The sequence below is a fragment of the Schistocerca cancellata genome, chromosome 3, assembly GCF_023864275.1.
Source record: "Schistocerca cancellata isolate TAMUIC-IGC-003103 chromosome 3, iqSchCanc2.1, whole genome shotgun sequence".
NCBI lineage: Eukaryota > Metazoa > Arthropoda > Insecta > Orthoptera > Acrididae > Schistocerca > Schistocerca cancellata.
In genome coordinates, this window is record NC_064628.1 from 73,484,876 (window position 1) to 73,556,964 (window position 72,089).

The following is a 72,089-nucleotide window of genomic DNA, read 5'->3' on the forward strand; positions in this document are numbered from 1 at the left end:
TATCGAAATGGAAGAGGTCGTAGATGAAGATGAAATGGGAGATACGATACTACGTGAAGAGTTCGACAGTGCACTGAAAGACCTGAGTCGAAACAAGGCCCCAGGAGTAGACAACATTCCATTGGAACTACTGACGGCCTTGGGAGAGCCAGTCCTGACAAAACTCTACCATCTGGTGAGCAAGATGTATGAGACAGGCGAAATACCCTCAGACTTCAAGAAGAATATAATAATTCCAATACCAAAGAAAGCAGGTTTGACAGATGTGAAAATTACCAAACTATCAGTTTAATAAGTCACAGCTGCAAAATACTAACACGAATTCTTTACAGACGAATGGAAAAACTGGTAGAAGCCGACCTCGGCGAGGATCATTGCTTTTAGCAATGTTTACTGGAATACTCTCTTTCAAATTCTGAAGGTGGCAGGGGTAAAATACAGGGAGCGAAAGGCTATTTACAGTGTGTACAGAAACCAGATGGCAGTTATAAGAGTCGAGGGGCATGAAAGGGAAACAGTGTTTGGGAAGGGAGTGAGACAGTGTTGTAGCCTGTCCCCGAGGAGGAGGAGGAGATTAGTGTTTAACGTCCCGTTGACAACGAGGTCATTAGAGATGGAGCACAAGCTCGGGTGAGGGAAGGATGGGGAAGGAAATCGGCCGTGCCCTTTCAAAGGAACCATCCCGGCATTTGCCTGAAGCGATTTAGGGAAATCACGGAAAACCTAAATCAGGATGGCCGGAGACGGGATTGAACCGTCGTCCTCCCGAATACGAGTCCAGTGTGCTAACCACTGCGCCACCTCGCTCGGTGCCTGTCCCCGATGTTATTCAATCTGTATATTGAGCAAGCAGTAAAGGAAACAAAAGAGAAATACAGAGTAGGTTGTAACGGAACTGAAATGATGGTGGGCTGACAGTAATTTGGAGCCCGCGCGTCGGAAACGGGCGCACTTGTGTGAGACTGCCAGGGAGCGCACCCTGATGCCATCTATTGGCGGAACTGGGAATTAGCGCTACCTGTCAGACAATGCACTAAGCTCTCAGAGTCAAATGTATTCTTTTTCTTGGTAATTATAAGTTATTACAGTATAATTTAATGTTGTAAAGCGCTAGTAGTAAATAATTATGACTGGTATGAACTCCAGGGTAGAAAATATAAATATTCTTAAATACTAAATGATTTCGGTAAAAAGGTGGTAGGAGAACGCCCCCACTCTTGGTGATACGGGCGTAGCTAGAGGTAGCTGGAGACACAGGGACTGAACAATGGAATGGCCTGGGGAGTGTTGACGTGATCGGACGTGCTCACGCAAAAGTGATTGTGCAACAGCGAAGAGGCGAATATCGTCGCCGTTTGTGAAGTAGAACGCGACGAATGGCTGTCGAAGCCGTCTCTATGCCACTGGGGCTGATTGTAAGAGTTCCTGCGCCCAGATTTTATGGCGGACGTGCAGTAGCTTATACGAGTGCTACAGCTCGTAGTTCCAGCCGCCATTAAGGGCATGAGGCGTGAAGAGCTGCGTTAGCCACATGCATCTCACCACCAACACCGACACTTCTACCCAAGGCAAGACTGCTTGCAATTGTTAAGTCGAACTTTGTATACATGTAAAAGGAGAATACCAGTTTTCTTTTATGCAAGTGCAGAGGACAGAATATAGTAATGAGTAAAATTACGACGCATGTTGTTCATTGTAAAGTGTAGTAACCTCAAACATAGTATAGGGAAATCAGACTGAGGCCACCATCGCCTCTTTCATTTACAATTCTTTTGGTTGTAGAATACTTTAGCGTATAAGAATGTTGAAAAGAGCAATGGTCACACCAGAATGAGTCGCCTATTTATAGTTACTTAAATTTTTCTGAGTAACCTTTCAAGTAAAGTCACTTAACTAATTCTGTATCAATTGTCCAAAGAGTAATATCCAAAATCATTAAATAAGTTGAAGGATAGAATTTTGTTAACCCAAATTGCATAAACTGTCTTGGTAGTAATTACCAAGCCAACTCACAGAAATTGAGAGAGTATTTGCTTTGTAGAATCATCTAGAATGATCAGAAATAGTAATATTCAGAATTAAGTTTAAATTCAACTCAAGCCATTTCACTTTGAAACGAGCCAAAAATTGATTTATTCTTTTGCTCCTTCAGAGCTGGTGACCATAGTTATAAGTATTTTCAGGAGGATTCGACGGTAAGTCTGCTGCTCTCGTCGTGCTGATAGGATTATCCACTGCTGCTAGCAGTGGTGATTGGATACATAAGCTCACTACCAAGTTAAGTGGGTCAGGTAGGCAGTGTTACCGTGTGAACTGTAGGGCACTGTAGGCCATGGATCGAACCCGTTCAATCATCACAGCTCTTAGGGAAATAGTCCGGTTAGGAGGGTACTAATCATTAGGTAAATACTGGCGAGTAACGGTCAAAAATGTATACGCAAGTGAATTTAGAAAGGTCCATGTAGCACCTAGTTAATGTGGTGCAATGGCGAGGGTAGGAGTGGAGTAAAAGTGAGCTGAGCTTGTGGCAGCTGTGCTGTATTCAAATATTAACAACGTGAATTCACTACTACCTCTTACCATTAGGACTCAGCTATTTACAGTTAAAATACGTAGCAGTAAGCGCAAAGGCGTGACAGCTACAAGTCGGTATTGGTTTTATACATACGGAATTAGGAAGCGGATCATTCCGTCAGTGGAGGGGGTTAAAACAATCGAGTCAGTTGAGAACATACCCCATTTACTGATGGAAAGATTCGGCGGTTCGGTCGCATGATATTGAAGTCCATGGAGAAGAAATAAAAACTTTGAGGTTCGCCGATGACATTGTAATTCTGTCAGAGATAGCAAAGGACTTGGAAGAGCAGTTGAACGGAATGGACAGCGTCTTGAAAGATGCATATAAGATGAGCAACAACAAGAGCAAAACGAGGATAATGGAATGCAGTCGAATTAAGTCAGGTGATGCTAAGGGAATTAGATTAGGAAATGAGACACTTAAAGTAGTAAAGGAGTTTTGCTATTAGGGAGCAAAATAACGAATGATGGTCGAAGTTGAGAGGATATAGACTGGCAATGGCAAGGAAAGCGTTTTTGAAGAAGAGAAATTTGTTAACATCGAGTGTAGATTTAAGTGTCAGGAAGTCGTTTCTGAAAGTATATGTATGGAGTGTAGCCATGCATGGAAGTGAAGCATGGACGATAAATAGTTTGGACAAGAAGAGAATAGAAGCTTTCAAAATGTGGTGCTACAGAAGAATGCTGAAGATTAGATGGGTAGATCACATAACTAATGAGGAAGTATTGAATAGAATTGGGGAGAAGAGAAGTTTGTGGCACAACTTGACAATAAGGAGGGACTGGTTGGTAGGACATGTTCTGGGGCATCAAGGGATCACAAACTTAGTGTTGGAGGGCAGCGTGGAGGGTAAAAATTGGAGACCAAGAGATGAATACACTAAGCAGATTCAGAAGAATGTATGTTGCAGTAAGTACTGGGAGATGAATAAGCTTGCACAGGATAGATTAGCATGGAGAGCTGCATCAAGCTAGTCTCAGAACTAAAGACAACAACAACAACAAGCTTATAAAGACCGTTTTAGAACACGACGTCATGTTATCAACTACTGAATACGTACTACCAGATATTAGTTACTTAACGTCAAATGAGAACAGGACATCAGAATGACAAACTGTTTAAACTATAACTGCACGAAAATAGCAGCGTAAAACAAACTTCAAATAGTCTGGAGAAGAAGGTAGGGGCTAAAATGCATTCTTGGATCTTCTTACAACATGAACTCTCAGTTGGTAGTTCCTTAAATAGGTGAATGGCACGTGGTCGATATCTCGCCACGAAACCAACACCGGTAAGCTGGCCAGCAAACAGGTTATCCCACGTGCGACACATACAGTTCCTGAAAAATAAAATCGGAGTGACTTTGTAATGTTTTCCACGTTCTTGCCTAGAAAAGGTGTGAACAAGGATTTCTTGCCTACAATTAGCTACAATGGCCTCGTTGGCGAAGAGGCGTTAAACCATAATCTTCCTTTGTAGGAAATATATTGCAGACACATTTTCTTCTAGGTGGATGTCAGAACATTGTCCTTGCTGAACGACTGCATATCTGTATCTATAAATGTTGTTAGCCTGACGACATTAATGACAACAAAAATACACTGCACGATTTAAGTGGTCTGTAACGTATATGGTTCACAAATGCAATTCACACAGCACGAGCAACTTTTGTATTCATCAGACTGCTAGGAAAGTTATTTCGTCTGTTATAAAACTCAGAAGGAAGATTAAAATAGAGATACGTACGTGGTCATTACGGCGTGGTATGCTACCAACGTATCTGATTTTTGCTGTTATTCTCCAGTCCTGATTTTTAGAACACAGAGTACCTTAACAGTGAAGGTCTGCATTTTCCATCCCTCTGTTAAGCTTAGACAGGAAGGCCACCTTTAATCTGTTTGAAGGTTTTAAGTTTGTAGTCGTTTCATCGGACAGGTAAACGGGTGCTAGGATGATAGGTAGCAACGCTTATGTAATGTTGTCCCATTAATATTCTCCTCAGAACTGCATTTTGTGACCTCTTTCCGATAATGAAGAAACGCGAAAAGTTGAAAATTGTTTGTGAGATTGAATCTGTCGCTAGTGGTTACTAACAGTTCTAACGGAAAATGTGGACCGGAATAAGTTGAGTTATGGCATGAAACTAAGTTACAAACCCTCTATACGGTCTAATAGATTCGTAGCATAGTACACTAGAAACGGTTTATAACAGAAGAATAGAGGATGTAAAGTAACTCATAATTTACAATGTATAGATCCAGTGTCAGTGAGGGAAGATGATAAACATAAACTAAACCAGCCCAAAATAAATACGTTAGCCTCGCTTGCGGTACATAATCAGAAAGACAATGAAGACTGGTTCACCTTCTAGAACAGGGGAAAATATGTGCTACCCCTTAATGTTCCGCAATGAAAGAGTGGGAGATTGTGAGAAATGACGGGAGACGCTTATCAGGGTTTAGGTCTACATCCTTAGCGATATGATACGAGAGTGGGATAACGTTGCTTATCAACCGGTGTTTGATATTCCTGCACCCTACAGCGCGGACCACGCATGAGGCGTTGGAAATAAAAACAGAGAAGCGATATAGTGCTGGGTGCGGCTATTTAAGCCCTCAGACTGGGCAGAAGCAGCACAGCGCCGGGTTTATCCTCCAGCAGACATGAGGACTCTGGTGAGTACCTAACAGAACTATGTGGCAAGTCTGGTACCTTGACAGTGTCACTGTTCGCTTCTAGAGTTGCAGCATTTCGAAGCCACAGCCTTTTCTTTTTTTCTTTTTTTTTTTTTTTTTTTTTGTCGAGGATCTATGTCTTTAATCGATGCCTAAACAATATTTCAAGAATCTTTCCAAGAACTGTTTACGTCTCGGTTGAAAACAAGAAGTGGTGCAATATTTTGGTAAATGTAGTAACCGAGAGATGGTAATCCTCCAGTAATCTTTCCTTTTACGGGGCGCTGCACTGTTTCTTTCATAAATTTAATGGCGAAAATTTATATTTTTAAAATATAGTGGTATTATAATATTGAAGTATATATTGAGATTGTGGCTGACGAAGCACAGGGAATTAGGTTTCCGCGTTATCATTTTGCCGAGGTCATTCGAGATGGACCTTCTAACACTTCCACTCGCCCAGCTGCAACTTTTCCCGTGTCCAAAATCATGGGTAACGTCGTTGTTACTACCAAATTTCGTGTCCCGTACAGTTAATTGCAAATAAAGCTACTGGATCTGTATGGTGCCTATTTTAGGTTCCTATGTGTATCGTTACAAGAGGTGCTTTCTAGACGTAGACATCCATTACGCCAAGATCATCAAAACTAATCATTCTTTGACAATACAACATACTCTCCGTTTCTCTCTCTCTCTCTCTCTCTCTCTCCTCTCTCTCTCTCTCTCTCTCTCTCTCTCTGCGTTCTCCGGCAGCATTATTACTCTAAAAATGGGAGCTGTGGTATCATCTATTATGGGTTTTCCTGGTGTGTCACCGCGTGTGAGGTGTAGAGTAGCAAAGAGTAGAGTCGGAAAGTTGGACAAAAGTGGAGAATACTCGGAGCTAAGATCAGTTTGGATTTAGGTGGGGATTAGGAACGAGAGAGGCTATTCTGGCTCTGAGACTTCTTATCGAAAAGCAATAGTAGGAAATTACACCAACTTTATTGTCTTTGTAGACCCGGAAAAGGCATTTGACAAGAAATGTTCAGAGTACTGAACAAAGCGCGTCTAAAATACAAAGACATGGTGGTGTCACTCAGGTTCTTTAAGAACGAAGTGACTGTCTAGCAACTTCCATAAGTTGAAAGAAGCAAAAATTAAAATAGGCGTAAGATAAGGCTGTGCTATATCTCCTCTTGTATTCAGTGCTTACAGCCAGGAAGCTACAGACACAGTGACTGACCTTGGGTCAAAATTATTGGACAGAAGATAGACATGCTGCGATAGGTAATACTGCTGCGGCAACGGAGATGAAAGGTGATCTACAGAAGGATTTCAGCACAATGGAAACGATTTTCTGGAATGCTACAGTATGAGAATATACAAGAAGAAGAATAAAGTGACGGTGGGCAGTGCTGAAGAAGAATATGTTCCTCTAATGATGTGAATAGGACAAGAGAAGTGAGAAGTTATAGCGGTATTTACCTATTTGGGAAGCAGGCTCACGAGGAATGGTAGAAGCCAGAAATGAATTATGAGCAGAATACAGCAGGTGAAAATTGCATTTAATTTGAGAGCTATCAAACTCACTAGCACGAATATGTCTGGAAACAAGTAAAGGAACCATAAAATCATTTTTTTTTTTTTTTTTTTTTTGGAGTGTGGTCATATATGGGTAAGAGATGCGGACAGCGGAAACAAGAAGGAAGACATATAGACTTTGTGAGATTTAGTGTTACAGAAGGATGTCCAGATTAATGTAAATAATTATTATTTGTCACCATAGTTGTTTCCATGAAATCAAAATTCCCGCCTTGAAGAAAGGGTTACTCTCGTCCTTCTGCTTTCAAGTTCCTGAACTCGCATCATGATACTGTACCCCCACAGTGATATACTTACTCGTATATACACTTTTAATTGATTGCGCATGTTTTTGTCACTACTCCTGTGTATTCACAATACTTCTTACCAACCAGACATCCACTCCCTGCCATAGAAATACCGTTGCACTTGAGTTCTTTGCTGGATTCCTGGATGAATGAGATCTGAAACAGAGGTAGGGAGTACTCCACTACATTTTTCTGTAGTAATCTTTCGGATGTTTCTTTGCTTGTTGGTAAATGCTTACAAGTGAGCATCGTAAGCAGGAAATCGGAAAACGCAGTATCGGATGCTTTTACGTTTAAGAAGGCGTTAAGTGATGAAACAGTTTCAGTTCACAGTATTTATTCCAAGCATTTACAGTCGTTTACGTGACTTATGTCGCTTATTTGGGGAAGATACTGGTTAAGTTAAATAGCGTTAATTCTTTACTTAGTCACATGAAGTTGAAACGTCCCCTTATAAAAATTATACACGACTGTGCTTAAACTGACACACAATATTTTTTTTAGCGCAACGCAATCTGACTTTCAAAAGTCCCTACAAAAGAATGGCCCTAACATGAACCTATACCTTTCACAAATCACTTACCTCACAAAAATCTTCGTTACTCGAACTACTGCAATACGGCGAGCGCCACTACTACCAGCTAAATAAAAGATTCAAACTACTGAAGGCACTAACTACTGATAGGCATAGTTAGCAAATGAAAGATTTTAATAGAGAACAAACAATGTATTTACCTTAATAGTCATCAAAAGTCATAATATATACAGCAGCTCATGACATCAATTTTTACAAATTTCAAAACTCCGTCATTTCTCTCCCCACATCCACCACTACTGGCGGCTCACCTCCAACTGCGCATCGCTACGCGCTGTTAACATCCAGCTGCCGCTGCCCAACACTACAATGGCAGACAACAATGCAAACTAGCCACAGACTGCACACAGCACAGCCAGTGATTTTCATACAGAGCGCTACGTAACGTTGCCAATAAGAAAACATAAACAGCCTACTTACAAAGTGGCTCCAGAGAGTTGTCGAACGTTTATGGTGTTGATGTATACTGATCAGCAAGAGCATTATGACGACCGAGCTACTATCGATATAAACCAATCCAGGCGACAGCAGTGCCAACTGATAGGGAATGACCACTATACAGACAAGCGCACAGTGCCCGTAGTATCAGTGAACGTGCTGTCCGCCTGTAGAATAGAGAAGGCGCGCGATATATCTGAGTTTGATCGAGGGCAGATTCCGATGACCCGGAAGCTCGGCATCAGTATTCCGGAAACTGCATGATTTATAGGGTGTTCAAGGAGTGCTGTGGTACGTGGCTTCAACAAGTGGCGATACCAAGGTGAAACCACGTCCAGACGTTGTGGGGTTGGACGGCCACCCCGCATTGCAGATGTCGGATGTCGTAGGCTAGGAAGACTGGCGGCGTACTGTGGCGGAACTGCCGGCCGCGGTGGTCTTGCGGTTCTAGGCGCTGCAGTCCGGAACGGCGGGACTGCTACGGTCGCAGGTTCGAATCCTGCCTCGGGCATGGATGTGTGTGATGTCTTTAAGTTAGTTAGGTTTAAGTAGTTCTAAGTTCTAGGGGACTGATGACCTCAGATGTTAAGTCCCATAGTGCTCAGAGCCATTTGAACTGTGGCGGAACTAACATCACACCCTAATGTTGGAGTACAAATATGTCTGAACACACAGTGCACTGAACTCACTCCTAACGATTGGTCTCCGCAGCCGACGACCTACGCATGTGCCAATGACAACACCACGACATCGGCAACGACGACTGGAATGGCTACGTGACTGTCAGCATTGGACGTGGGCGCACTGGCAGACCGCTGCATGGTCTGACGAATCCCGATATCTACTTCATCGTGTCAATGAGAGGGCGCGAATCTGTAGTCTTCCATGGGAACAGCTCCTTGACAACTGTTCTGCAGGGCGGAGATAAGAAGGCGGCGGCCCGGTTATGCTCTGGGGAACACTTGACGTTGCCATCCATGGGTCCGGTGAAGGTCGAGCAAGACACCATGATGGCCATGGACTGTCGGACACTGGTTGCAGACCACGTACTCCTCTTCAAGACGATCATGTATCCCGATGGCAGTGGTATTTTTCAACAAGTTAATCCGTTATGTCACAAGGCCAGGAACGTGATGGAGTGCTATGAGGAATACAGCAGCAAGTTCTAAATGATCTGCTACCCCTCCCCTCCCCCCCGCCCCAACTCACCAGATATAAACCCGTTCGAATACGAGGTGCATTCCAGTTCTCAGGCCTCCGATTTTTTTTCTCCGGACTGGAAAGAGATAGAAACATTCGCATTGTTTTAAAATGAGGCCGCGTTCATTGTCAATACGTCCCAGAGATGGCAGCACCGTACGGCAGATGGAATTTTACCGCCAGCGGCGAGAATGAGAACTGATTTACATACTTAACATGGCGACGTTTTCCTTACTTGAACAGCGTGCAATCATTCGCTTTCTGAATTTGCGTGGTGTGAAGCCAATTGAAATTCATCGACAGTTGAAGGAGACATGTGGTGATGGAGTTATGGATGTGTCGAAAGTGCGTTCGTGGGTGCGACAGTTTAATGAAGGCAGAACATCGCGTGACAACAAACCGAAACAACCTCGGGCTCGCACAAGCCGGTCTGACGACATAATCGAGAAAGTGGAGAGAATTGTTTTGGGGGATCGCCGAATCACTGTTGAACAGATCGCCTCAAGAGTTGGCATTTCTGTGGGTTCTGTGCACACAATCCTGCATGACGACCTGAAAATGCGAAAAGTGTCATCCAGGTGGGTGCCACGAATGCTGACGGACGACCACATGGCTGCCCGTGTGGCATGTTGCAAAGCAATGTTGACGCGCAACGACAGCATGAATGGGACTTTCTTTTCGTCGGTTGTGACAATGGATGAGACGTGGATGCCATTTTTCAATCCAGAAACAAAGCGCCAGTCAGCTCAATGGAAGCACGCAGATTCACCGCCACCAAAAAAATTTCGGGTAACCGCCAGTGCTGAAAAAATGATTGTGTCCATGTTCTGGGACAGCGAGGGCGTAATCCTTACCAATTGCGTTCCAAAGGGCAATACGGTAATAGGTGCATCCTACGAAAATGTTTTGAAGAACAAATTCCTTCCTGCACTGCAACAAAAACGTCCGGGAAGGGCTGCGCGTGTGCTGTTTCATCAAGACAACGCACCCGCACATCAAGCTAACGTTACGCAATGGTCTCTTCGTGATAACAACTTTGAAGTGATTCCTCATGCTCCCTACTCACCTGACCTGGCTCCTAGTGACTTTTGGCTTTTTCCAACAATGGAAGACACTCTCCGTGGCCGCACATTCACCAGCCGTGCTGCTATTGCCTCAGCGATTTTCCAGTGGTCAAAACAGACTCCTAAAGAAGCCTTCGCCGCTGCCATGGAATCATGGCGTCAGCGTTGTGAAAAATGTGTACGTCTACAGGGCGATTACGTCGAGAAGTAACGCCAGTTTCATCGATTTCGGGTGAGTAGTTAATTAGAAAAAAAATCGGAGGCCTTAGAACTTGAATGCACCTCGTACATCTGAGATGTGACTGAACATGGAGTCAGAGCTTGTCGCCCCCCCCCCCCCCGCCCCCCTCCCCTCCCTGGAATTTACGGGAATTAGGTGAATTGTGTGTGTAGGTGTTATACCATCTTCCTCCAGCGAGCAAAGCCTCATTACTTCCATGGCAGGACACATCGCCGCTGTTAACCGTGCCAAAGGTGGACACAATGGCTATTGGATAGGTAGTCATAATGTTCCATCGGATCAGTGTAGTTCGTATTTCAGTCTGCGTACTTTAGACAAATAGGTGAAAGGGTTAGAGAAAGATGTATGATACGAACAATGTAGTAACAGAACATCAAACAGGGTAAAATAATTACCTCTAAAAATATAGCTGAGCTACTAAGGAGAAATTGAAACCTTATGGATGACGAGAAATGTGATCTTGCCTCCGTAGAAACATTGTGCCTACGGTGAAGCAAAGAACTTAAACGAGCATGTAATGCTCTATTCGTCGGGAACAACAGTGACACCTAAACACTTGATACCTAAAGTACTATATAAATCCCGCATATACGAAAAGTACCGTCACATAAATTCTTTATTCACTTCGCACCTATGCCACTGAAATGAAATGTCGTATGGTTAGGGCCTTCCGTCGGGTAGACCGGTCGCCTGGTGCAAGTCTTTTGAGTTGACGCCACTTCGGCGACTTGCGTGTCGATATGGATGAGATGATGATGATAACAACACAACACCCAGTCCATGAGTGGAGAAAATCTCTGACCTAGCCAGGAATCAAACCCGGGCTCCTTAGCATGGCGTTCTGTCGTGCTGATCACTCAGCTATCGAGGCAGACTGATAATTACAAATATACAGCTTAACGTATGACTTAACAATGACTGTAATTTCACTTTAATAGGAATGTTAACCTCTTAGCTATTTGTCAAATAGAGTTACCAAAAGAAAGAGGAATATCGATGTCAGCCTTCGTTGAATTAAGGGTACATGTTGCCTACGCAGATAAAATGAAGCCGCGCGGGATTAGCCGAGCGCCGGCACGGTAGCTCAGCGTGTTCGGTCAGAGGGCTGCGTGCTCTCTGTAATTAAAAAAAAAAAAACTGAGTCAAGGATTCAACGATCAACATGAACGGATGTTCAGAACAGAAAAGCGGTCTAAGGCGCTGCAGTCATGGACTGTGCGGCTGGTCCCGGCGGAGGTTCGAGTCCTCCCTCGGGTATGGGTGTGTGTTTTTGTCCTTAGGATAATTTACTTTAAGTAGCGTATAAGCTTAGGGACTGATGACCTTAGTAGTTAAGTCCCATAAGATTTCACACACATTTTAACATTTGATAAAATGAAAATTTAAAATGAGTCTTTTTAAGCAACTGAAAGCACTCACGAGAAAAAAATATACCTGCTCTAGAGGCTGAATAAAATTAGCTAAAATCACAAGAAAAATGAGTCAAACACTGTAAGTAAATTAAAGAAGTGGACAACTCTTCGATAGAGGCACTATCAGAAAAAATATATACACTCCTGGAAATGGAAAAAAGAACACATTGACACCGGTGTGTCAGACCCACCATACTTGCTCCGGACACTGCGAGAGGGCTGTACAAGCAATGATCACACGCACGGCACAGCGGACACACCAGGAACCGCGGTGTTGGCCGTCGAATGGCGCTAGCTGCGCAGCATTTGTGCACCGCCGCCGTCAGTGTCAGCCAGTTTGCCGTGGCATACGGAGCTCCATCGCAGTCTTTAACACTGGTAGCATGCCGCGACAGCGTGGACGTGAACCGTATGTGCAGTTGACGGACTTTGAGCGAGGGCGTATAGTGGGCATGCGGGAGGCCGGGTGGACGTACCGCCGAATTGCTCGACACGTGGGGCGTGAGGTCTCCACAGTACATCGATGTTGTCGCCAGTGGTCGGCGGAAGGTGCACGTGCCCGTCGACCTGGGACCGGACCGCAGCGACGCACGGATGCACGCCAAGACCGTAGGATCCTACGCAGTGCCGTAGGGGACCGCACCGCCACTTCCCAGCAAATTAGGGACACTGTTGCTCCTGGGGTATCGGCGAGGACCATTCGCAACCGTCTCCATGAAGCTGGGCTACGGTCCCGCACACCGTTAGGCCGTCTTCCGCTCACGCCCCAACATCGTGCAGCCCGCCTCCAGTGGTGTCGCGACAGGCGTGAATGGAGGGACGAATGGAGACGTGTCGTCTTCAGCGATGAGAGTCGCTTCTGCCTTGGTGCCAATGATGGTCGTATGCGTGTTTGGCGCCGTGCAGGTGAGCGCCACAATCAGGACTGCATACGACCGAGGCACACAGGGCCAACACCCGGCATCATGGTGTGGGGAGCGATCTCCTACACTGGCCGTACACCACTGGTGATCGTCGAGGGGACACTGAATAGTGCACGGTACATCCAAACCGTCATCGAACCCATCGTTCTACCATTCCTAGACCGGCAAGGGAACTTGCTGTTCCAACAGGACAATGCACGTCCGCATGTATCCCGTGCCACCCAACGTGCTCTACAAGGTGTAAGTCAACTACCCTGGCCAGCAAGATCTCCGGATCTGTCCCCCATTGAGCATGTTTGGGACTGGATGAAGCGTCGTCTCACGCGGTCTGCACGTCCAGCACGAACGCTGGTCCAACTGAGGCGCCAGGTGGAAATGGCATGGCAAGCCGTTCCACAGGACTACATCCAGCATCTCTACGATCGTCTCTATGGGAGAATAGCAGCCTGCATTGCTGCGAAAGGTGGATATACACTGTACTAGTGCCGACATTGTGCATGCTCTGTTGCCTGTGTCTATGTGTCTGTGGTTCTGTCAGTGTGATCATGTGATGTATCTGACCCCAGGAACGTGTCAATAAAGTTTCCCCTTCCTGGGACAATGAATTCACGGTGTTCTTATTTCAATTTCCAGGAGTGTATTTATATCAACATGTTTTAAAGTTTTCAGATTCAGTCTGTGTGTCTGTGTGTTTTGGATATACGTACGCCAGATAATTGATCTTGGATATATTGTGATGCATTACTGATGTATCAAATGACATGAGATTTACGAATAGCTTCTTTTGATGACGGAAGCTTCACAGTCTCATTATGTTCAGCAGTTGTGTGAAATAACACTATAACCTCTTTTGTTATAGGTAGTCCTGAGTGCTGTGCTCGCAGCTGCCATCGCCAGACCAGGTGGCATGCCTGAAGTTGAGCCCTTACCATGCTCGACAAAGACAGGCGCATCCGGTGCTGTCATCTTGAAAGACAGAATTGGAACCAACATGCAAGCTGAAGACGCCACATCAACTAGCAGTGAATCGGCCGAGGCTGAAACGGCCAGTTACGAAAGGACCAGCCTGACTCCTTCCACTGAAATACCTGACACTCCCATAGTAACCAGCTTGAATGTAAATCGCAAGATAGATCTTGCTTCTAGTAGCAAAATGCCGTCGACTGGTTCCATTATTTCGTCTCAAGTGTCGTCAGCTCCCACTAATGTTCCTAATCTTCAACATATTGGTAGTTCCGAGATTTCCGAGTCGTCTGCTTCTGCCGAAAGACTTGACAGTTCCACAGAAAGCAAGTTGAAAGCGAGCAGTAAGATAGCTCTCACTACTGGTGCCCAAGTGCGCACAGATAGCTCCATTAGTCACCCTGAAACGTCGCCAGCTCCTACCAATGCCGCTATTCTTCAGCACACTGATAGCTCCGAAACTTTTAACTCATCTCCTTCCGCCGAAAAAGCTGACTGTTCACCGGAGAGCATGTTGAAGACCGACTCTAAAGTAGGTCTCGCTTCAGGTAGGAAAGTGCTTTCTCCTAGCTCCATTAGTCTGTTTCAAACGACTTCAGCTCCTAAGAATGCTGCTAGTGTTCAGGATATTGACAGCTCAGAAAGGTCCAACTTGTCTCCTTCTGCCAAAAGACCTGACACTTCCACAGAAAGCAATTTGAAAGCCAATAGTGAGATGACTTTCGCAACTGATGGCCAAGTGCACTCAGAGGGATCGATTAGTCGGTCTCAAACGTCGTCAGTTCCAAAGAATCCCGCTAGTCTTCAGGACACTGACAGCTCCGAAGTTTCCATCTCGTCTCCTTCCGCCGAAAAAGCTGACTGTTCCCCGGAGAGCATGTCGAACACCAGCCACAAAGTAGGCCTCGCTTCTGGTGGCAAAGCGCCCTCAACTGGCTCCATTAGTCACACTCAAACGTCGTCAGCTCCAAAGAGTGCTGCTAGTCTTCAGGCTATTGACAGCTCCGAGACATCCAACTCTTCTCCTTCGGCCGAAAGACCTGACAGCTCCTCACAAAGCAAGTTGAACGACATTAGTAAGTTAGCTCTGGCTTCTGGTGGCCAAGCGCCCTCAGCTGGCTCCATTAGTCAGTATGAAATGTCGTCACCTTCTAAGAATGCTGCTAGTCTTCAGGATATTGACAGCTCCGAGACGTCCAACTTGCCTCCTTCTGCCGAAAGACCTTGCAGTTCCTCGGAAAGCGTGTTAGACGACAACAGTTCGGTGACTCTCTCTTCTGCTCGTAAAATTCCCTCACCTGACTATGTTAGTCCCTCTGAGAGATATCCGTCCCTTAATAATGTAGAGAGAGTCCCACATTTTGAAACCTCCGGTGTCTCTGAACCTGTTCAAAGGCCGAGCAATGACTTACCTGCCAGCAATACATTTCAGAATCTTCCTGTCAGTAACTTGAGTGCCACTTCTTCTGTTAACTCCCAAGCAAGCGTTTCTGAAAGTCTGGACAATATTGCTAGTGTAGATATCTCTGGGGCATTTCAACCTGTCAAGAAGCCCAAAACTGATTCACCTGCTAGCTCCTCCTTTGGGCATCTTCCTGCCAGCAATATTCCAGCGAGCCCCTCTGCTGACTCCGAAGAAGAGATTTCTCCCGCCAGTGATCCTCGCTATCCCATCAGTAGCCTAACACCTGCCTCTACTGGGCTTGGATTGTACAATGTCGTCAACCATTGGCTTTGTACTAGGCCTTTCTACAGCCCTCCAGCAAACAGTGGCAGTGAGAGCCTTCCGCTTACAATGACATACCCACCTCCCACTTCTAACAAGGGCAAGTTTAGTCATACCATATGCAGCCCGTTTACTGGTCTTTCTGTAGATAGTTTCTCACCTGACATTTTGGCTCACTCCAGCAACGCTATGGACGCTGCTCACTGTGCATCTCTCGCCGACGGGCTAGTCAACTTCACTCCGACTCTGCGACACCTGTCACACGATGAATTTAGTAAGGTGAGGCATTAGTTTTAAGTTTGAACAAATAAAAGGTTTTCCTGTTGAATGAGCTTTTACATTTGTCTATCTGCGGAAAATCTCAAGGTTTACCCATATGGAAGTATCCTCGTGAACCATAGCCAAGAGGAATGCACATTACCAAAAGAGATTCAAGATACTGTGCGTAGGAAAGGCTCGCTGACAGAGGTCAAAATCTGTTAAGAAATTTAAGGGCCTTAGCAGCCCATTGTATATACACTCCTGGAAATGGAAAAAAGAACACATTGACACCGGTGTGTCAGACCCACCATACTTGCTCCGGACACTGCGAGAGGGCTGTACAAGCAATGATCACACGCACGGCACAGCGGACACACCAGGAACCGCGGTGTTGGCCGTCGAATGGCGCTAGCTGCGCAGCATTTGTGCACCGCCGCCGTCAGTGTCAGTCAGTTTGCCGTGGCATACGGAGCTCCATCGCAGTCTTTAACACTGGTAGCATGCCGCGACAGCGTGGACGTGAACCGTATGTGCAGTTGACGGACTTTGAGCGAGGGCGTATAGTGGGCATGCGGGAGGCCGGGTGGACGTACCGCCGAATTGCTCAACACGTGGGGCGTGAGGTCTCCACAGTACATCGATGTTGTCGCCAGTGGTCGGCGGGAGGTGCCCGTCGACCTGGGACCGGACCGCAGCGACGCACGGATGCACGCCAAGACCGTAGGATCCTACGCAGTGCCGTAGGGGACCGCACCGCCACTTCCCAGCAAATTAGGGACACTGTTGCTCCTGGGGTATCGGCGAGGACCATTCGCAACCGTCTCCATGAAGCTGGGCTACGGTCCCGCACACCCTTAGGCCGTCTTCCGCTCACGCCCCAACATCGTGTAGCCCGCCTCCAGTGGTGTCGCGACAGGCGTGAATGGAGGGACGAATGGAGACGTGTCGTCTTCAGCGATGAGAGTCGCTTCTGCCTTGGTGCCAATGATGGTCGTATGCGTGTTTGGCGCCGTGCAGGTGAGCGCCACAATCAGGACTGCATACGACCGAGGCACACAGGGCCAACACCCGGCATCATGGTGTGGGGAGCGATCTCCTACACTGGCCGTACACCACTGGTGATCGTCGAGGGGACACTGAATAGTGCACGGTACATCCAAACCGTCATCGAACCCATCGTTCTACCATTCCTAGACCGGCAAGGGAACTTGCTGTTCCAACAGGACAATGCACGTCCGCATGTATCCCGTGCCACCCAACGTGCTCTACAAGGTGTAAGTCAACTACCCTGGCCAGCAAGATCTCCGGATCTGTGCCCCATTGAGCATGTTTGGGACTGGATGAAGCGTCGTCTCACGCGGTCTGCACGTCCAGCACGAACGCTGGTCCAACTGAGGCGCCAGGTGGAAATGGCATGGCAAGCCGTTCCACAGGACTACATCCAGCATCTCTACGATCGTCTCCATGGGAGAATAGCAGCCTGCATTGCTGCGAAAGGTGGATATACACTGTACTAGTGCCGACATTGTGCATGCTCTGTTGCCTGTGTCTATGTGCCTGTGGTTCTGTCAGTGTGATCATGTGATGTATCTGACCCCAGGAATGTGTCAATAAAGTTTCCCCTTCCTGGGACAATGAATTCACGGTGTTCTTATTTCAATTTCCAGGAGTGTAAGTAAATCATTGACTCACAATAACGTTCATACTATTCTCATCAACAAGCATTCACGTTTTGCAATACTTTCTAGGGATCGTCTTAGTAGTGTAAGATGTTGATGCAATCAAAACCAACTAAGAAAACTTTGGAATGGTATAGTAGATAACATTTCATTTTCTGGGTATCATCGCCAACGTATTTGTTATATGTTTCTCTGGATTTATTTTAACTTTCAGCTGTTAAATGGGAGTTCCAGAGCCGTATTCCTCAGTGCTAGATAAAGCACTCTGTAACCACTGAGAAAAACAACTGACTTAGTTTGACATTAGAAACACTAAGATTTTCATTAACTTTAAAATTCGCAAGTGCTTATTGGAGATGGAGGTACCAGGAAGAAGACCAATTGGACGGCGTAAAAAGATTTGGTCAGGCCAGGTTAAGGAAGATCTCAATAGGAGAGGAGTAACATGGAATGTAGTGGAGAGGGAAAAGCTATACCAGGACAGAAACTAATGGCGACATATCGCTCACCAAGTTCCTACCCGGCTCGCTGGAAGGATATCCTGATGATGAGATGCTTATTTATTTTAGGGAATCGCCTTCCTGAACTACACAACACGACTCTGATCGTCTCAAAACTGATTGGCCCAAAATGAGCTCTGTCTTTCGTCAACAACACTGTTTCAGATTTTACATGTACATATTCTAAATGTCAGACGAAAATTCTTCATACGTGCGTTAGTACTTTAGAATTAGGTAGTGAACTTGATTTTCATCTTTAAGGATTTACTCTCAGGAAATGTGGGTGGAGGTTATAGAGCATTTCACGTAGTTGCAGTGAAGCAAAGCTCTTACTCCAAGGAAACATCATACTGAAGAAAGGTTTAAAAGGTAAAATACACTCCGGAAACGTTACTGCCCATGACTGGAGAAATATGAGGCAACCGGCCCGTATAAATATATTCAGCGGCAGGGTCCGCAGCTCGTGGTCGTGCGGTAGCGTTCTCGATTCCCACGCCCGGGTTCCCGGGTTCGATTCCCGGCGGGGTCAGGGATTTTCTCTGCCTCGTGATGACTGGGTGTTGTGTGCTGTCCTTAGGTTAGTTAGGTTTAAGTAGTTCTAAGTTCTATGGAACTGATGACCATAGATGTTAAGTCCCGTAGTGCTCAGAGCCATTTGAACCATTTTTTTCAGCGGCAGGAAACGCTCTTTTAAACATAAAAAAGCCAAACACTTGGATTAGAGGAACCACTTGTAGGCAACTGGGAGTGTCCAGGGCTTAATACGCTGCCCTGCGTTGGGGTGACAGTCCCTCTGCTCAAGGAACCAGCCCCTGATTCACTCGGTGAGATTTTTCCGTTAGTATCAGACAGTCAAACAAAAAAATGGTTCAAATGGCTCTGAGGACTAAACAGCGTAGGTCATCAGTCCCCTAGAACTTAGAACTACTTAAACATAACTAACCTAAGGACATCACACACATCCATGACCGAGGCAGGATTCGAACCTGCGACCGTAGAGGTCGAGCGGTTCCAGACTGAAGCGGCTGGAACCGCTCGGCCACCTCGGCCGGCAGACAGTCAAACAGAACGGCTGGATGAGGAGCAGGAGAAATAAACTGACGAGTAAAACGGACCTGGCAAACTTTTCCCTTACGAAAACACGTCAGAATAAATCCGGATGCTCTGGCGGTAGCCCACGAATGCTCATCTAGAATGTAAAGGTCTTAAGTTGACTTAACTGCGACAATAACTATGGTTGAAAAAAATATTAAGGCTCAGAAAAATCAGAGGTTGGCAGGACTTCTAGAACTTTCTTCGTTGGATTCCTAGAGATAAGAGGAGAATAAGGTGTTGATTAAGGAAAGTGAGTAGGTGACATTAGCTAACATACGGGAAAGATAGAGAAATGTGTAGTTGAGGAGCATGGGGCGTGGAGGTCTGGAGAAGGCAGTGTTTAACAGTGAATGTTGAATGCCTCTGGACAGGTTTGCAGATAGTTTAATTGAAAACAGGAGCTCCTCTCATTAAGCTTTTGCGTTAAATACTTACACATATAATTGCTAGTGGCCGATCTCAGGGACGATCAGTTCCGTTGCAGCACAAATAAAGGCAAACGCGGAGAAGAACTGGCTGACGACCTGTCTTAGAATGGAGAATAAAGAAAAGGAAATCTACGTCAGTAGCTTTTGCATACTTGGAAACAGCTTTGAACAATGTCGACTGGAAAGGAAAATTTGTAGGTATCGGGGGTACAATACAGGGAACAACGCGTTATTAACCAATTGTACAAAAACTAGACTGCCGCTAAGAGAGTCGAATAGCATAAAATGCAAGTAAAAGTCGGAAACGGCGTGACACAGAATTGTAGTGTCCCCTGGATGTTATTCGTTCTGTGTAATGAGCAACCAATAGGGGAAATCAAGGATAAATTTTGAAGGGAAATTCACGGACCAAAAATAAGAGATATAAGGCCCTACAACAGCGCAGCAAATTAAGCCCTGGACACTCTCAGTTGACTGCAAGTGGTTCCTCTAATAGAAGTGTTTCTTTGGCTTTCTGATGTTTAAAAGAGTGTTTTCTGCCGCTGAGTATCTTTATACGGGATAAGAGATATAAGATATTGTAATTCTATCATAGGTGGCAGAAGGCTTGCAAGAGCAGCAAACGCAGTGTGTGTAACGTCTTGAAATGTTATCAGATGAACATAAACAGAAGGGAAACAAGAGTAGTTAAGCTTGGTATTTAATATTAGCGAATAATGTCCCATATCTCTGTGCTAGTCTGCTTATTATATCTTTATTTCTTCGTCTGTCATGTGATGCTTTGCTTTCAGTGCAGTACGATTGCTGTAATTTGTATACTATGTGGTCCCACAGACTTATGTTAAGTTTATCGCTAACTTTATCTCTGTTAAACCTCATTGCTTTCTTTGATTTAATTGAACAGTTTATAACCAAATAAATAATTAAATTAAGTGTGGCTGTGAAATAGGTCTTTTTCTGAGACACCAGCAGCTGTCACGGTCAATTATTCAAAACCAGTCTTAATCGCATTTATTATTATTATACCGCCAACCGGTTTCAATCAGACGCAGGGGTCATCTTCTTGGCGTTTACACCATTGGTCGACTGCTGGTGGTGTCACTCCTGTCTACATGACGGCGGGAAAGTTTCCTGCCGTTACATAGAAAGGAGTGACACCACCAGCAGTCGACCAGTGGAAGATGACCCCTACGTCGGGTTGAAACCGGTTGGCGGTATAATAATAAAAAATGCGATTAAGACTGTTTTTGAATAACTGATTAATCGTACCAACCGGTGCTTCATCTCCACAACCACGTTGTCCACAAAGCTCTCACGGTATTGTCGCTGCAGGTCGGAGCATTGTTGACGGCCTCGGATCGGGCGGACGCCGCCCACTTCCCCGGCACTCCAGTGTGTTCCGTTGTCGGACCATCTGCTTCACCGGTGAGGCTATCTGCAGGCTCCGGCACTTCCGCCACCTCGCGCTGCCACTCATCAAACACCGTCGTCATCGGTGGCGTTCCTGTCCGCTTACTGGCGCCACCAGCTGCACAACCTAAGAGGCAGTACCCAGGCTCCATCTACTTTGATGGCATTCCTGTATCTACCGCTGTCCAACAGGCAGCAGTACCAGTGAATCCTGCTTACAACATCTTCAACTTCCGTGGCGTCCCTGTTCATACCGTAGGCCAATCCGCAGCTGTGCCACTGAGTGTGACATCAAACACCGTCAACTTCTATGGTCGGACTGCTGGCCCTGTGGTATGAACAGTCAACCTGGCGCCATCACGTTCTCTGATGTCCCTGCTGGCGCACCAGCTTAGCTTATGATTGCGATCAATTATCGACAGATCCATTCACGAGGAACCATAGAGAAGCTGTTAAGCAGTTTCCACATCTGCAGTTGTTTCTGAAATAGATGGGTACAAAAATATGAATCGTTCAACGACGAAATACGACGATCTCTAAATTGATTGTGTGAAGAAATTAACCCAATCCTGTACTCGATTTTGTTACTGACTTGAATAAAAATACATTTGTCAGTGGAGTTTGATTTGCTTTTTTTAAATTGTTCCTTATCTTATAATCTAATTTCGTCCCATGCGCTTTACGAACTACTTACAGATTAAGGCATGAATACTGAAACAAAAACTACAGCAAATACAACCAGTCATCATACACAGAAGAATAGACCAGAAGGTAGATATTAGGAACAGGGAATCGGAAAGTATAATACACAAGGCTGTAGTTTACATTGCAGAAGACAACACAAGTAGAGAAGATTCATACATACCATTTGTCTGAAATCCCTTGAAGGCCAAAACATTACACAGAAGAAATAGGATACAAAAATGGCAGAAATAGCACTAAACCAGTTTAGTAAAGAAAAATATTTTGAAAAATATGTATCTTTGTGTTTATGGCCAGATAACAGGAATGAAATTCGGAAAATACGAGTACGTTATTCAATGTAGGAAGACATAAAATTGGAAAACGGGTCCCTTTAATATAAATGAAACAAGTAAATAAATAAAGCTAATCAACGTTTACTATTAGACTTGCGTTTAGAAGTTTGGAACTCCGACAGAAAAACACTGAACAAAGGTTATGGGAACTCAACCAGATGACAATGGCATTATCGAGTTCCATATCATCTCGAAATCGATGGAAACAAATTCGTTTTTTCATCTGCAAGAAAGGGTAATACTTGCGAGGTTAGCGAATGTAGAATCCAATAATTTCATAAATCCTGTCCATAAAATTATAGCGAGTGTTACGTTTTTGTTACAAAAGTAAATCTCAGTCACGTTGTTGGCGCATTCTTTCTGGAGGGCACAGTCTTCAAACTTGAAATAGTTGTCAGATTTCCACCTCTCACTGGGATGCTAGGATGGAGACATTCATTGCAGAACTGGCTACCACAGCAGGATTCCCGAACGTCTTTGTGTGCCACGTGTTGTGTTTGTGGCACGACTCATGCGACGAGGTAGGTGCCACACACGCTGAACGAAGCTGGGCGTGTGCTTGCAGTCAAACGGACGGACCCTGATTGTCATCCCTCCGGTCACCTGGCTCTCCCCGCGTTGACTTGGCGCGGCCTCTACCCAGCACGGAAGTAACACAGCTGTATGAATAAAATAAAGTATTATGTTGACTGCCAAGCCTCTCGGTGCCATCACTGGTTTGCTATTCCTTCTCAGCTCTCCGCCGTCTCCCACCCCGCATCTTAGCCACCCCTCCAAAACCTCCCCCCCCCCTTTTGTCGTCTCTGGGACAATAACATTAAAATGCGATGATTTCGGTTTTTTACAACAACGACTGTAGAGGGTGAGCGAAGTGCTGGGATCAAAGAGGGTGTAAGACAGGGATGTAGTCTTTCGCCCCTACTGTTGAATCTATACATGGTAAAGCAACGACGGAAATAAAAGAAAATTTCAAGTATGGAATGCAAACTCAAGGTGAGAGGTTATCAATGATAAGATTCGTTGAAGAGACTGCCATCCTCAGTGGAAGTAAAGAAAAATTGCAGGATCTGTTGTGGTGCTACAGAAGAATGTTGAAAATTAGGTGGACTCATGAGGTAAGGAATGAGGTTCTCCCCAGAATCTGCGAGGAAAAGAACGTATGATAAACAGTGCCTACAAGAAGGGACAGAATGATAGGACATCTGTTAGGACATACGGGAATAACTTTTGTGGTACTAGAGGAGGATGTAGAGAGTAAATATTGTAGAGGGAAACAAAGATTGGAATACGAGTACATCCAGAAAATAACTGAGGACGTAGGTTGCAACTGCTACTTCACAAAAAAAAAAAAGCGCTGATGGTAGAAAAGACGCATCAGCGTCGTCGAATGTGGTTGGTAGCCACGCAAAATCTGCTGTGCGCTTCACAGCATACATCAGTTACACTTGTTGATCCACGTTCCTCTGAAATCAACCTACTGATAGCGGTCCAGAAATGCCCATTCGCTTGGCATTATTTGATCTTGATTCTGGTTGGTAAGTACTTTTGGTGTACATAATGCACACAGTTTGTGATATCCAAGGTTTTATCGGGAAAATCATGTAAATTGTGGAAAAACATTTCAATTGTAGATCCTTTCACTTCACAATTCAATTGTAGATCCTATTGAACGCAAGGTTCGAATGACAGAACGCACTCTGCGACTGAAGGAAGCAGCGACTTACGAAGCCATTTTGTTTTATTTTACTTACAATGTGTAACAACTTGTGAAATAAATCAATTATTTCTGAGACACCATAATCAGGAGATGCTCCATTCGTGAAACTTAGTTTTAATCTTCCAACATTGACATGTAATCGAACAATGGTTAAATTTCGAACAAGCCACTTCTGCACCATATAGTATACTTGTAGGGCTTTTACTTCTTTTTTCAGGTGTTGCCTAATTTTTACTGTTATAATTTGAAACATTTGCAAGTAGCGTCTTATAACGCGCCAAGGAAATTGAAAACTTTACGAGGCCAATCCTAAAAGTAAGGTCTCCTATTTTTTTTATAAGCACATTGGCCTATTTATTTCTATAATGGTTTACATCAGTTTACAGCTTGAACATTTAGCTGTTTTTTCGGCATAATCACCATTTCTGTCGACGCGTTTTTGGAGACGCTGTGGCAGTTTTGTATGCCCATGTAATACCAGCTCGCCGCCATGCTATTCAGAAAGTTATGAAGCTCTTCTTTCACCTCGTCATCGGAGATGAATCGCTTTACGGCCAAATGTTGTTTTAACCAGTCTAGAAAGTGGTCCTGTTCGGTTGCAAGGCGGTGAAGATATGCTCGTGATGCATCAGCGGGTGAAGCACTCTTCATAACAGTGTGACCAACTGCCACACAAACAGAGTTCTGTACTTATAAAAAAATAGGAGACCTTACTTTTGGTATTACCCTCGTATATTCCTACTCTCGTTTATGCGAAATAAAGAATTAAGTGACATACATGTGTGGTACTTCCTTTGTTTTTAGGGCGATCAAAAAGCTTCCGATCGGAGGCCATACAGTCCAGAATCGGTAAGCCAATCATGCTAAATAGCTGCGAGAGCATTGAGGCAGTCATCCCACCGATACGCCACGTTGAAGATCGCCGCTTGGTAAAACACTTTGTCGTACTTCATGAGGGAGTCCGTAATTGCCTGCTACACATTCTCGTCCGGTAGGAATCGTTAGACTTTTCGAGGCGTTCTTTAAGGGACTAAAGCCGTGACAGTCGCCTGGGGAGAGACCAGCGCTATACGGCGGGTACTTGAGTATCTCTGACTTGAAGTGGTGCAACTTCTGCTTTACGACATTTGTGATACGGGGATGTGCGGTATTACGAATCATCAGGGTCTCTTGGGCACCATTCCCCAACTGTGGTTTTCGGCGGACATGGTTCAAGTTCCGCATTTACCACACGGCCGTCGGGAAGGTACGAATGTTACCCTGTTCCTTTGACTACAAGTCAGTGCTTATATATCCGCATCGGAGTCATGCTACGTTCATATACGGCGGGTGAACTTTAATAAAGCCGAACAATTGAAGGGATGGATTCCTGATCGGAAATGGATGAAATAAGGTCCTACGAACATGTGTCCGGAAACGCATCCTTACCACGGTAGATGGCGCTGACGAATGACAGTTCATCTGACCATGTATCGTGTGCTCTTTGTGTGTTACGGGATGTGCGATTCACGTAGCGTACTGTAAGCAGCAAAATGGTTCGGAATTCATGTTGGGAACAAGCCGAGATGGTGTTTTTGTACGGTTAAGCAGATGGAAACTGTCGGGAGTGGCACGGCTATTCCAAAACAAGTAACCTCATAGACTCAAACCACGTCAAACATCTCAAGCCCTTTTAGGACGTTTGTGTGATCATCGCCCCTTTCAGACAAACGATCGTGCAGGGAGGCGGCGGACTGCTCGTACACCATACGGTGCGTGGCGGAGGGTACCTCGTACCACAACTAGCATCTTCTCTCCCTGTTCCACTCCCAAACAGAACGAGGGAAAAAGGACTGCCTATATGCCTCTGTACGAGTCCTGATTTCTCTTATCTTATCTTTGTGGTCTTTCCGCGAAATATAAGTTGGCGGCAGTAAAACTGTACTGCAGTCAGCCTCAATTGCTGGTTCTCTAAATTTCCTCAGTAGCGATGCACGGAAAGAACGCCTCCTTTCCTCCAGAGACTTCCACCCGAGTTCCTGAAGCATTTCCGTAACACTCGCGTGATGATCAAACCTACCAGTAACAAATCTAGCAGCCCGCCTCTCAATTGCTTCTATGTCCTCCATCAATCCGACCTGACAGGGATCCCAAACGCTCGAGCAGTACTCAATAATAGGTGGTATTAGTGTTTTATAAGCGGTCTCCTTCACAGATGAACCACATCTTCCCTAAATCCTGCCAATGAACCGAAGACGACTATCCGCCTTCCCCACAACTGCCATTACATGCTTGTCCCACTTCTTATCACTCTGCAATGTTACGCCCAAATATTTCATCGACATGACTATGTTAAGCGCTACACTACTAATGGAGTATTCAAACGTTCTTTTTCCTATTCATCTGCATTAATATACATTTATCTATATTTAGAGTTAGCTGCCATTCTTTATACCAATCACAAATCCTGTCCAAGTCATCTTGTATCCTCCTACAGTCACTCAACGACGACACCTCCCCGTACACCACAGCATCATCAGCAAACAGCCGCACATTGCTATCCACCCCATCCAAAAGATCATTTATGTACATAGAAAACAACAGCGCACCTACCACACTTCCCTTGGGCACTATACAATAACAATCAGACACCGGAAATAAAATGAGTAAGCGTCAAATGAAAAGTAAGAAGTAATGACTTTACCACATGAACGAAGTTGATCTGTGAAATTAACGATAGTTCTTAATACATAGTTGGAAAGAAAAACGGTAACTCTGTCGTAGGTTGCCTCAAGCCTGTCTGAAAAGGAAGAGGGGTAGGAGTTGTTGTTGTTGTTGTGGTCTTCAGTCCTGAGACTGGTTTGATGCAGCTCTCCACGCTATTCTATCGTGTGCAAGCTTCTTCATCTCCCAGTACGTACTGCAGCCTACATCCCTTTGAATCTGCTTAGTGTATTCATCTCTTGGTCTCACTCTGCGATTTTTACCCTCCACGCTGCCCTCCAATACTAAATTGGTGATCCCTTGATGCCTCAGAACACGTCCTACCAACCGATCCCTTCTTCTAGTCAAGTTGTGCCACAAACTCCTCTTCTCCCCAATTCTATTCAGTACCTCCTCATTAGTTATGTGACCTAATCATCTAATCTTCAGCATTCTTCTGTAGCACCACATTTCGAAAGCTTCTATTCTCTTCTTGTCCAAACTAGTTACCGACCATGTTTCACTTCCATACATGGCTACACTCCATACATATACTTTCAGAAACGACTTCCTGACACTTAAATCTATACTCGATGTTAACAAATTTCTCTTCTTCAGAAACGCTTTCCTTGCCATTGCCAGTCTACATTTTATATCCTCTCTACTTCGACCATCATCAGTTATTTTGCTTCCCAAATAGCAAAACTCCTTTACCACTTTAAGTGTCTCATTTTCTAATCTAATTCCCTCAGCATCACCCGACTTAATTCGACTACATTCCATTATCCTCGTTTTGCTTTTGTTGATGTTCATTTCGAGAAGAGCAGAGTAAAGTAGAGATTTATCCTATAGAATAGGTGACTGACGGTGAAGTTTATCATGCCCTTCAAAAATGAAAAAGTGGAAAGGCAGCTGATCCTGGAGGGGTAGGAGTAGCATCTCATTAAAAACCATGGTTCACCTGTCCTGGGTGATAGTTCCCGGCGAGGATCCCTTGCTTCTACGGCATTGGAGGCTGAGATGCAGACCGTTATAACGGCGGAGCTGGAGGATGATCCAACCCTGCTCTTAGGGCTAGTATAGGAGAGATGGTAAGAGGACTCTCACAGCTGCAATGGAGGCAGTCCCTCTAGCGATAGGTTTACCCGAAGGGAAAGTCCCCTGGCTATGCGGGTTGGGGGTTCTGCTACAGACCGGTTCTGTGTACAGGCAAAAGAATTATTTCCACGTATCCCAGAACGAAAGGAACCACTGAATATCGCGGAGAAATGATATTGCTGTAAAAGGACTTACAGAATTGGAAGTGAAACATTCAGGGATAAATCAATACATTCTGACAGGTGCTAGCAGAAATTCAGAAACAGCAAGTAGATATCTCAGTTCTGACGGAGACGAAGAAGAAAGTCAGAGGCAGTGGAAATGTTAAAAAATACGGGTAATAGCATTTTATGTGCAGTGGTGCTGACAATGGGGCAAAGGGATGGCTATTTTGGTAAAGAACACATGGAAATTAAGAATAAGAATTAGGAAGAGGTAAATGAGAAGCTGTAGAAGTTGCTGATTGAATTGTTTGGTAGTTATGTAGATATAATAGCAACATACGCTCCCTGCGACGATTCCGCCGTTGCTGGAAAAGAGGAATATCTTCACTGCCCGAATGAAGCATGTTCTCCACATCAGGAACTATTTGTTCTGGAGGACTGAAACGGTAGAATTGGGTCTCGGGTAAATAATAGTGTGGTTGGGATTGTAATTACGAAGCAGGAAAGAAGATCGGTAATTCAGGATATTGAGAGTGATTCGATGGGAAAATGTGGAACAGATCGCTAAATTGTATCGGGAACAGACACAAGCTCCGTTAGAGCAAAATAAGTAGGGAGGGAATAGGAAGAAGGACTCAGTCCCGAAATACGACGGCTAAAGACAGGGCCTCTATAGGACTGGAGTATATTAAATCTGTACCCGACGCAAGTTGAGGAGAAACTCTTATCGGATAAGGACGAACTGCAACATCACTATATGGGGGTTTAAAATCACATTTACGGGAGCTGCTGAGCAGGCTCTCGGAAGACAAGCAGGAAGAGACAGGGGTGCTGCGTGGATGACTTAGGCCTTAACAAAAAAGGACTGAAGAAAGGAAGACTACTTGCCACAAATAGTTAAGCTCCAAAACGCGGGAAGATAGAGGTCACTACAACACAATCAAGATAAAAGTGCAAAGGATGGTCATCCGAGCTAAATGGAAGTCGCTGGGGAAAAATGTGCTGACGTAGAACATTTAGTTGAATACAACAGTGCAGTAGAAGCTTGGAGTTGTATACAAGTGATGGTTCCTGCTGAAATTAGAAGAGGAGCTAGAATGATTCCTATTTCTGAGTGAAAGACACGTGTTGAAGATCTTCTTACAGAAGACAGGGAAGAATTTCGAGAAGAGCAGAGTAAAGTAGAGATTAATTCTGTAGAAGAGGTGGCTGACGATGAAGTTTACCACGCCCTTCAAGAATCTATAAGTGGAAATGCAGCCGATCCTGGAGGTATAGCAATGGAATTATTGAAGTATGCAGGAGCTAATGTAGTAGCAGCACTAGTAACATTTTTTAATAAAGTGGTTCAAGGAGATGAAGAAGCCCAGGAGTGGAAAATACCATACATTTTCGCCCTATGTAAGAAGGGGAACAGGAGAGATCCGACTAATTGCTGGTGAACAAGTGTAATAGCTCGAGCAGGTTATTCAGTAGTACAGCTAAGCACTGGAAAAGGTCACACAGGTTGTTGTGTCGTGGGAACAGTTGGGTTTTACTCCTACGAAAAGCTGTGTTGATAACATTTTGACGTACGAAAGATGTGTGAGAAAATTATCGCAAAAAATCGAGATCTACATTTGGTGTTCGCTGATTTAGAAAAGGCGCACGATTCTGCGTCAAGGAGGTTACTGTGGACAGCTGTGGATAACGTTAGAGTACATTGTACTTTAAAAGAGTTGGTGAAATGGATATACCATCAACGCGAGGCAGTTGTGAAGGTTGTTTGCGAGATATCGGAAAGTTTTAAAACAAGTAAAGGATTAAGACCTGGAGTTGTATGTCACCAGCTTTATTGAAGCGGAATTCAGAAATTTTTCTTGGTTACTTGACCAGGCAGAGCACAAGTTTTGATATGACACTACAGCATCAAATATTACATACATTATTGTTTGCCGACAGTCAGGTATTTGTGGCTCTAGATACGGATGGTGTTATGTACGAAATGAGAAAGTTAATGGACACTTATAAATAATGGGGACAATATGGATAAAATAGAATATCTTGTTGCTGGAAGTGGGCAATGTGAGGATTTGGATTTTGCGTTTGACTGGGTAATAAATGTGGAAATGCTGAAGAATGTAGTTTCGCTAGTTAATGAAACTGGACAGTGTGATGTGGATAAGTCGAGCGAGGGTGGCTATTACATCATTAAATGGTACCTTTTGGAGTCGGCACATATCCAGACGAACAAAGAACGCAGCGCTATGTGCTATGCTGCCGAGAAATTCTGACATATCGCTCTGAGTGTTGGACACTGAACGAGAGACAAGAGTTATCGAAGTGGATGAGTTACGGCGAAGCATGAGAACGACCTCCTTGGATCCAATGAATAATGAAAAATGTAGATGATGCGGCGGAACCAGTCATGCGACTGATGCTCCAGCGCTCCAGTGCTGAGATGGTATGGTCACTTCCGAAGGATGGAAGAACAACAATTTCCGCAGTGTTTGCTCACCTGGTCTCCTCCAGGGAGAAGGAGCTGGAGGAAGGACAACATGGAAGAGGACCATAGCCATAGCCATGGAAAGGAGAGTTCTGTTGGAAGAAGATTGGCACGATTGAAACTTGATGAATGTGAGAAAAGGTAACTGCTGATAAGTGGTGATGCATGCTACTGAGTAAATGAGCGAAAGGGAAAGAGTGCTGTCAGTGACTGAAATAGACGATTACTGACGGAATAAGTAACTCACATTGAAGAGACCGAGCACAATTGTTCTGTCCTTTCGAGGAAGGTAAGATGGTCCTCATTCCAAAAAGGAGGGACGACCTCATCTCGACTCACTTCTTCCGGTTACTCTCTTAAACTTCGACTGCAAAATTGCCGCTCGAGCTATAAACACCCGTCTCTAAATTGCTCGACGAAACCATTGCCGTTCAACAAAAATGTGTGCCTAGGGGCATGATACTACCGTCTGTAGTCAAAGGTTGAGAAGGTTTCGGTGGCTGCGACCACTAACTTCTCGGAGGCCCTGCTTTCTCTCGATTTCCACTAGGCGTTTGGCCGTGATATAGATTTTTAATGAGAGTACTGACAGCTTTTCACTGGTATACATGTCTCAACGGTCGTGAACGGTCACCTTATCCCCCCCCCCCCCCCCCCCGATTTCGATACGACGGAATCCATCCCAGGGTAGCTCCTATCCATGTCACTCCTTGTTTTGTTCTTAGAACTCTTGCATCGGCGTATTGTCATGTTACTACGTTGCTGGACTCTATTGGGGGAACTACGTATTATTTATATTCTGAATAGTTTTACAGAACGTACACACAATTATATCGAGCGTACAATGGCGTTTATCATCCAGACAAGAATCGAAGACAAGAGAGTGAGTAACATGATGCAATGTCTTTCGTCTTTTTCGTTGACCAACACAGATAAAATAAAGAAAGTTCTATATCATTATCTTTATTTCTGGAAAAATAATTTCCTTTTGTTCCAAATGTTAATGTTCCTTGCACAAAACACTTTAGCGTGTCATGAGAATTATTCATCAGAATATTTTTTTTTATGAATATATGTGGAGATCCGCCACAGCACGCAGAATTTATGTGCACATGGTTTTACACTAAACAATACTGCCGGGAAGTAGAAAGAGTGACAGTACAATAATCAAATTCAAAAGGCGACTTTTTGTACGGCCGGCCGTTGTGACCGAACGGTTCTAGACACTTCAGTCCGGAACCGGGCTGCTGCTACGGTAGCAGTTTCGGATCCTGCCTCGGGCATGGATGTGTGTGATGTCCTTAGGTTAGTTAGGTTTAAGTAGTTCTAAGTCTAGGGGACTGATGACCTCAGATGTTACGTCCCGTAGTGGTTGTAGCCATTTAAACCTTTGAACCTTTTTGTACGTCGTAGATTCTTTGGCAACAAACATTCTCCTTGCTGATGACAGTTTGGTTCTTATGTCGTCATTCCTAATGATGTCTAGTATGACTAAGTCAGACATGTTTGGTTGGAAACTACATAAACATTCATTTGCAAAATGGGTCGTTTTTCTTATCTACATCATAAACATAAAATTATTTCTTGCTCATCTGGGATGACGCACATCATTTCTTTCTGAAACTCTTACACCACAAATCTAGACACCTCGAAGTGATCATATTTACTGTGTTCGCTTCCTGCTCTAGGTGAAATTACTTTTTGAATTCACAGTCTCAACTATTTAGTCCAGTCAAATAGCAGATAAACCTTGCAAAAGGCGGGTTAGAATTTATTTTTTCAACTCGCTCATATGGTTGGAAAGATTAGAAAACCGAGTTTTGCCAACAAAATTTCGCTTGGAAAACTTTCTGCAGTCAAAAAACTTGGAAAATTTCGGCCTTATTTCAGTTTTTTCAAAATATCTCAGTTTCATTTGCTCCTATCGCTTTGACGTCTAGTTTCTTTTTTAAAGAGTACAAAATTCTCTACAAATTTGATTGTTGCAATTTTTTTCTACTCCCATATCTAAGGCGCTACAGCGCCTCGAGAAACACAATTTTTTTTCCAATTTTGAGCATAGTGGCAAGATACCTTATTTTTGAACACTATTTTTTCTGTTTCTGTTTGCGTAGTATAAATACATTATACATCATGTTATATGTTGGAATTTACCACCTCACTTTCAGGTATTCTATTTCTCTGTATGCAACATGAGGATTGCTGGGCACCCAACTATTGTGATTCTTACATCACTACCTGAAGTTCACTATGGGCCACCTCAGACTTGGTATTTGTAAAACTATAAATATAAAAATATATCATTAAGAGACATAGACACACACACAGAACACACACACACACACACACACGCGCGCGCGCGCGCACACACACAAAAGAAATTGCCTCAGGAAACTGAACTATTATTATCTGCAATAGGCAACCTAATTAGGTAGGTAATTATTCTTGTGTATAAAGGCCACACAGTTGACATTAAAAATAAGTAGCTTTATTACAATTAAAATGCATTGTCAGTTACTAAAACATGTTGACAGTTCTGCGTGTGTAACACTTGTAATATCGCACTTTAGCGCACTTGGTGACAGATTTGAGCATCACTTCCAACGTTTTGATGGGCCAGGTTCCTCAGTGTCACCATAAATACTTTGAGTTACAGATTCAGGAGCTGCGGTAGTAACCTGTTCTCCTGCTGGTATTATTTCTTCACGGGTAGTATGTGGTTTATTGAACGTGCAAAGCGCTGAGGTTAGGTGTTCATTTTTCGCAACAATACTGCAGCACTTAATTTTTCCTTGACCACAAAAAGCGGCTGTTGTATCACATCCGCTAAATGCGTGAGTGAACAGAATATATTCACTGTCAAACTTGTAAGATGCTGTGGAAAACCACTTGTCTTCTGCATTTCCTCTTCCTGGCTTTAAGAAAAATAAGTTTTCAATGCCTTGCCCCAAACCGGTCATGAGCACAAGCAGGTCAACATCTTCTCCTACAATGACAACACTTCCAAAATCTTTGGTTCTTGAAATGGCAGATGTTACAATCATAACGTTAGCATCTTCTTGTACCTGGTGCACTTCAATGCTACACTCCAGAAATTCCTTTTTAAGAAGTGTGATCAAACGCATAATGTTTCGTTCGTTGTACAAGAACTTGTCCTGAGGGACTTGGTTCACCATCTGTGATTCACCCACAACGTCAACCGAAGAATGCTTTTTGGACCTACGAATCCTCTCAGCACTCTTTGTGCTACATTTGTCTCCCTCACATGGGTACCCATCAAATACAATAGCAAATTGAGATCCAAAATGACGTTGCAGGTAAGAAACATAGCTTTGGGCTATTGCTTGAAGCAAACATTTCAAGTCACTTTGTGGATAAGGTACCCTCCATCAATGACAAAAAATTCACTCGGTCCACCTGACTTCACATCTTCCCCTGGAACGAAGGCATTGTAGAATGAAGATTTTGTTCCTTTTCGCATGCCTTTTTCTGAGAATAGGGACATTGGGTAAGGAGCAAGTTCATATTTCAGAAAGGCTTTTAACTCTTCTTCACTTTGTTTCATTAAACAAATCCTTTGGAAAGAGTTAAAGGATCAACAGGAGTTATTTTACTGCTCGCAGCTTTTACAGAATTGAACGCAGAAAGGAGAGACACAACTTTATCTTTTCTACGGAACTTTACATCGTGGAAATTGTCACCAACTATTCTTTTCATGCCTTTTTCCCCTTCTTCGTGACAAATGTGACAATTAACATCCTCCGTTCCGACAACACCACTGCTGATAGCCATTATAAAATCACTTTCAGGGAAGGGAGGGTGCACTGAAAACCAATCACGCAGCTTACGCAGGTCTATGCCATCTCGTTCGATGCGACAACTTCTTGCATCTACAAGCTGTTCTGATGTTACTGCGCTCACTTCGCAATTTTGTTGGACAGGCTTTTTTTCTGACAGTTTCACTGGACTCAAAAAAATGGTTCAAATGGTTCTGAGCACTATGGGACTCAACTGCTGAGGTCATTAGTCCCCTAGAACTTAGAACTAGTTAAACCTAACTAACCTAAGGACATCACAAATATCCATGCTCGAGGCAGGATTCGAACCTGCGACCGTAGCGGTCTTGCGGTTCCAGACTGCAGCGCCTTTAAGCGCACTGGACTGGCTTTCACTGGACTAATTCAAAAGTTTTGCAATACGTCCTTTACGTAGGAGACATGAATAAAAGGACAGTTAAGGTGCGACTATTAGCTCTCTTTCTTGTTAAGGCATTGTTAAAGAAAGGTGGAAAATAATTCAGGTATAGCCTACAATTTTGACCCAAATATGGTCATGTTATATTAATTTGTATTTTAATCGGCCTCGTGACTGTAGTACTTCGTTCTATGGTGGTACGTTACAATGGGACCAAACTGCTGAGGTCATCGGTTCTTAACCTGACGGGGGCAGCCGCGCGAACCGTGGCAATGCGCTACCCCGCGCGACTTCTTTCTATGATAGAAATTAATATGCTCTGTTTGGGTGTGTTAAACTGTGAATACGAGCCCCTTCCTCGCAGCCCGTACTTCCATATACAATATTTGAGGAAATAAATTGCAGGAACCTTTTCTTCTAGTTGAATGTTTAGAGCTAGGTTCTTGCTGAACGATTGCAATCTTTATTCATAAATGTTGTTACAGTTACGACCTTAATATGAGACAATATATTCCGCACGATTTACGTACTCTGTATAGCTTGCATATATGGTTCAGAAATGTAGTTCACACAGAACGAGTAGTTTGCTAAATCAGTTACTTCGTTACTATGTGCGACGGAAGGAAAATTAAATTCACAAGTACGTACATGGTCATTAGGACGTTGTATGTTGCCAACCTACCCGAACTTTCCCATGTTATTCTGGAATCCTACTCTTCAGATCACGGAGTGAACACCTGACGTGTGCGTTTCCCGTTCCTGGTTTATTCTCTTAATATGACAAAAGGAGACCTTCTTATAGGTGTGTAAAGGTTTTACATTTGCAGTAAGTACATTGTTTCATCTTACTGAGTGCTAAGCTGAAGCAATGCTTTTGTAACGTTATTCTATAAACATTTTTCTCAGAACTGCTGTTTTTAATCTCTTTTCGGTAATGAAGAAATGAGAGGAGTTGGAATCTGTTCGTTAGTTTGAATGTTATTATCGCGAGTTTTTTCTAGCAGTGCTAATGGAAGAAGTGCACCTTGTGCTCTTCACACTCTTACATCTCAGGCTATGTAAGTGGAGTTGTGGTACGAAATTAACTGTCAAATACTCTACAGGCTGTGAGAGATTTGTAGTTTAGTAAAATAGAAAGGGATTATGACAAATAAAAAGAGATCAGACGATGTAGTAATTCATAATTTATCACGTAAAGATTCAATGTCAGTGAGGGGCAATGTAGAAGGGAAACTGCACCAGTTCCAGATATGATACCTTAGCGTACGGTAGATAATCGAAAGGACAAAGAAGAAGGGTTCAGTTTCAAGAATAGAGGAAATATGCGCCCTCTCTCAATCTACCCGAATGAAAGAGTGGGTGCTCGTGTGAACTGGCGGTAGACGCTTATCAGTATTAGGTCTACATCCTTAGCGATGTGATACGAGGGTTGGATAGCGTTGCTTATCAACCGGTGTTTGACATTCCTGCACCCCACAGCGTGGATCACGCATGAGACGTTGGAAATCGACAAGCGATATGGTGCTGGGCCCGGCTATTTAAGCCCTCAGACTGGGCAGAATCAGCACAGTGCCTGGTTCAGTCTCCAGCAGACATGAGGACTCTGGTGAGTACCTGAGAGAGCTATGCAGCACATGGCCTCTTACATGTTTAACACTGAAAACACATACTTGTAAAATCTGACGATCTCATAGTACGGAATATTCATTGAGCTTTCAGTTAATGGAGGTAAGAAGAATTGGTTTCAGTGTAATGTTTTCGACGAGATTATTCGAAGTACCCCATATAACACTCCCATTCGCATAGATGGAACTTCTTTCATGTCCAAAACCGCGGCTAGCGTCATTTACGAAATCTTTTTTACAGTCTACGTAATAATAAAAGAAGCCAGATGATCTGGCTGACGACTCTTTAAGGTTGCTACGTCAGTGGTGAAACCAACTTATGGACACAGGCATACGTTAGGCGACAATTTTCAATACAAGTCTTTCTTTGACAATACTACATTAAAGAGAATACTATGTCCGTACAGGGAATAATTTCTCTGATTAAAGCTCAGCACGAAAAGAAGTAGTTTAAAATGAAAACTATTTTCATAAGGACGAGAGTTATCCTGTACGCAGCTCGTGGTCTAGGGGCTAGCGTTGCTGCCTCTATTACAGGGTCTCGGGTTCGATTCCCGGCCGTGTTAGGGATTTTCTCTGCCCGGGGACTGGGTGCTTGTGTTGTCATCATAATGATACAACTTCATGACTGAAGAATATTTGTACGCCTACAATAGCGACATTTGGCGAGTTATGACTCTTAGTAAATACGTTATTTCATTTATGTATGACGATGCTGAGCTGAATATGTGTTTATCTTTGGACGATGCCACTATGGCTCCATTGTAGTAGGATGTGTTTTCAAAACAGGTGTGCCTCGACGCATTTAAAGCGCAAATTTTCGCATATGTCTCAGCAATACTTTTCATTATGATCTATTTTGTTGTTTCAAACAGTAGACAATCCATTAGTTGTATTTGTGTTTTTCTCATGTTTTGCTGCATACCTGAAGATGGTCATTGCTAACCGAAACCGATAGTCTGAGAACTTAATATTTTGCTATCATAGACAGAAATAAAGAAATTTATACTAGTTACGTTATATTTGCCAACGTCGTCAGCAGAAGATGAAGAGATAGAGAGAGTGTATGAGAATACTGAGCACGTAATTCAGTACATACAGGGAGATGAAAATCTAATAATCATGAGGGACCGGAATGCGATTGTAACGCAAGGAGTAAAAGAAAGGATTACTGGAGAATATGGGTTTGGTAGTTGGTGGTAGGAATGAGACAAGACTAATTGAGTCCTGCAATAAATTTTAGGTATAATAACAAGTACCTTGTTCAAGAATCAGAAGAGGAGGAGGTTTACATGGAAAAGGCGCGGAGACACTGGAAGATTTCAGATGGAGGACATCATGATGGGACAGAAATTCCGAATTCAGATATTGGGTTGTAAGACGTAACTAGGAGCAGACGTAGACTCATATCCAAAATTACTAATGATGAAGAGTAGAAGTTTAACATAACCGTACAGAATTATCGGATGAGATACAGAAATACCGAGGAAGGAACAGATGTGTTTGAATTTGCTAAGGATGCGGATAATTTGATAAGGAATACCATAGCAGGCAGTTCAGTTAAAAAGGAAGAAATGTCTCTAAAAACAGCTATCAAAGAAGTTGCAAAGACAAACACAGGTATTAAAAAGTTAATGACGAAGAAACCTTGAGTAACAGAAGAAATACTTCATTTGATATGGAAGTATAAAAATGTTCAGGAGAAGTCAGGAATAAAGCAGTATAAATCACTCAGAAATGAAATAAACAGAAAACGCAGGGAAACTGAGGCGAAATGGGTGTAGGAGAAACGTGAAAAAACGAACAACAACTGATCGTTGGAAGTCCTGACTCAGCACAAATGATTACAGAATATGGAGTGAGGGTAAACCGTAAAAACACAAAACTAATGAGTAGTAGCAGAATTGGAAATAAAGAGAAATTTGTCATCAAAAGTGCTGATCACGAAGTAAACGAAGTTCAGGAATTCTGCTACCTTGGAAGCGAAATAGCCCATGACAGACGATACATGAAGGACATAAAAACAGGTTAGCATAGACACAAACGACATTTATGATCAAGAGAAGTCTAGTAATAAAAATAATACGCTTTAATTTGAGAAATTTTTGAGAATGTACTTTTGGAGCACATCATTGTACGGTAGTGAAACGTGGATTGTGGGAGAGCCAGAACAGAAGAGAATTGAAGCATTTGAGATAAGGTGCTACAGAATAAAGCTGAAAATCAGAAGGGCTAATAAAGTACGGTATGAGGTTATCCAGAGTATCGGCAAAGAAAGTAACATTCGGAAATCACCGATAAGAAGACGGGACACAAAGGTACGACGTGTGTTACGACATAATGGAATAATATCCATGGTACTAGAGGGAGTTGTAACAGTTAAAAACTGTAGAGGACAAAAACTGTAGAAGGTAAAATATGTAGGGGAAAATAGAGATCATAGTGCATGTAACAAATAACTGAGGACGTACGTTATAAGTGCTACTCTGGGATGAAGAAGTTTGCACAGCACTGGAATTCCTGGCAGGCATAATCATACCAGTCTGAAGACTGATGAGTCAAAAGAATAAAGGCACGTGAAGTGCATAGAGAAAGATGTATGGCATTATCAGAATAGTAAGTAACAGCGCATCAAGCAGGATTAAGGATTTACCTCTAAACCTGTCGTACTACCAGCGCTTAGAAATTAATACATGGTGGATGACGTGAAGTATGACCTCACAACTTTGGAAACATTATGTCTAAGATGAGGCAAAGTACTGAAGCGAGCATGTAATGTTGTAGTTGTCGGGGATGACAGTTACGCCACAATACGCGATACCAGAAGCGCTATATATATCTTACACATACTAAAAATACTGTACATATTTTTCTTCTTCATAAACGCACCTGTACCATTTATAATAATAAACTCGTACAGCTTGAGGTGTGAATGAAATATGAGGACCTATTTTGAAAAGAACGTAATGTTTGTAACTATGTATCGGATGGAGTTGCTGAAGAAATAGCATTATCGATAACAGTCTTTATTGCAATAAGAGCAGGCGTTCCCTGGGCAGCTAAGATGAAAAATTATAATGAAACTTTTACGCTGTTTAAATCAGATATGAAATAAAAAATAACTGTTTCGTTACCATAATACAAGCAGCTAAATTCACAAGAAAAATATTGAATGAGTCGAACACTGTAAAAAAATTAAAAAATCAATGACTTATCGATAGAGGCACTGCCACCAAAAAATATGAAAATATTGGTACCACTATACACACAAAGTTTCGAAGTTTTCAGAATCAGTGCGTGTGTGCGTACATGCGTGCGAGCATTTGCGAGTGAGCGTATGCGTGTGTGTGTGTGTGTGTGTGCGAGTGTGTGTGTGTGTGTGTGTGTGTGTGTTGGGTTAGGTGTACACACGCATTAGAAGTGTCCGTGGGTTGTATTTTACTTCATTACTGATGTGTCAAGTGACTTGTGATTTACGAATAGCTTCTGTTCGTGATGAAAGAATTGCAGTCTCATTTTGTTCACCAGATGTGTGACATAATGCCATGACACGTTTTGTTCCAGTTTCTCCTAAGTGCAGTGCTTGCAGCTGCGTACGCAAGGCCTGCTGTCTGGTCGGAAGCTGCGCCATCACCATGCTCGACAAAGACAGGGGCAACCAGCGCTGCCATCCTGAAGGATAGAATTGGAACAGTCATGCAAAAAGGAGACGCCGCATCGGTTAGCAGTGAATCGGCCCAGTCTGAAAGGGCCAGTTCCGAAACTTCACGTTTGTCTTCTTCAGCTAAGAAACCCAACAGTTCCCCAGAGAGCAAGCTGAACCCTAACCGTAACATAGGTCCCATTTTAGGTAGCAAAACGCCCTCATCTGACTCTATCAGTCCGTCTCAAATGTCACAACTATCTAAGAATGCTGCTAGTCATCAGGACATTGATAGTTCCGAAACGTCCAACTTGTTTCCTTCCCGTGAAACACAAGACAATTCATTAGAGATCAAGTTGAACGGCAACAGTAAGGTGGGGCCTACTTCAGGTAGCAAAACGCCCTCACCTGACTCCATTAGTCCGTCTCGAACGTCGCCAAAATCTAAGAATGTTGTTCGTCTTCAGAATACTGATAGCTACGAAACGTCCAACCTGTCTCCTTATCCTGAAAAACCTGCCAGTTCCCCAGAGAGCAAGTTGAACCCCAACCGCAATGTAGGTCTCTCTTCAGGTAGCAAAATGCGGTCGCCTGACTCCGTTAGTTCATCTCAGACGTTGCCACAATTTAAGAATGCTGCTAGTCTTCAGGATATAGATAGCTCCGAAACGTCCAACCTGTCTCCTTCCCGTGACAGTTCATTAGAGATAAACTTTAACGATAACGGTAAGACAGGGCCTACTTCTGGTAGAAAAATGCCCTCACTTGACTCCATTAGTCCGTCTCGAACGTCGCCAAAATCTAAGAATGTTGTTCGTCTTCAGGATATTGACAGCTACGAAACGTCCAATCTGTCTCCTTCCGAAAAACCTGCCAGTTCCCCAGAGAGCAAGTTGAACCCCAACCGTAAAGTAGGTCTCATTTCTGGTAGCAAAATGCCCTCACCTGCCTCCGTTAGCCAGTCTCAAACGTCGTCAGCTTCTAAGGGTATTGACAGCTCCGAGACGCCTAACTCCTCTCCTTCTGCCGTAACACCTCAGAGGTCCACAGAAAGCAAACTGAACGACAATCTGCAGACAGCTCTAGCTTCTGCTGGCCAGGTGCCCTCAGCTGGATCCATCAGTCAGTCTCAGACATCTTTAGTTCCTAAGAATGCTGCTACTCTCCAGGATATTGACAGCTCCGAAACATCCATCTCGTCTCCTTCTGCCGAAAAAGCTGACTGTTCCCCAGAGAGCATGTCGAACACCAACAATATGGTAGGGCTCGCTTCTGGTAACAAAGTGCCCTCAACTGGCTCCATTAGTCCATCTGAAACCTCTGCAGCTCCTAAGAAAGCTGCTAGTCTTCAGGATATTGACAGCTCCGAGACGTCTAAACCGTCTTCTTCCAGCGAAAGACCTTGCAGTTCCTCGGAAAGCATGTTGGATAACAGTTCGGAGAAACTCTCTTCTGCTGGTAAAATGCCCTCACCTGATTCTTTTACTCCTTCTGAAAGATCTCCATCCCTTAGTAATGCAAAAAAAGAATTTGAAACATCTGGCGTATCCGATTCTGCTCAAAAGCCCAACGATGACTTACCGGGCAGCAACACATTCCAGAATTCTCCTGTAAGTAACTTACGAGACACTTCTTCTGTTAACCCTCAAGAAAGCGTTTCTACACGTCTAGGCAATATTGCCCGTGTAGATACCTCTGCTACTTTTCAACCTACCAACAAGCCCAAAGCTGATTCGCCTGACCGCAGCTCATTAGGGGATCTTGCTGACAGCAACTTTCCATCGAGTTACTCCGCTGACTCACAAGACGACCTCTCCCCTGCCAGTGATCCTCGCTATCCCATTAATAGCCTTGTTCCTTCTGCATCTGCCACTCCTGGTCTTGGTTTGTACCATGCTGCCGGTTACTGGCTTTGTACCGGGCCGTTCTACAGTCATCAAGCCAACAGTGACAGCGTGAACCTTCCCGTTACAATGACGTACCCACCACCTAGTTCTAACAAGGCCATGTTTGGTCTTTCTACAAGCACCCCGCTTGCTGGTGTTTCTGCCGATAGATTTTCCCCCGACGACATTGCTCACTCCAGCAATGCTATGGACAATGCTGATGGGGCAGTTCTCACAGACGGGCCAGCTAGCTTCACTCCGACTCTGCGACAGCTGTCACTCGATGAATTAAGTAAGGTGAGGTATTAGCTGTAAGTTTGAAAAAAAATTACTGGCTAATGACAATTGTCTGTATGTGGTAGAACTCAACGTTTGCACACTTGTAATTATTCTCTTGTACCGTAGCCACTAGGATTTCATATTACTAAAAGAGTTTCAAGTTATTTTTAATAGTAAAGGCTCTCTGGCAGACGTGTAATTACGTTAATAAGTTGAAGGGCCTCGGCACACTACTGTATATATGTAAGTGGTACTCTCATAACAGTAATCGTAGTATTCTTATCAACAAGCAACAATTGAGATGAGGTAGTTGTCTTTAGTTAATGTGTTAAATACTGACACGAATAACTGGGAGTAGCTGATCTCTGGGACGATCAGCTCAGTTGCAGTACAGATATAGGTAAACATGGAGACAAGTTGGCCTTACGACTTACCTTAGAATATAGGTTCAAATGGTTCAAATGGCGCTGAGCACTATGGGACTTAACATCGGTGGTCATCAGTCCCCTAACTAAACTAAGGACATCACAAACATCCATGCCCGAGGCAGGATTCGAACCTGCGACCGTAGCGGTCACGCGGTTCCAGACTGAAGCGCCTAGAACCGCACGGCCACATCGGCCGGCAGAATATAGGTAAAAGAAAGGTATACTTTTCGTCTATAGTGCTAGTAGATTTAGATTTCTGACAGTGTTGACCAAACAATAATCTTTGAAATTCTGAAAGTAACAGGGGTAAAATACAGGGAGCAAGAAGTTATTAAGATCTTCCACAGAAAGTAGACTGTAGTTGCAAGAGTCGATGAGGATGAAAAGTAAGCACCAGTTGAGAAGGGGGTGAGACAGAACTGAAGTGTCTCAAGAATGTTATTCATATATACGAAGACAGTAACTGTTCTTGAAAGAACAGGTACTGTTGATGACCGTGCAGCTTTTCCCTGGAATAAATGATGACTAACTGAAACCCTCAGCTGCCGACAAGTGTTGTTGATATACCTCGATGTGGACAGCTGAAAATGTGTGCCCACATCGAGGTATATCAACAACACCTGTCGGCATCTGAGGGTTTCAGTTAGTCATCATTTAATGTTATTCATTCTGTGCACTGAGAAACCAGCGAAGGAGATCAAAGAAAAAATTTCGAAGGAAAGTTCAGGGAGAAGAAATAAGAACTTTGCGGACTGGTGATGACATTGCAATACTGCTGGAGGAGGCCGTGAGCAGTTAAACGGAATGGACAATCTTTTGGGAAGAGATTATCAGAAGAACATCTACATCAGTAAAACAAGAGTACTTAGGATTGATGTTCGATGCTAGCGAACAAAGATCTTTATCAGCCTACTACTGTGCTTCTTATATCCTTATTGCTTCGCCTATCATGTGGTATTTTGCTTCCAAGGTAGAACAATGGCTTTATTTCCTCTGCTGCATGGTCCTCAAGATAGATATCAAGTTCACCATTAACCTCATTTCTTTGATACCTCACTTCTTCCCTTGAATTCTTGAAACTGTTTATAGCTAAGTAAATAGCGAAATTAAGTGTGGCTGTGAAACAGTGATTTCTCGAGGTACCGCAACACTCACGGTATTGTCGGCGCAGGTCGGGGCAGTCTTGTCGGCTGAGGATCCAGCAGCAGTTGCCCAAGCTGCTGACTCTCCAGCGTTCGCCGTTGTCGGTCCATCGGCTGCGCCGGTGGAGTTGTCTGCAGGCACCGCCTCATCTTCTGCTCCACAGAGCCAGGCACCGAACACCGTCACCTTCGGTGGCGTTCCAGTTCGCGTGTTGGCGCCACCAGCTGCACCATCAGCGACCCAGTATCCACGGATCATCAACTTTGGTGGCGTTCCCGTGCCCGCCAACGTCCAAGAGGCAGCAGCTGCTCATAACACCATCAACTTCGGTGGCGTCCCTCTTCGTACACTAAGCCATCCGGCAACTGTGCCACTGAGTGTGATTTCAAACACCATCAACTTCAGTGGTTGGCCCGTTCGTCCTGTGGTCAACAGCCTGCTGCACTAATGAACAGTCAACCAGTCGCCATCGCCTTCGCTAGTCTCCCTCTACGTGCACCAGCTACTGTGTGCTGTTAGGTCGTAACTGCGGTCACTGTTTAACAAGTGTGTCCACGAGGGTGCGTTGAGAGATTGTTAACCTGTTTCCATGAAATGTGCATGTTCGTTTAAATAGCATATCTTTCATTAAATCACTGAAGAAAACGAAGAATAACTGTCAGCAGCGATTAAATCTATCCTGTACTCTATGTTATTACTGACCTGAATAAAAATTTAGTTTTCAGTGGAGTTTGATTTGCTTATTCTTACATGTTCCTCACCTTATGGACTAATTTTCGCCCATGTAATTTTGGAATCATTTATTGATTAATGTATGTGAATAGTAAAAGGAAAATAATTATCAACTACAGCCAATCAACAATACAGAAGAGCGGACAAGAATGTAGACGGTAAGAATATGGATACAGAACGCATGAAAAACTTTGTTCTGAATTTACGTTGTCGAAGCCAAAAGTAACGGAAGTGTCTCGCATTTGTTTGAAATACCGTTAAGAACGGGACAACACAGAGAAATATTATATTATAAATCAAAAACAACGCTCAACAAGTCTGCAAAAGGAGATATTAAAAAAAGATCAACACATTGTTAACCGTAGCAACAAAGCAATTAATTTGAAAAACTGACGAAGTACATATACATCCACTGGTGTGTAGCAAGATAATGTGAACGGAGTTTGTAAGTAAATCCATATAATGTAAAATCCAAATGTTTGAAATACCAGTATTAAAATTAGGACGAAATAAATAAATGATGATAGTCAACTGTCAATATTCCACTTGCATTTTGAAGGCCGTAACCGTTACCAGAGACAAACGCTGATCAAACGTTAAAAGCAAGAATAAATCGGAATAAAGTCTTACGTTTAAGGACTATGTCGTCCATGTAACTGAAACGAGAAAGATCATGAAAACGCGCAGTCGATGTTCTGCATACAATAACTAAATAAATTATATCCACAATATTGGGCAGCTGAAACGGGCCAGACGCGACAGAGCAAAGTTCTATTGTTGAAAAATACCATACACGGGGTCAGACACATAGTAACAGAACGTCTGTATTTCGTCGACATTTCGAACCAAATGTATGTGTGTGTGCATTTGCGGCTTGTGGACGCTCAATAAGTAAATTTCAGCTCCAGTAAGAAAATTAGGAGAAGCGAACGAAACGAAGCATAGGTGATGTGGAAAGATGAAACTTCCTGGAAGATTAAAACTTAGTGCAACACCGAGATTCGAACTAGGGACCATTGCCTTTCGCGGGCAAGTGCCTTAACATCTGAGCTACCGAAGCACCACTCAGGCCCCGTTCTCACAGCTTCACTTCTGCCAGTACTTCGTCTCCTACCTTCCAAACTTTACAGAAGCTCTCCTGCGAATCTTGCAGAAGTAGCACTCCTCAAAGAAAGGATATTGCGGAGACATGGCTTAGCCACAGCCTGGGAGATGTTTACAGAGAGATGCTTGATGGTACACAGATGAGGAATGGTACTTGCGTCTATGCGCTTTGAGACGTGCACATGGTCAGCGCCCTACGTCATCGAGATTAATGGACTGGTTGCTGTAGATAATGTCAGCGTCTCCGATCAAGAATCAATAACTCTCCGAGAGCCACTAAAAGGTTAATTTTGTCCAATAGAAATCACTGATTCAACATAAAAATATTCCTAACAATTATTGGTAACAACTTTTTGTAAACAATATTTCGTGGATTTTACTCGCTATTTCGTTCTTTATCCGGTGTATTACCACTGGGTAAATTGTCAGCATGATATGAAGTGAATTCTAAAAGTGAGAGAAATTCAGTCAGTGGCAGTTTTATTTCCTATAAACTTCCTTCACTTTCTCAAGTGATCTTCATTTCCAAGCGCTTCACGTAACTCTGTAATAGGGTCTAAACCTCTCTGCATATCTGTTATAGCAAATAAGCTACTTGACAATGGCGGTATTGAGTTCCATGTTATCTTCAAATCGATGTACAGGAAGTAATTTTTTTGAAGTGGAAGAAGAGATAATAGTCGCTGTGTGCAGGTTAGGGACTGCTGTCGCATTCAGTAATTTTACGCATCATATCTGTAGAACTACGGCAATTCGTATGTCTTTATTTTAAAACATAACGGTCATTGATTTTTTAAAGCAGATGTTGTTAGCGCTTTAGGCCAGTAGACCATCATCAGAATATAATTCAAAAGGGTCACACGACACAAAATAACACCATAACAACAGAGTAATACGATAAAAAGTGGAAAAATACTTGAAAATATTTTACAGTCAAGGCAGAGGCGACGTGTGTTTCAAGGGCACATACTGAACAGATGTCCAGTAAGTTAGCAGCAGACGTCTGGCTGTTACAAGTCTAGACTTGGTCCCATGTGCCTCTCGTGGAATGTGATTTAATATGGCGAGACGTAGCTATCACAAACAAAAGAGTAAAGAAGCATACAGAATTGATTTACGATATTACATCTACATTGGCAATGTGCAGGTCACCTCGCAATGTATCACTACCCCCCTCCTCCTCTCTCTCTCTCTCTCTCTCTCTCTCTCTCTCTCTCTCTCTCACACACACACACACACACCCACACACACACAGACACACACACACACACACTCACGTTTCTATTTCAGTCGCGAATGTTTCACGCTTAGAGATGTTGCTGGTGGTGAGCTTCCGCGTGAGCTAGAATCTTTGAAATCTTTCATTCATGGTCTTTTTGTGAGTTACAGCCTACTTAGTAAGGAGCAATGCAGTATATTGGTTGACTCGCTAGGAACGTACGCTCTCGAAACTTTAACAGTGAAGCACACCGTGATGCAGAACGCCTCTCTTGCTGCGTCTGCCGCTATGATTGGCTGAGCATCTCTGTGATGTTTTCGCGTGTAGTAAATGAACCTATAACGATACGTGCTGCTCTTCTTTGTATCTTCTCTGTTTCCTCTATCAATCCTCACGGAATAAAATTACAACCATTGCAAATAGACAAGATCGATTTTCCTTGAAAACAGTCGCAGTATACCACCAATCTATATTAACATCAGGGAATTGAGGGAACGTGGGAGCTCATACATTTCAGCTAGTGAAGCCAGCCTCATTAGTGAGAAGAGTTCAACGAGGAATGCTGCTAAGATTAACGGGAACCTAATGCACTACCCCGAATGATGCTTTGTTTGAAATGGTAGGAGTATAGCCACTGGACTTGGAAATTGGGAAACGTCGAGCCTTTAAGTGATTAAAGCAAGGCCATCAGACGCAAATACGAAGAATGCTTGGAACGGAGAGCAATACGAAAAGTTGATAAAATACTGCATTTTACAACTGAGGCAAAATGAATGGGTCACTTGAAGAACAGGCAAGACAACATACGAACTTCTCCCTAACATCAGGGAGAGATTAAAACTGAGATTTATTAACCCCTCAAGTGGTCCGATGAAGTGAGAATGAAAGTATGAATTTTTAGACGTAACAGTGATTAGTGGAATTGATTGTTTTAGTGGAAACGCTGCTGACATGCCGTCCGACCCTCAAGGAATTCAGCAGACTACAGCAGACTATGGCTGTTGACTAGGATAGTGTGAGGGCGGATCCAGTAGTGGGAAGAACCATCTATACCTTAAATGCACCACAGTGAATGAACAACCACAGATCAGATTCAGTAATGCTTATAATAGTATTAGTAGTTGGGTAACTGGTTAAGAGTTGTACTGTAATTTTGTTGTAATAGAAATACCTGTACTATTTTTAAAAAAAGTGGCAGTACCAGAAATAAATAGTTAACATATTGTAAGTAGGCTGTTTAGGTTTTTATATTGGTAACGCCTCGTAGCGCTCTGTATGAAAATCACTGGCTGTGCTGTGTGCAGTCTGTGGCTGGTTGGACTCATTGTTTGAATATTCACTTGTGTAGTGTTGGGCAGCAGGATGTTAACAGCGTATAGCGTTGGGCAGTTGGAGGTGAGCCGCCAGCAGTAGTGGATGTGGGGAGAGAGATGGCGGAGTTTTGAAATTTGTAAGACTGGATGTTATGAACTGCTATATATATTATGACTATTAAGGTAAATACATTGTTTGTTCTCTATTAAAATCTTTCATTTGCTAACTATCCCTATCAGTAGTTAGTGCCTTCCGTAGTTTGAATCTTTTATTTAGCTGGCAGTAGTGGCGCTCGCTGTATTGCAGTAGTTCGAGTAATGAAGATTTTTGTGAGCTAAGTGATTTGTGAAAGGTATAGGTTAATGTTAGTCAGGGCCATTCTTTTGTGGGGATTTTTGAAAGTCAGTTTGCGTTGCACTAAAAATATTGTGTGTCAGTTTAAGGACAGTCTTGTATAATTTTTCTAAGGGGACGTTTCAATATAAATTAATTGTTATCCAAGAAAATGTGATTTGTATAGACCAATTTATAATTCCAAATAATAGGCTGGAATTGTGAAGAATAAATAAATAAATAAATGTCAACCTTATCTAGTACAGATCCCAAACTAATGAGTAATAATCAAGTGTTGGTCGAAAGAGGCTTTTTGTAAGATGCTTTATTTGTGGGTGGACGAAATTTCCAGAGGGTTCTCCCAACGATTTTCAGTTTGGAATTTACCTCAGCTGCGGTTGGTTTTATCTGGTCGTTGCATTTGGTTGCGTACGGAGGCTCCTAGACATTCTATGGATGTCACTATATCCAGCGATTGTTTTACAACCGCGTAATCATACGGTAACATGACTTTCCACAGTTTTATCGGCGATACGTTACATTTGTTGTCATGACCGTCAGACCCAATCCCAGCATGTCTTCCTGTATTTCGCTACAATTTTATACCGTAGCGACTTATCTGTATAAGGCAGCACCATCCTCGAATAACCCAATGGAACTTCCGAAGTTATCCACGAGGTCATTAACACCGAAACGCCAAAGAAACTGGTACAGGAATGTGTATTCAAATACAGGGATACGTAAACATGCAGAATGCGGAGCTGCGGTCGGCAAAGTCTGTATAAGACAGCAAGAGTAGCGCAATTGTTAGATCGGTTATTGCTGCTACAATGGCAGGTTATCAAGACTGAAGTGAGTTTGAATGTGGCATTATAGTCGGCGGACGAACGTTGGGACACAGCATCTCCAAGATAACGATGAAGTGAGGATTTTCCCGTACGAACATTTCACGAGTGTACCGTGAATATCAGGAATCCTGTAAAACATCAGATCTTCGACATCGCTGCGGCTGGAAAAAGATCCTGCAAGAACGGGACCAACGATGACTGCAGAGAATCGTTCAACGTGACAGAAGTGCAACCCTTCCGAAAACTGCTTCAGTTTCGATGCTCGGCCATCAACAAATGTGCGAACCAATCAACGAAACATCATCGACATGGGGTTTCGGAACCGAAAACACACTCGTCTACCATTGATGACTGTACAATACAAAGCTTTACGTCTCGGTTGGGCCCGCCAACACTGACATGGACTGTTGTTGACTGGAAATTGTATCGAGCGGATGGACGCGTACGGGTATGGAGACAACCTCATGCATCCATGGATCGGCAAGTCAGCAGGGAACTGTTCAAGTTGGTGGAGGCTCTGTAATAGTGTGGGGCGTGTGCAGTTGGAGTCGGAGGGACCCCTGATGCGTCTAGATACGACTCTGACAGATCACAAGTACGTAAGAGTCCTGTCTGATAACGTGCATTCATTCATGCCCATTGTGCATTTCGACGGTGTACGGCAATTCCATCTGGACAATGCGACAATGCGACCCCACCAGACGTCCAGAATTGCTATAGAGTGGTTCCAGTAACACCCTTCGGAGTTCAAGCATTTCCACTGGCCACCAAACTTCCTAGACATGACCGCTACGATCGCAGGTTCGAATGCTGCCTCGGCATGGATGTATGTGATGTCCTTAGGTTAGTTACGTTTAAGTAGTTCTAAGTTCTAGGGGACTGATGACCTCAGAAGTTAAGTCCCATAGTACTCCGAGCCATTTGAATCATTTTTTGGGATGCCTTGCAATGTGCTGTTCAGAAGAGATCTCCACCTCATCGTACTCTTACGGATTTATGGGCAGTTGTGCAGGATTCATGGTGTCGATTCCCTCCAGCACTACTTCAGACATTAGTCTAGTCCATGCCACGTCGTGTTGCGGCAATTCGGCGTGCTCGCGCGGGCCATACAAGGTATATTAGGCAGGTGTACCAGTTTCTTTGGCACTTTTGTGTATATATACAGATCGGTCAGAAACAGTGAGAAAAGCTTGTAAGGATGTAGCAGCATACGTTGATGTGAAGTAATTATGAAAAATAAAATTGGAAACGTTACGCGGTTTTCGAGTTAATTGCCGCTAAAGTTAGCCAATCAGATCGTTGTGCCCGCAAATTCAAGTGGCCCAGCAGATACAGTTAATGGTAGTTGTTCTCACAGCCTAGATGATAGCGCTCGTGTTCAAGCCTTTCTACCGTTCCATGATCAATTTTTCTGTCTTGTTTTGATTTATGATGCCAAACGAAGAAAACTTTTGGCAACATCATACATGGGAGGCAGCTTGAATTTACACTCGCAGCGGCCTGGTGGGCTAACGACACTGCTAATTAACTCGGGAACGGTGCAGAATATCGATTTATTTTTTTATTAACCATTATTTCTCAGCGCAATCTATCCTGCTACACTCTTATAAGCTTTCAGACTGTTCCTGATCAACCAGTATGTTGCGAAAAGTAATGATTCTATATCACTCCTTTACTTTTATGACTGGTGATTCCTCTCCGTTAAGAACGATCTCCAAGTTCCGTTTGATAGAAATGCTTGAGTCAAGTCACACACCTAGTCTGCTATTCCGTACGCTCGTATTTTGTTAAAAAATGGTTCAAATGGCGCTGAGCACTATGGTACTTAACGTCTGAGGCCATCAGTCCGCTAGAACCTAGAACTACTTAAACCTAATTAACCTAAGGACATCACACATATCCATGTCCAAGGCAGGATTCGAACCTGCGACCGTAGCAGTCGCTCGGATCCAGACTGTAGCGCCTAGAACCGCATGGCCACTCCCGCCGGCTCGTATTTTGTTCATTAGGTAGAATAGCCCTCCGGAAACCAAGGAACACGACCCTAACCTTGATACCACTATCGACTGCTTTTTGGGTATTGTTGATCAACGGGCGAGCAATGCTTTACGCTGTCGTCGTTTTCGTAATGCATTTGGATTCCTACAGTGATGTTTTAGCGTTTCCAGAAACGAAGTAGCACATAATGTCTTTACTCTCAACACAACCATTTCTTCAGAGACGTCTTGGTTTTGGTATAAAATATTGAATATGGCTCTCAGAAGGTGTGCGGCGGCGCGGTTCCTTCCGTCCATTTACGACGAACCTGTACCTACCTGTGAACATTGTCTCAGCAGATCATCAGTAGGGAAGCCGAGCGAAACCTACTGTTCTTCTACGTGAACCAGGCTGCAATTTAAGTCACTAATCTACGTTTCGGGAGAAAATTTTCACACAAATGAAAGGATGGAAATTTTGTCCTTAATTAACATACTCTGAAACTTAGGTGAACAAGTATCACTGCCAAGCCCGTGCTAGTCTTAACACAGTCACTCACAATCCCTTTCACTCAAGTTAGCAAGTTTATGGTGTTGCATTTCCCGAAAACGTAATAGCTACAAAAATAAGGATTGTTTTTAATTGAGAATGCTTGCCAAATATTAAATCCGTCTGTACCTAATGCCGTCACAGTTTTTAGCCACCGACCAGCTCAATACGCCACGCGGAATTTATGTCTTTTCTCGTCACAAACTTCACTTAAAAATTCCGAAATTTCTACACACCCATCGGAATAATTATGCCGTCACTTTACCACACTTTTGATGTATGAAACACTGCTAGATCCGGCAACTTATCATTTCCATCGGAACTACTACTACACATGTCTGAACTGTTTCATGGCTAGGCTCCGACTCCTCTCTAGAAAACTCTGTCTTCTCTCACAGCAGAGAAAGACGCGCGAAGAATATTGCTTTACCATTGGTCAGTTTACTCAACAGACAATAGCAAAACAACATTCTCCCGCGTCAGTCCACGCTTTGCGTCAATAACCAATCGCAAAATACTAAACCTAACGACTGCACTTTTCACCGACGTAATTATCTAATATGCTGAAGTTTTGTTTATGTGTGAAGTTATTTATTATTGTTATTTATACCTGAATAAACTTACCTTACAAATCCATTCTACAAAAATCCCCTTTGTCCACATCCATACTTCTTCGAAATGTTCCCACACTAAATCCCACTACATAACTCGTTAAACAATTATCTTCATATTAACCTTAAACAACACTCACGCATTATTCATACTGCTAAAACACATTTATAACATTTCACATACACAAAAAAACATAATAACACTTTATGAAAATACTAGAACAGTTTATGAAAAACATTCTATTTCTTTAGTGCACTCTAGTGGGCACAATCGAAACTAAATCAAAGTCCCCTATACAATACTGTCCTCTTATCGGCTAATACATAAACTACGTGTGCGTCCAGTCTCGCGTCACCATCCAACTCTGAGACACATCTCCCACTTAACCGCCTCTAAGGCAGGATCGGTATACGGCGCTACGCCTCAGGTGGTGAAATATGTTTAGGTCTCTATGAAAAAAGAGTGTTTTGCATGAAAGTCGGGCTATATATCCAGTAATTCAAGCACACAAAAACACAAGTCAGTTACGAATGAAATAAGTAGAAAGTGCTGTGAAGCTAAGGCGAAATTGCTGCATTAAAAATGCCAAGATATCGAAAAAGAACTGATTGTCAGAAGAACAGACATAGCATATAGGAAAGTCAAAACGACCTTTGATGAAATTGAAAGTAAGGGCGACAACATTAAAACGCAGAGGGAGAGCAGATATGTGGAAAGAGTTCACTGAGGGCGTCGATGAAGGGGAGGACTAGTGCGATGACGTGGTGGAAGAAGAAACAGGATTCGATAGAGGTGAGATACGTGATACAGTATTAGAATCAGAACTGAGACGAGCACTGGAGGGCTTAAAATCAAATAAGGCAGAAAAGACAGATAAAATTCCATCGAAACACCTAAAATCATGACAACAAAACGATTATTCAAAGATAGTGTGCAGGAACTATGAGACTAGAGATGTACCAACAGACGTTCGTTAAAACATCATCCATACAGAATGAAATTTTCCCTCTGCAGCGGAGTGTGCGTTGATTAAATCTGCCAGAAAGTTTCAAAATCAGCGCACACTCCGCTGCAGAGTGAAAATTTCATTCTGGAGACATCCCCCAGGCTGTGGCTAAGCCATGTCTTCGCAAAATCCTTTTTTCCAGTAGTGCTAGTCCTGCAAGTTTCGCAGAACTTCTGTGAAGTTTGGAAGGTAAGAGACGAGGTACTGGTGGAAGTAAAATTGTGAGGACGGGTCGTGAGTCGTGCTTGGGTAGCTCAGTTTGTAGAGCACTCGCCCGCGAAAGGCAAAGGTCTCGAGTTAGAGTCTCGGTCCGGCACACAGTTTTGATCTGCTACGAAGTTTCATCTTCCATACAAATTATCGCACAATCAGTTTAACAGCTTATGTATCCAAGTTCTACTAACATTTGCTAGCCGTCATTTGTGAGTTCTGTTTTGAACCGAGAGTCTAACAGACTCTACGTCCTCAGGATCTTCCGAATTTCGTTAATAAACCACGTTGGACCATTCCAACTCTTTATCCACTTGCTAGGCAAGAACTCTCCAGACCACGACCCACAATCTGCTTGAATTTCCCCCATAATCCCTCTACGTCCATCGTACTAGAACAAAGTGATGTCAGTAAGTGAGATGCTAACAACTGCTTATCTGATTTATCTAGCAGAAACGCTGTCCTTGCCCTCTTTACTATTTATCAACTTTCGTAACCATAATAGCTATAATGACATCATCATCGCTAATCCCCATTTGTATACTAACATTGTCGATCCAGCCTGTAGTAGCTACAAGGTCTAAAATATTTCCATGGCCTATGAGATGCCGAACTAGCTGCTCAAGACAGTTTTTAGCAACCGTGTTCAAAAGTATTTGGCACAAAACTAGTATAGCGTGATCTGGGTATATACGTGCTTCTGAGAGTGGATTTTCTGTCACAGAGGAATCGGTTAACTTCGTTTCACATCTACCAGGTATACGCGACCTGATAACTTCACTGTCGCACCCCACTTCGACCTCAATTGAGACAATATTTTTGTCAACTGCGATGAACACTGCCGGCCGCTGTGACCGAGCGGTTCCAGGCGCTACAGTCTGGAACCTCACTGCTGCTACGGTCGCAGGTTTGAATCCTGCCTCACGCATGGATGTGTGTGATGTCCTTAGGATAGTTAGGTTTAAGTAGTTCTAAGTCTAGAGGCCTGATGATCTCAGATGTTAAGTCCCATAGTGCTTAGAACCATATGATTTTTTTTGCAATGGACGCTCTGCTATGGCCTCCATGACCCACTAAATATAAAATCCCATTTCGGGTTTCATCCAGTTCTCGGTCCCAAGAATAATTTGAGCACGAGAGCTTCCTGAACCGGAGTAAATTCGGTAACTTCATTACGAATATTTCGACAGTTTACTGAAAAAATTACAGCAGTCGAAGTATCTATTCTGAACGCGGTCAGACTTTTCTCGCTGCATATCGACTGGCGAGTATTCATCAGAGTACCTAAAACTAGCGCCTAGCGTAAAAAAAAGAAACCTCATGTGCACTCTACAAGCAAGTACTCTGTTACTGTTTCCTTCTTGTAGTGCACACCTTACCTATCAAGGACAATCCTGTAAATCCCCACCCGATAAATCTATAAATCAGCAACTATCACAGAGTCGACGAAGCCATTGGCTGAGACGCTCCACTCGGTTCCAAGCCAAAGGACCCTGATCAACTCAGGCAACAATGCTACAAATTGCTTGTACCCCACGCGTGAGGCCGACAGCCTTCGATATCTCCGCCAGCCGCCTGTGCGAACTGTGGATGGCCTCAGAACCCATGCGACAGACGTCTTTGCCTCGTGATGACTGGGTGTTGTGTGATGTTCTTAGGTTAGTTAGGTTTAAGTAGTTCTAAGTTATAGGGGACTGATGACCATAGATGTTAAGTCCCATAGTGCTCAGAGCCATTTGAACCATTTTTTTGAACAGACGTCATTGGTCCGAAGTGAGCTATAGTTCGCAGACGACTGCATCCTGCAGGCTCGATAGCCGCATCTTGAATGAGGCCCCCCCGGCAGACATGTCGAGTACACATTGGCTTTCTCTCCAGTCCTGATCTCCATAAGACGCCTAACACTGGAGCTCCCAATAACTAGGAAATCCCTCCCCCCTGCTCGGAACCTGCTGAATCAACCGTCATATTTCGACTCACAATGTGAATTGGCGAGGTCAAACGGCTAGTCCCCACATTGGCCCTCATCCTCAAGCGAACCGAACGCTTTAGCACCCGCCACTTGCCCTGCTGTGAGGGCAGATCCACCGCTTCGGCAGCAGAGCCCGTGAGCAAAACAAGCAACAACTGACATGTCTTACGCGACGCGCCAGGTTCTCCGCCACCGATACACACCGAGGCAACAGCCTGAGAGTGACTGACTTGTAGTCAGAAGAGCATTCAGCTGTTCGCGAAATGTGCCCAGGTCCTCCGGAGTCCGCACACAGTGTGAACACATCCTAACGACCCTAGCAAAGCTAACTGAGAAAGAGCAGAGAGAGAATCCCAGATATGCAACTTGACGCCCTCCTAATGTGTCACCAATGGACGCTGACGAGATTTCAGTGCCGGATTTGGCCCTTTACTTGACATGCATTTATCGCGAATCTCTCGGCCAGTGCGAAGTTCCAAATGATTGGATAAAAGTACTGGGGGCTTTGTATACAGGATTTCCCAACCGAACTCTTCACCGCCAATATCTCTGGACCCACAACAGATAAGGAAATACGCCATTCACGGGTATGAATGTACCGCAGCGGCTCGCGAAAGTAAATACTAGGAGACATTCTAAACCGTGTTCAAACAATGGTTTCTACATAAATTTTTTTGAATGGACAGCCAGTATTATTCCATACGCAGTCAATAACATGATAAATCGTAATAACAAATGGCATTGCTTGCGTCGCAATACATTAGTTATATCCAGATTTTGAACTGTGGTGTGTCTTAAACGTTTTCCTTTCGACATGCATAAGGAAACCGCTCGATTTCAACGCTAGACGTCGCGTTTCAGATCTCCATTGCAGAGGCTCAGGCGAAGGGTGAAATGTGGGTAAGAGATGCTGTGAGCACTTCCTAAGGTCTGATACGCCCGCCGTACAACTGGTTAGAATTGCAATGAAATTTGCTACCAATGTTACTTCATTAACGCACATTACAGGTCACATTAACTTCTGAGCTCTGGCCTTTTCTTCCAAGTGTGTCGACATCTCGCTGTTGAAGCGTCCTCGAACCCAATGGTGACGTCCAGGCTATCACTCTTCTGCACTATTACAAAGGGCGGTTGAGCTAAATTTCAGACTTACACGTCGGAATCAGATACTGTATTTCGGAAAAGTGATCCTTTAATTCTGTTACACAATGTAGTGGGATTGATAAAGAGCATTGATTAATGGTACAGAAGAAGTGAGTATTTCAACCCTGACTTGCTGGTCAATGTGAGGCTGGCGATCTTTATTTAACATGGTACAGCACAGAAATTACCTTCAGTGACACACATTTACCATACGTTGAGTTATTTGGCTGTTTATAGTAATTTGCGTGTTGTAACTACATATTTGAACCCAAATCTTAGAAAATCATCAATAGAAGCAATGAAACACATCCAGTTTGTTGGAACTGTCTTTAAGAAATGAAAACCCTCGTTTATGCTAAAATTGATGACTGTTGGTACCTCGTTGCTCAATCCGTGGAGCCACCTACTTACACGTGGCACGCAGTATTTAGTGAAAAAAATATAATTTCAGGTTTTTTGTTGTTGTTGTATGCAGTTCTGAATGTAGTTTTCTTCAGTTCTCCGCGCTAATACGTCTGGCGAAGGCCTCTTCATCCCGTAATAAATACGGCAAACTGCACCCAAGTTTTCATGCCCGCGGCTGCATTTACAATATTTTTTTTTTACAAGATATGGCTCAGATTATTCGCATTACATCTTCAAAGTGTGCATTTTATGAGTAAGTGGCCGGGTATCTGTTTTAGGGTCTTCTTCCACATGATCGAACGCTACACACGGAAATTATTCAGTTAGAATAACTCTACTTCGGAAACCTTGGCCAAAGTTCTGTGCCTTGAACGACTGAATTTCCCGTCAGATTCTAGTTTAATCAGTACATTTACGTCAGTTAGCTTAACGCCTGTAGCGAAACATATTTCCTACGATTTGTTGCTTTGGAGACCCATCATTAGCTTGCTGCACAATTTAACTTCAGGACTGCAAGATCCCGTAACCAATAACACGATATTCTGGACAACTATTTGTTAATTTGAGCACCGTGTCCACATTGCAAAAGAGTACGTATTGTTTTCAAAGTCATGCCAACTTCGGTACGACAGGCCGTTGTTTGTTATCAAACAGTTACTTTACAAACTCGTGCCCCACACGCATAGCTCATTCAGGACCTTGTGACTCCAGCATGTCCAATTCAGAACGTTGATTCCTTAACCTCAGATAAACCGTTTAGTAATTGTGCTGAATTGTGGAGGTTCCCGGTGTACAGTTCTTCACCACCATTTTAAGGAACCGTTAGTAGAAAGTGAGTGATGCTTCACAACGCACGTATTAAGCCGTCAGCGTTCATCATCTTTATTATTTTTAAGTCTTAATAATGACGCTGACTGAAACCGTTTCTTTTGAGTGAATTATCAGAGAGCAAAAATGGCTCTGAGCACTATGGGTCTTAACTTCTGCGGACATCAGTCCCCTAGAACTTAGAACAACTTATACCTAACCAACCTAAGGACATCACAAACATCCATGCCCGAGGCAGGATTCGAACCTGCGACCGTAGCGGTCGCGCGGTTCCATACTGTAGCGCCTAGATCCGCTCGGCCACTCCGGCCGGCGAATTATCAGAGGCAGTTAGTCCTAGGACACTGATGTCTGAAAAAATTTAACCATCTCGTAAATGGGACTACGGTTTGTTTACCACAGCCAAAGTACGGAATGAGATAGAAGATAGAAGGGCGTGCTTTTGAAAGGGACTGCTGCACCGTTTGTACCTACCTGATCTAGGCAAACATGGAAACGTGACTTAGGGTGGATGGACCCGGATTTGAAATCAATTTCTCCTGGCAATGTGTCCTGTGGCGAATGCTACCCCATACTCTTTGTTAGAAAACAGGCTGTTAAGGCATGAACCAATCTGCTTACAAAATCTCACGTATGTAATGCTGGGATGATGACAGTAAGGCAGGATTAAGAAAAACTACAAAAAAATGCTTGGAGGCAGGAGATGCTTTTTTTTACATAGGAAGAAAAAACGATGGTGTATTCCTGGTTACTCCTGTTTGTAAAATCATTCGGCGTTCATGAAACTGGGAGAATGTGAGACAAAGACAATTGAGTGATTATGTGACTGGAAGAATGGAAAGCAAAATCAGACAAGTATTAATGTGCAGACAACGGTGATCTGAGCGTGGGGAAACGTAGCTTATCTCTTCATGAGCGGAACTGCAGACTACTTAGATGTTACTGCGTGCGTGATAAAGAGACACCAGAACGTGCGACATAATCAAACGAGCGTCGCGTCACTCTCACCCATGACTATTTAAACCCTCAGATCAGAGGCACAGAACACGACCCATATTTCCTGACAGCAGACATGAGGACTGTGGTTAGTATCTTCCGATGTATTTACGTCTTTGCTATATAACCCTTTCTCTATTTCGGCTACAACATTCACTCACATCACTAGTTTTGCACAGAGCAGTGGTTTGGTTCTAAATACGTCACATGCTTATGTTTGTTTTCTTGATTGCCTCTTTCCTGTGCACATTTCTGTAAGCATTGTAATCGACGTCGCACAAACATGAGAAGCCTAGGTGAAAGTCCATGACAGATGATACATGAAGGACATAAAAACAGGTTAGCATAGACACAAACGACATTTATGATCAAGAGAAGCCTAGTAATAAAAAAAATACGCTTTAATTTGAGAAATTTTTGAGAATGTACTTTTGGAGCACATCATTGTACGGTAGTGAAACGTGGATTGTGGGAGAGCCAGAACGGAAGAGAATTGAAGCATTTGAGATAAGGTGCTACAGAATAAAGTTGAAAATCAGAAGGGCTAATAAAGTAAGGAATGAGGTTATCCAGAGTATCGGCAAAGAAAGTAACATTCGGAAATCACCGATAAGAAAACGGGACACAATGGTACGACGTGTGTTACGACATAATGGAATAGTATCCATGGTAGTAGAGGGAGTTGTAACAGTTAAAAACTGTAGAGGACAAAAACTGTAGAAGGTAAAATATGTAGGGGAAAATAGAGATCATAGTGCATATAACAAATAACTGAGGACGTACGTTATAAGTGCTACTCTGGGATGAAGAAGTATGCACAGCACTGGAATTCCTGGCAGGCATAATCATACCAGTCTGAAGACTGATGAGTCAAAAGAATAAAGGCACGTGAAGTGCTTAGAGAAAGATGTATGGCATTATCAGAATAGTAAGTAACAGCGCATCAAGCAGGATTAAGGATTTACCTCTAAACCCGTCGTACTACCAGCGCTTAGAAATTAATACATGGTGGATGACGTGAAGTATGACCTCACAACTTTGGAAACATTATGTCTAAGATGAGGCAAAGTACTGAAGCGAGCATGTAATGTTGCAGTTGTCGGGGATGACAGTGACGCCACAATACGTGATACCAGAAGTGCTGTATATATCTTACACATACTAAAAATACTGTACATATTTTTCTTCTTCATAAACGCACCTGTACCATTTATAATAATAAACTCGTACAGCTTGAAGTGTGAATGAAATATGAGGACCTATTTTGAAAAGAACGTAATGTTTGTAACTATGTATCGGATGGAGTTGCTAAAGAAATAGCATTATCGATAAAAGTCTTTATTGAAATAAGAGCAGGCGTTGCCTGGGCAGCTAAGATGAAAAATTATAATGAAACTTTTACGCTGTTTAAATCAGATATGAAATAAAAAATAACTGTTTCGTTACCATAATACAAGCAGCTAAATTCACAAGAAAAATATTGAATGAGTCGAACACTGTAAAAAAATTAAAAAATCAATGACTTATCGATAGAGGCACTGCCACCAAAAAATATGAAAATATTGGTACCACTATACACACAAAGTTTCGAAGTTTTCAGAATCAGTGCGTGTGTGCGTACATGCGTGCGAGCATTTGCGAGTGAGCGTATGCGTGTGTGTGTGTGTGTGTGTGCGAGTGTGTGTGTGTGTGTGTGTGTGTTGGGTTAGGTGTACACACGCATTAGAAGTGTCCGTGGGTTGTATTTTACTTCATTACTGATGTGTCAAGTGACTTGTGATTTACGAATAGCTTCTGTTCGTGATGAAAGCATTGCAGTCTCATTTTGTTCACCAGATGTGTGACATAATACCATGACACGTTTTGTTACAGTTTCTCCTAAGTGCAGTGCTTGCAGCTGCGTACGCAAGGCCTGCTTTCTTGTCGGAAACTGCGCCATCACCATGCTCGACAAAGACAGGGGCAACCAGTGCTGCCATCCTGAAGGATAGAATTGGAGCAGTCATGCAAAAAGGAGACGCCGCATCGGTTAGCAGTGAATCGGCACAGCCTGAAAGAGCCAGTTCCGAAACTTCACGTTTGTCTTCTTCAGCTAAGAAACCCAACAGTTCCCCAGAGAGCAAGCTGAACCCTAACCGTAACATAGGTCCCATTTTAGGTAGCAAAACGCCCTCATCTGACTCTATCAGTCCGTCTCAAATGTCACAACTATCTAAGAATGCTGCTAGTCATCAGGACATTGATAGTTCCGAAACGTCCAACTTGTTTCCTTCCCGTGAAACACAAGATAGTTCATTAGAGATCAAATTGAACGGCAACAGTAAGGTGGGGCCTACTTCAGGTAGCAAAACGCCCTCACCTGACTCCATTAGTCCGTCTCGAACGTCGCCAAAATCTAAGAATGTTGTTCGTCTTCAGGATACTGATAGCTACGAAACGTCCAACCTGTCTCCTTATCCTGAAAAGCCTGCCAGTTCCCCAGAGAGCAAGTTGAACCCCAACCGCAATGTAGGTCTCTCTTCAGGTAGCAAAATGCGATCGCCTGACTCCGTTAGTTCATCTCAGACGTTGCCACAATTTAAGAATGCTGCTAGTCTTCAGGATATAGATAGCTCCGAAACGTCCAACCTGTCTCCTTCCCGTGACAGTTCATTAGAGATAAACTTTAACGATAACGGTAAGACAGGGCCTACTTCTGGTAGAAAAATGCCCTCACCTGACTCCATTAGTCCGTCTCGAACGTCGCCAAAATCTAAGAATGTTGTTCGTCTTCAGGATATTGACAGCTACGAAACGTCCAATCTGTCTCCTTCCGAAAAACCTGCCAGTTCCCCAGAGAGCAAGTTGAACCCCAACCGTAAAGTAGGTCTCATTTCTGGTAGCAAAATGCCCTCACCTGCCTCCGTTAGTCAGTCTCAAACGTCGTCAGCTTCTAAGGGTATTGACAGCTCCGAGAAGCCTAACTCGTCTCCTTCTGCCGTAACACCTCAGAGGTCCACAGAAAGCAAACTGAACGACAATCGGCAGACAGCTCTAGCTTCTGCTGGCCAAGTGCCCTCAGCTGGATCCATCAGTCAGTCTCAGACATCTTTAGTTCCTAAGAATGCTGCTACTCTCCAGGATATTGACAGCTCCGAAACATCCATCTCGTCTCCTTCTGCCGAAAAAGCTGACTGTTCCCCAGAGAGCATGTCGAACACCAACTATATGGTAGGTCTCGCTTCTGGTAGCAAAGTGCCCCCAACTGGCTCCATTAGTCCATCTGAAACATCTGCAGCTCCTAAGAATGCTGCTAGTCTTCAGGATATTGACAGCTCCGAGCCGTCTAAACCGTTTCCTTCCACCGAAAGACCTTGCAGTTCCTCGGAAAGCATGTTGGATAACAGTTCGGAGAATCTCTCTTCTGCTGGTAAAATGCCCTCACCTGATTCTTTTACTCCTTCTGAAAGATCTCCATCCCTTACTAATGCAAAAAAAGAATTTGAAACATCTGGCGTATCCGATTCTGCTCAAAAGCCCAACGATGACTTACTGGGCAGCAACACATTCCAGAATTCTCCTGTAAGTAACTTGCGAGACACTTCTTCTGTTAACCCTCAAGAAAGCGTTTCTAAACGTCTAGGCAATATTGCCCGTGTAGATACCTCTGCTACTTTTCAACCTACCAACAAGCCCAAAGCTGATTCGCCTGACAGCAGCTCATTAGGGGATCTTGCTGACAGCAACTTTCCATCGAGTCACTCCGCTGACTCGCAAGACGACCTCTCCCCTGCCAGTGATCCTCGCTATCCCATTAATAGCCTTGTTCCTTCTGCATCTGCCACTCCTGGTCTTGGTTTGTACCATGCTGCCGGTTACTGGCTTTGTACCGGGCCGTTCTACAGTCATCAAGCCAACAGTGACAGCGTGAGCCTTCCCGTTACAATGACGTACCCACCACCTAGTTCTAACAAGGCCATGTTTGGTCTTTCTACAAGCACCCCGCTTGCTGGTCGTTCTGCCGATAGATTTTCCCCCGACGACATTGCTCACTCCAGCAATGCTATGGACAATGCTGATGGGGCAGTTCTCACAGACTGGCCAGCTAGCTTCACTCCGACTCTGCGACAGCTGTCAGTCGATGAATTAAGTAAGGTGAGGTATTAGCTGTAAGTTTGAAAAAAAAATTACTGGCTAATGATCTTTTACAATTGTCTGTATGTGGTAGAACTCAACGTTTGCACACTTGGAATTATTCTCTTGTACAGTAGCCACTACGATTTCATATTACTAAAAGAGTTTCAAGTTATTTTTAATAGTAAAGGCTCTCTGGCAGACGTGTAATTACGTTAATAAGTTGAAGGGCCTCGGCACACTACTGTATATATGTAAGTGGTACTCTCATAACAGTAATCGTAGTATTCTTATCAACAAGCAACGATTGAGATGAGGTAGTTGTCTTTAGTTAATGTGTTAAATACTGACACGAATAACTGGGAGTAGCTGATCTCAGGGACGATCAGCTCAGTTGCAGTACAGATATAGGTAAACATGGAGACAAGTTAGGCTTACGACTTACCTTAGAATATAGGTTCAAATGGTTCAAATGGCGCTGAGCACTATGGGACTTAACATCGGTGGTCATCAGTCTCCTAGAACTTAGAACTACTTAAACCTAACTAAACTAAGGACATCACAAACATCCATGCCCTAGGCAGGATTCGATCCTGCGACCGTAGCGGTAACGCGGTTCCAGACTGAAGCGCCTAGAACCGCACGGCCACATCGGCCGGCAGAATATAGGTAAAAGAAAGGTATACTTTTCGTCTATAGTGCTTGTAGATTTAGACTTCTGACAGTGTTGACGAAACAATAATCTTTGACATTCTGAAAGTAACAGGGGTAAAATACACGGAGCAAGAAGTTATTAACATCTTCCACAGAAAGTAGATTGTAGTTGCAAGAGTCGATGAGGATGAAAAGTAAGCACCAGTTGAGAAGGGGGTGAGACAGAACTGAAGTGTCTCAAGAATGTTATTCATATATACGAAGACAGTAACTGTTCTTGAAAGAACAGGTACTGTTGACGACCGTGCAGCTTTTCCCTGGAATAAATGATGACTAACTGAAACCCTCAGCTGCCGACAGGTGTTGTTGATATACCTCGATGTGGACAGCTGAAAATGTGTGCCCACATCGAGGTATATCAACAACACCTGTCGGCATCTGAGGGTTTCAGTTAGTCATCATTTAATGTTATTCATTCAGTGCACTGAGCAACCAGCGCAGGAGATCAAAGAAAAAATTTCGAAGGAAAGTTCAGGGAGAAGAAATAAGAACTTTGCGGACTGGTGATGACATTGCAATACTGCTGGAGGAGGCCGAGAGCAGTTAAACGGAATGGACAATTTTTTGGGAAGAGATTATCAGAAGAACATCTACATCAATAAAACAAGAGTACTTAGGATTGATGTTCGATGCTAGCGAACAAAGATCTTTATCAGCCTACTACTGTGCTTCTTATATCCTTATTGCTTCGCCTATCATGTGGTATTTTGCTTCCAAGGTAGAACAATGGCTTTATTTCCTCTGCTGCATGGTCCTCAAGATAGATATCAAGTTCACCATTAACCTCATTTCTTTGATACCTCACTTCTTCCCTTGAATTCTTGAAACTGTTTATAGCTAAGTAAATAGCGAAATTAAGTGTGGCTGTGAAACAGTGATTTCTTGAGGTACCACAACACTCACGGTATTGTCGGCGCAGGTCGGGGCAGTCTTGACGGCTGAGGATCCAGCAGCAGTTGCCCACGCTGCTGACACTCCAGCGTTCGCCGTTGTCGGTCCATCGGCTGCACCGGTGGAGTTGTCTGCAGGCACCGCCTCGTCTTCTGCTCCACAGAGCCAGGCACCGAACACCGTCACCTTCGGTGGCGTTCCAGTTCGCGTGTTGGCGCCACCAGCTGCACCATCAGCGACCCAGTATCCACGGATCATCAACTTTGGTGGCGTTCCCGTGCCCGCCAACGTCCAAGAGGCAGCAGCTGCTCATAACACCATCAACTTCGGTGGCGTCCCTCTTCGTACACTAAGCCATCCGGCAACTGTGCCACTGAGTGTGATTTCAAACACCATCAACTTCAGTGGTTGGCCCGTTCGTCCTGTGGTCAACAGCCTGCTGCACTAATGAACGGTCAACCAGTCGCCATCGCCTTCGCTAGTGTCCCTCTACGTGCACCAGCTACGGCGTGCTGTTAGGTCGTTACTGCGGTCACTGTTTAACAAGTGTGTCCACGAGGGTGCGTTGAGAAATTGTTAACATGTTTCCATGAAATGTGCATGTTTGTTTAAATAGCATATCTTTCATTAAATCACTGAAGAAAACGAAGAATAACTGTCAGCAGCAATTTAATCTTTCCTGTACTCTATGTTATTACTGACCTGAATAAAAATGTAGTTTTCAGTGGAGTTTGATTTGCTTATTCTTACATGTTCCTCACCTCATGGACTAATTTTCGCCCATGTAATTTTGGAATCATTTATTGATTAATGTATGTGAATAGTAAAACGAAAATAATTATCAACTACAGCCAATCAACAATACAGAAGAGCGGACAAGCATGTAGACGGTAAGAATATGGATACAGAACGCATGAAAAACTTTGTTCTGAATTTACGTTGTCGAAGCCAAAAGTAACGGAAGTGTCTCGCATTTGTTTGAAATACCCTTAAGAACGGGACAACACAGAGAAATATTATATTATAAATCAAAAACAACGCTCAACAAGTCTGCAAAAGGAGATATTAAAAAAGATAAACACATTATTAACCGTAGCAATAAAGCAATTACTTTGAAAAACTGACGAAGTACATATACATCCACTGGTGTGTAGCAAGATAATGTGAACGGAGTTTGTAAGTAAATCCATATAATGTAAAACCCAAATGTTTGAAATACCAGTATTAAAAATAGGACGAAATAAATAAATGATGATAATCAACTGTCAATATTCCACTTGCATTTTGAAGGCCGTAACCGTTACCAGAGACAAACGCTGATCAAACGTTAAAAGCAAGAATAAATCGTAATAAAGTCTTACGTTTAAGGACTATGTTGTCCATGTAACTGAAATGAGAAAGATCATGAAAACGCGCAGTCGATATTCTGCATACAATAACTAAATAAATAATAACCTCAATATTGGGCAGCTGAAACGGGCCAGACGCGACAGTTGAAAAATTCCATACACGGGATCAGACACATAGTAACAGAACGTCTGTATTTCGTCGACATTTCGAACCAAATGTATGTGTGTGTGCATTTGCGGCTTGTGGACGCTCAATAAGGAAGTTTCAGCTCCAGTAAGAAAATTAGGAGAAGCGAACGAAACGAAGCATAGGTGATGTGGAAAGATAAAACTTCCTGGAAGATTAAAACTTAGTGCCGCACCGAGATTCGAACTATGGACCATTGCCTTTCGCGGGCAAGTGCCTTAACATCTGAGCTACCCAAGCACCACTCAGACCCCGTTCTCACAGCTTCACTTCTGCCAGTACTTCGTCTCCTACCTTCCAAACTTTACAAAAGCTCTCCTGCGAAACTTGCAGAAGTAGCACTCCTGAAAGAAAGGATACTGCGGAGACATGACTTAGCCACAGCCTGGGGGATGCTTGATGGTACACAGATGAGGAATGGTACTTGCGTCTATGCGCTTTGAGATGTGCGCATGGTCAGCACCCTACGTCATCGAGATTAATGGACTGGTTGCTGTAGATAATGTCAGCGTCCCCGATCAGGAATCAATAACTCTCCTAGAGCCACTAAAAGGTTAATTTTGTCCAATAGAAATCATTGATTCGTCATAAAAATATTCCAAACAATTATTGGTAACAACTCTTTGTAAACAATATTGCGTGGATTTTACTCGCTATTTCGTTCTTTATCCGGTGTGTTACCACTGGGTAAATTGTCAGCATGATATGAAGTGAATTCTAAGTGAGAGAAATTCAGTCAGTGGCAGTTTTAGTTCCTATAAACTTCCTTCACTTTCTCAAGTGATCTTCATTTCCAAGCACTTCACGTAACTCTGTAATAGGGTCTAAACCTCTCTGCATATCTGTTATAGCAAATAAGCTACTTGACAATGGCGGTATTGAGTTCCATGTTATCTTCAAATCGATGTACAGGAAGTAATTTTTTTTCAAGTGGAAGAAGAGATAATAGACGCTGTGTGCAGGTTAGGGACTGCTGTCGCATTCAGTAATTTTACGCATCATATCTGTAGAACTACGGCAATTCATATGTCTTTATTTTAAAACATAACGGTCATTGATTTTTTAAAGTAGATGTTGTTAGCGCTTTAGGGCAGTAGACCATCATCAGAATATAATTCAAAAGGGTCACACGACACAAAATAACACCATAACAACAGAGTAATACGATAAAAAGTACGAAAATACTTGAAAATATTTTACAGTCAAGGCAGAGGCGACGTGTGTTTCAAGGGCACATACTGAACAGATGTCCGGTAAGTTAACAGCAGACGTCTGGCTGTTACAAGTCTAGACTTGGTCCCATGTGCCTCTCGTGCAATGTGATTTAATATGGTGAGACGTAGCTATCGCAAACAAAAGAGTAAAGAAGCATACGGAATTGATTTACGATAATTTACGATATTACGTCTACATTGGCAATGCGCAGGTCACAATGTATCACTACCCCCCTCCTCCTCACACACACACACACACACACACACAGACACACACACACGTTTCTATTCCAGACGCGAATGTTTCACGCTTAGAGATGTTGCTGATGGTAAGCTTCCGCGTGACTTAGAATCTTTGAAATCTTTCATTCATGGTCTTTTTGTGAGTTGCAGCCTACTTAGGAAGGAGCAATGCAGTATATTGGTTGACTCACTAGGAACGTACGCCCTCGAAACTTTAACAGTGAAGCACACCGTGATGCAGAACGCCTCTCTTGCAGCGTCTGCCGCTGTGATTGGCTGAGCATTTCTGTGATGTTTTCGCGTGTAGTAAATGAACCTATAACGATACGTGCTGCTCTTCTTTGTATCTTCTCTGTTTCCTCTATCAATCCTCACGGAATAAAATTACAACCATTGCAAATAGACAATTTCGATTTTCCTTGAAAACAGTCGCAGTATATCACCAATCTATATTAGCATCAGGGAATTGAGGGAACGTGGGAGCTCATACATTTCAGCTAGTGAAGCCAGCCTCATTAGTGAGAAGAGTTCAACGAGGAATGCTGCTAAGATTAACGGGAACCTAATGCACTACCCCGATTGATGCTTTGTTTGAAATGGTAGGAGTATAGCCACTGGACTTGGAAATTGGGAAACGTCGAACCTTTCAGTGATTAAAGCAAGGCAATCAGACGCAAATACGAAGAATGCTTGGAACGGAGAGCAATACGAAAAGTTGATAAAATACTGCAGTTTACAACTGAGGCAAAATGAATGGGTCACTTGAGGAACAGGCAAGACAACATACGAACTTCTCCCTAACATCAGGGAGAGATTAAAACTGAGATTTATTAACCCCTCAAGTGATCCGATGAAGCGAGAATGAAAATATGAATTTTTAGACTTAACAGTGATTAGTGGAATTGATTGTTTTAGTGGAAACGCTGCTGACGTGCCGTCCGACCCTCAAGGAATTCAGCAGATTATGGCTGTTGACTAGGATAGTGTGAGGGCGGATCCAGTAGTGGAAAGAACCATCTATACTTTAAATGCACCACAGTGAATGAACAACCACAGATCAGATTCAGTAATGCTTATAATAGTATTAGTAGTTGGGTAACTGATTAAGAGTTGTACTGTAATTTTGTAGTAATAGAAATACCTGTACCATTTTTAAAAAAAAATGGCAGTACCAGAAATAAATAGTTAACATATGGTAAGTAGGCTGTTTAGGTTTTTATATTGGTAACGCCTCGTAGCGCTCTGTATGAAAATCACTGGCTGTGCTGTGTGCAGTCTGTGGCTAGTTTGCATTGTTGTCTGCCATTGTAGTGTTGGGCAGCAGGATGTTAACAGCGCATAGCGTTGGGCACTTGGAGGTGAGCCGCCAGCAGTGGTGGATGTGGGGAGAGAGATGGCGGAGTTTTGAAATTTGTAAGACTGGATGTCATGAACTGCTATATATATTATGACTATTAAGGTAAATACATTGTTTGTTCTCTATTGAAATCTTTCATTTGCTAACTATCCCTATCAGTAGTTAGTGCCTTCCGTAGTTGGAATCTTTTATTTAGCTGGCAGTAGTGGCGCTCGCTGTATTGCAGTAGTTCGAGTAATGAAGATTTTTGTGAGGTAAGTGATTTGTGAAAGGTATTGGTTAATGTTAGTCAGGGCCATTCTTTTGTAGGGATTTTTGAAAGTCAGATTACGTTGCGCTAAAAATATTGTGTGTCAGTTTAAGCACAGTCTTGTATAATTTTTCTAAGGGGACGTTTCAATATAAATTAATTGTTATCCAAGAAAATGTGATTTGTATAGACCAATTTATATTTTCAAATAATAGGCTGTAATTGTGAAGAATAAATAAATAAATAAATGCCAACCTTATCTAGTACAGATCCCAAACTAATGAGTAATAATCAAGTGTTGGTCGAAAGGGACTTTTTGTAAGATGCTTTATTTGTGGGTGGACGAAATTTCCAGAGGGTTCTCTCAACGATTTTCAGTTTGGAATTTACCTCAGCTGCGGTTGGTTTTATCTGGTCGTTGCATTTGGCTGCGTACGGAGGCTCCTAGACATTCTATGGATGTCACTATATCCAGCGATTGTTTTGCAACCGCGTAATCATACGGTAACATGACTTTCCACAGTTTTATCGGCGATACGTTACATTTGTTGTCATGACCGTTAGATCCAATCCCAGCATGTCTTCCCGTATTTCGCTACAATTTTATACCGTAGCGACTTATCTGTATAAAGCAGCACCATCCTCGAATAACCGAATGGAAATTCCGAAGTTATGTACGAGGTCATTAACACCGAAACGCCAAAGAAACTGCAAAGCCTGTATAAGACAACAAGAGTAGCGCAATTGTTAGATCGGTTACTGCTGCTACAATGGCAGGTTATCAAGACTGAAGTGGGTTTGAATGTGGTATTATAGTCGGCGGACGAACGTTGGGACACAGCATCTCCAAGATAACGATGAAGTGAGGATTTTCCCGTAAGAACATTTCACGAGTGTACCGTAAATATCAGGAATCCTGTAAAACATCAAATCTTCGACATCGCTGCGACCGGAAAAACATCCTCCAAGAACGGGATCAACGATGACTGCAGAGAATCGTTCAACGTGACAGAAGTTCAACCCTTCCGAAAACTGCTTCAGTTTCGATGCTGGGCCATCAACAAATGTGCGAACCAATCAACGAAACATCATCGACATGGGGTTTCGGAGCCGAAAACACACTCGTCTACCATTGATGACTGTACAATACAAAGCTTTACGTCTCGGTTGGGCCCGCCAACACTGACATGGACTGTTGTTGACTGGAAATTGTATCGAGCGGATGGACGCGTACGGGTATGGAGACAACCTCATGCATCCATGGATCGGCAAGTCAGCAGGGAACTGTTCAAGTTGGTGGAGGCTCTGTAATAGTGTGGGGCGTGTGCAGTTGGAGTCGGAGGGGCCCCTGATGCGTCTAGATACGACTCTGACAGATCACAAGTACGTAAGCGTCCTGTCTGATAACGTGCATTCATTCATGCCCATTGTGCATTCCGACGGTGTACGGCAATTCCATCTGGACAATGCGACTATGCGACCCCACCAGACGTCCAGAATTGCTATAGAGTGGTTCCAGTAACACCCTTCGGAGTTCAAGCACTTCCACTGGCCATCAAACTTCCTAGACATGAACATTATTGAGCATACCTGGAATGCCTCGGCTGTCCGGAATGGCCGAGCGGTTCTAGGCGCTATAATCTGGAACCGCGCGACCGCTACGATCGCAGGTTCGAATCCTGCCTCGGGCATGGATGTATGTGATGTCCTTAGGTTAGTTACGTTTAAGTAGTTCTAAGTTCTAGGGGACTGATGACCTCAGAAGTTCAGACCCATAGTACTCCGAGCCATTTGAACCATTTTTTGGGATGCCTTGCAATGTGCTGTTCAGAAGAGATCTCCACCTCATCGTACTCTTACGGATTTAGGGGCAGTTGCGCAGGATTCATGGTGTCGATTCCCTCCAGCACTACTTCAGACATTAGTCTAGTCCATGCCACGTCGTGTTGCGGCAATTCGGCGTGCTCGCGCGGGCCATACAAGGTATGTTAGGCAGGTGTGCCAGTTTCTTTGGCTCTTTTGTGTATATATACAGATCGGTCAGAAACAGTGAGAAAAGCTTGTAAGTATGTAGCAGCATACGTTGATGTGAAGTAATTATGAAGAATAAAATTGGAAACGTTACGCGGTTTTTGAGTTAATTGCCGTTGATGTTAGCCAATCAGATCGTTGTGCCCGCAAATTCAAGTGGCCCAGCAGACACAGTTAATGTCAGTTGTTCTCACAGCCTAGATGATAGCGCTCGTGTTCAAGCCTTTCTACCGTCCCATGATCAATTTTTCTGTCTTGTTTTGATTTAGGAAGCCAAACGAAGAAAACGTTTGGCAACATCATACTTGGGAAGCAGCTTGAATTTACACTCGCAGCGGCCTGGTGGGCTAACGACACTGCTAATTAACTCGGGAACGGTGCAGAATATCGATTTTTTTTTATTAACCATTATTTCTCAGCGCAATCTATCCTGCTACACTCTTATAAGCTTTCAGACTGTTCCTGATCAACCAGTATGTTGCGAAAAGTAATGATTCTATATCACTCCTTTACTTTTATGACTGGTGATTCCTCTCCGTTAAGAACGATCTCCAAGTTCCGTTTGATAGAAATGCTTGAATCAAGTCACACACCTAGTCTGCTATTCCGTACGCTCGTATTTTGTTAAAAAATGGTTCAAATGGCGCTGAGCCCTATGGTACTTAACGTCTGAGGTCATCAGTCCGCTAGAACCTAGAACTACTTAAACCTAATTAACCTAAGGACATCACACATATCCATGTCCAAGGCAGGATTCGAACCTGCGACCGTAGCAGTCGCTCGGATCCAGACTGTAGCGCCTAGAACCGCATGGCCACTCCCGCCGGCTCGTATTTTGTTCATTAGGTAGAATAGCCCTCCGGAAACCAAGGAACACGACCCTAACCTTGATACCACTATCGACTGCTTTTTGGGTATTGTTGATCAACGGGCGGGCAATGCTTTACGCTGTCGTCGTTTTCGTAATGCATTTGGATTCCTACAGTGATGTTTTAGCGTTTCCAGAAACGAAGTAGCACATAATGTCTTTACTCTCAACACAACCATTTCTT

The 72,089-nt window shown here is 43.4% G+C and overlaps 2 protein-coding genes across 2 annotated transcripts; both read left to right on the forward strand.

Annotated features, from left to right (window-relative positions):
* The first annotated feature begins 5,241 nt into the window (after positions 1-5,241).
* Positions 5,242-43,888, forward strand: LOC126176103 (mucin-17-like). Its single transcript, XM_049923241.1, has 5 exons — positions 5,242-5,253; positions 13,857-15,965; positions 20,982-21,392; positions 39,626-41,887; positions 43,469-43,888. Exons 1-5 carry the CDS (start codon positions 5,242-5,244, stop codon positions 43,886-43,888), a joined length of 5,214 nt encoding a protein of 1,737 aa, XP_049779198.1.
* Positions 43,889-61,394: 17,506 nt separating this feature from the next.
* Positions 61,395-64,854, forward strand: LOC126176104 (uncharacterized). Its single transcript, XM_049923242.1, has 2 exons — positions 61,395-62,822; positions 64,435-64,854. Exons 1-2 carry the CDS (start codon positions 61,395-61,397, stop codon positions 64,852-64,854), a joined length of 1,848 nt encoding a protein of 615 aa, XP_049779199.1.
* The last annotated feature ends 7,235 nt before the right edge of the window (positions 64,855-72,089 follow it).

Coding starts and splice junctions, on each gene's coding strand:
- LOC126176103 (XM_049923241.1), top strand. Junction 15,966..20,981: donor CACACGATGAATTTAGTAAG/GTGAGGCATTAG, acceptor TTGTCGCTGCAG/GTCGGAGCATTGTTGACGGC. Junction 21,393..39,625: donor GTCGGACTGCTGGCCCTGTG/GTATGAACAGTC, acceptor GTTTTGTTCCAG/TTTCTCCTAAGTGCAGTGCT.
- LOC126176104 (XM_049923242.1), top strand. CDS start 61,395: ATGCCCTCACCTGACTCCATTAGTCCGTCTCGAACGTCGCCAAAATCT. Junction 62,823..64,434: donor CAGTCGATGAATTAAGTAAG/GTGAGGTATTAG, acceptor TTGTCGGCGCAG/GTCGGGGCAGTCTTGACGGC.